This window comes from Quercus robur, chromosome 10 (genome assembly GCF_932294415.1).
Source record: "Quercus robur chromosome 10, dhQueRobu3.1, whole genome shotgun sequence".
Taxonomy (NCBI): domain Eukaryota; kingdom Viridiplantae; phylum Streptophyta; class Magnoliopsida; order Fagales; family Fagaceae; genus Quercus; species Quercus robur.
The window spans coordinates 54,633,235-54,705,323 of NC_065543.1; the positions used below are offsets into that span (position 1 = coordinate 54,633,235).

Below are 72,089 nucleotides of genomic sequence, written 5' to 3' on the forward strand. Positions count from 1 at the left end.
TTATTATGACTTGTGTTTGATTTTTGGGGGAAAAGCAATAGAAGATTCAATTCAACAAACACTAGTCAATTTTTTCTAGTATGTCAAAACTTCACAACACGTTTATATAGTTTGAATGCTTTGAAATTTAATACTACGATTCCATTGCTATTACTACTCTCACCTGTCTGTCGCATGCTCTTCTTTAATGTTCTGACCTCTCTCTCTCTCTCTTAAATGCATATCTATTTCCCCGTACCAAAAGCTTGACATACACATAACTTGTCAACTTACCCCCATACTTATCAATTACTTCCCTTGTCTCCAAGGCAGCATCTTATGGAACAGTTTCATAATACCATTACCATCATTTTATGGTACCTAAAATCTATAAATGTGTAGGTTCCACAGGTTATGAGAGGGTGATTTTACGAAAACGCTTCATAAGATAATTGTATTTATATTCACAAATATATAAATTTCACTCTCTGTAAGAAAGTATCTTCGCGTAGTCACTTCATAAGATAATTTTTTTTTTTTTTTTTTTATTGGGTCTACGAGTCCCCCACAACCTCACACCCATAAATAAATTATGTTCACCCCAGTGACCCCATGCAATCATTTGCAAAGTTAAAGTTACTTGCAAGTCGATTAGTAATTAAGCAAGAGGTACCTCAACTTTTCGTTGTTATAAAGTTAGGGATTAATGCTGTTCAAAGTAGGTGGAGTTTCTAAAACAAGCCCCAGCTTCTAAGAAAGCTCAAGCCCCCCTAAATTAGAGGAATGTTGTCACACGATTCAATTCCCTTAATAGGTAGGGTAATTATTCATTTTTATTCTCTCTTCCAAAATAAAATGCCCACCACTATTATGACCTGCCCTATAGGACCAACATGTCCTAAAAGAATGAGTGGTAGATTTTATTTCATAAATGTTAGTAAATGGATTCATATAAGTTGCAAGGCTACAAATTTTAGGCCCTTCTGACTTGCTCTTGATTTGCACTAGATCACTCTTGACAAGTGGTTCAACTTCAAACAAGTCCAATACCAAAGTACCTCAATTGTATGGTCCCAATTCTGTGTTGGTTGCTTCTTTTTTGGACTATTATAGACCAAGTTGTGTTTGCACGGCAAAATTGTCATTTATTAATGGTCCTCTACACAGATTCTATAAGTCTTTCGGCACATGAAATTAAGGCCCTCTGGACCAGGTGGGTTGGGCCTATGTATATAATAAAAATAAAAAAGTAGGTCGGGCCTCAAAATACATGTAAAGTCTTCTTTTTTTTTTTCTTTTGAGAAGGAATATATATGTATAATCTATTGTTCTAATAAGTACATATATAATTTATGAACATTTACTGTCAAATCATAGCCACAAGCAATTAGACGGACCAAAATAAGCTAAAAAAAAAAAAAACCAAAGTTGGAATTGAAGTGTCAGCTTCCCATTGGTTGTTAACAGCTCTGTGGATAGGAGAGTCCAAGTCTTAATAACCACTTAAAGGCTCTTGAATTATTGGACTCCATTGTTCTTTATAGCTTCCTTCACTTTTGGTCATTAAACATAGAATTTGAGAGAGATTGTGTAAGGACATCCAAAAGTGAAAATGGGTTGCTGCTCACACTCTGACGATGAAACGCTGCTAGGGTTGGTGTTGGTTTTGGTCTTAGCAATGGTCTTCTTTGTAATCTGTCAGCCCCCTCCTTCAAGGAGAGTTACTATGTACCATTGTTCTTAATTGTTATCTATTTTCTTGTATATTCATTTCTTAGAAATTTGAGACTTTCATAAGTTAATAAAATGGTGCTGTCCATCACAGTTCTTTCTGTCATTTTCTTTTTTTCACCTTTGGTTTTTCAATGTGCAAGATGGTTGAGAAAAAAAGTGAAGGAGGAGAAGAGCATTGATGTGTGGATTGGGAAGTTGCTAAAATATCTCAGACACTCGGCATCTTCTTCGTTTAAACTCATACATCGATTAGAGTTAAGTTGGGTTGGACCTCTTGTATCATTGTTGCGCATGCCCTCGCTAAATAGTGTTTTTTTTTTTTTTTTTATGTGTGTAGTTGAGTGCTCAATGTGATCATGGATTTTTTTTTTTTAATAATAAATTTAAAGAGGGTTGTCAATACCCTTTTATTTATTTTTTTTTTTTTGATGAAAGACGATAACATTACAAAACTAAAAACCAAAGCAAGGTTCAGTACAAGACCTGATGAAAGACCTCCCACTGAGATCTCCCTCAAATACATCTAAAATGTCCATAGGCGGACTATCAAAAATAAGAAAATCAGCATTTAAACTAAAACTCATCCTAGCTAAGCCATCCGCACATTGGTTAGCTTGCCGGAAACAATGCTTAATACGGACATTTTGGAAAAGAGAAATTAGATGCCTACAATCATCTAAAATAGGGGATATAACATTATTAACATAGCTTGTATTCTGAAGCACATCAACAATGGCCTTGGCATCCATCTCAACTTCAAGACTGCGGATGTTTAAGTTGCAGCACAGTTTAAGCCCCTCACGCAGCCCCCACATCTCAGCAGCAAAACTACTAGTGATCCCAATGCGCTTGCTAAAACCCGCTACCCACTGCCCATCCTCATTTCTAACCACTCCCCCACAACCAGCCAGCCCGTGAGGCTCACTGCAAGCCCCATCTGTGTTCAACTTCCTCCACCCAAAGTCAGGTCTCTCCCACCGAATGCTCCTTAAAACTCTACGAGATTGCAATCTAGGGGCAGCCACACAATGCACATATTCTTTAGCTTGATACACAATATCTAAAGCCAAGTTAGGACTTCGACCTTTCCTATTGAAAACAATATCATTTCTACTCTTCCAAATGGACCAAATAGCAAAGGGGAAAACAATTCCCCAAGAGATACCGGAATTATGCATTTTGCCATTCTTCCTAACATTTAGAGACAACCAATCCACCACATTCTCATGCCAAAACTCATGATTTGCAGCCGTGACCCCTAGCTGGTTCCACACATGTATCAAGTGGGAGCAATCCCTCAAAGCATGCAACATAGTCTCATCCCCATTACAGCAAACAGGACACACTTCATCTTGAACCACTCCTCTCCTTCCAAGACAAACTTTAACACCGATACTATTGTGGGCACACAACCAAAGAAACATTTTAATTTTTGGCAACACATCTGCCTTCCAAACCCAGCTGCAAGAAAGAACAGTAACATTTGCGGACTCCATTGCCATCCCATAAGCGCTTTTCACATTAAAAGACCCATTAGGTGATCCGGACCAAACCAGCTTGTCCATGCCTTCACCTAAAGTTGAGATGGGAATTGCACAAATCAAACCCTTAACTTCATCAGGTAATTCAAAGGTTAGTTTCTCCCAATCCCACCCCACATCAAGCATAAAATCTTTAATTTCCAAAAGGTTGGCTTCTTGGGAGATAGGACCTTGAATCAATTTTCTAAGGGGACCCCCATTAGTCCAATTGTTATGCCAAATATTCAAAGAGCTATTCTTAGTCACCAACCATCTACAACCTTTATTAAAAGTGTCCATCCCTTTCTTCATAGCAGCCCAAATAGATGAACAAGGAAGTTTGTCCGCATTTGTCGCTACTCTCCTTCGGTTGTTGCAATACTTCAACTTCAAAACCTTTGCCCACGGAGCCTCACCCTCCGTATGAAATCTCCAATTAAGCTTGGATAAGAGGGCTACATTCCTACCTTTGGCTGTTTGCAGCCCCAAACCCCCTTCCTCCTTTGGTTTTGTCACCTTCTCCCAACCAACCCAGTGAATCTTCTTGGCTGTGTTTGTAGACCCCCAAAGGAAGTTCCTATTAACTCTATCCAATCCTTCCAGAACCCTTCCCAGAAGATAAGAGCACTGCATAATGTACGACGGGATGGCAGCTAGAGAAGACTGAATGAGAACTCTACGGCCCGCCAAAGATAAAAGATTTGCCTTCCACCCGGACAATTTTTTCTTCACTTTATCCAAAATAAAGTTATAATCATACGAGGAGGATCCCGGCTGCTTTAGAGGAAAACCAAGGTATTTACCAAGATACGGCGTAGACGCAAATCCCAAAATATCACAAAGTGATTCTCTAGTGTCCCTATCCACATTTGGAGAAAAATAAACCCTTGACTTAGCTTCACTCACCGTTTGGCCAGACATACTACAAAAAGTATCCAAAACATCTCTAATGGTTGAACAATTAACCCCATCAGCTTTAGCAAAAAGAATTAGATCATCCGCAAAGAAAAGATGCGAGAAACTAGGGCCCCTCTGAGAAGCCTTCACTGGCTGCCATAACTTCTCACTACACTTCTCTTCAATCAGCTGCCCAAGAAAGTCCATACAGATGATAAACAGATACGGAGAAATCAGATCCCCTTGTCTTATACCTCTAGAGGGAAAGATTGGGTCAAGAGCTTCTCCATTGAATAAAATAGAAGTAGAAACTGTAGACACACAACTCATAATAACATCTATGATATCCATAGGAAGATTTACACGAATCAGCATGTCTCTAATAAAGCTCCACTCTAATTTATCATAAGCTTTTTCCAGGTCTATCTTTAGAGCCATATATCCGGTCTTTCCCTTCTTTTTCCCAAGGGAGTGAAGCACCTCTTGGGCAATAATAACACTATCAGTCCCTTTACGACCCGGCACAAAGGCCGTTTGCATAGGAGAGATGAGTTTGTCTAGGTAAGGCCGCAACCTTGCCACAATAATCTTAGTAACCACCTTATACACTGTGTTGCACAAACTGATTGGCCTATAATTCCCCAAAGTTTCCGGCCCCTGAATTTTAGGAATCAAAGCAATGTGGGTACTATTCAAAGCCTCTGGAACTCTTCTATCAGCAAAAATCTTTTGAACCTCTACAATCACAGAGTTGCCCACGGTATGCCAGAAGTTTTGGAAGAACCCCGCATGAAGGCCATCCGGCCCCAGAGCTTTGAAAGGTTTCAAGGACCAAAGGGCTGCCTTTACCTCCTCTTCAGAAGGCCCCCCACTTATACTTTCCTTCTCCAACTCCGAGAGTCTAGGCTGCCATTGCGAGCCAGCGGGATCCATCCTAGGCACAGAAGATAGAGAAGAAACGAAAATCTGATCATAACCACACCTAATGAAGTCTTTTATCTCCCCCTCCTCAATAATCCACTCCCCCACTGAATTCTTTATAGCCATGATTTGGTTCCTCTTACGCCTAACCAAGGTTGACACATGATAAAAAGTCGTATTACGGTCCCCTTGAATCATCCAATTCACCCTAGATTTTAAAGCCCACAACTCCTCCTCCTGTCTCAGCACAAGGTCCAGCTCCCTAAGAAGCTCATCTTCCAAATTAACCAAAAACTCCGATGGGCGTAAAGCTAGAGATCTTTGAATACCATTCAGCCTCGACATCAAGTTCTTTTTCCTAGTGAAAATATTCCCAAATTGATTTTTATTCCACTCCATCGCCTTCCGAGTAAAACAATTAATGGCATTCACCAGCCCCTCATTCCTGTCCCATGCCTGATGCACTAAAGGAGAAAAGGAAGGATCCAACATCCAACCAGTTTGGAACCGAAAAAGCCTACTCCTCCCATTTTGGGTTCTCGGCTGCAACTCCAGGAGCACAGGACAGTGGTCCAAGTGACACCGAGTTAGATGAGTTATTTTTACATCAGGGTACAAAACACACCAGTTCGGGTTAACAAAAAATCTGTCAATTCTCTCTTGGATCAAAGCTTGAACCTTCCTCCTATTTGTCCAAGTGAAACGAGGACCCGCGAAACCAATATCCATCATATTACATTTATCCAAACACTCCTTGAACAAAAGAGACCTATTCACACTCACCCCCCTACCCCCAAATTTATCCTCACTAAGGAGAGGTTCATTAAAGTCACCAGCTATAACCCAAGGCATATTATGTAAATCAGCCACATTCATCAGATTATTCCACAAAATTTGCCTTTCGGCATTCCTAGGACTAGCATACACAGCAGATAATAACCAGCTAGTGTTTGTGAAACGTACCTTCACCTCCGCATGAACCTCCTGCTCAGTACTTGCGAGTAAGGCTAAATCAACTCTGTCAGCATTCCACAGAACCCAAAGACCCCCTGCATAGCCAATGGAATCAATATGGAATGCTCCATCAAACGGCAACAAATTTGTGATCTCCCTAGCTCTATCACCCCCTACACGGGTTTCCATCACAACCAAAATTGATGGGTTGAATTTCCGCACCAAATCAGTAACACGCTTCCTAAAAGAGGGCTTCAGAGCACCTCTGCAATTCCAGATGATGACATTCATAATAAAAAATTATTTACAAAGTAAGGGCCAAGCTTAACACTGATACTTCTCAACCCCGCCTCTAGCTTCAAACTCCATCCCCTCCGCCTCACAATCTTCCATAGCACATTGGCTAGAGATATCTGAAGCCAAAACTCCTCCAGCCGCTTGAATATCTCCATTAGAATCGGAGTCTCCGCTTGAAGGCAGCTCCCTAAGCTCAACACTTGCTCCCATACCGATCTGCTCACCCACTAATTCTCCTTGAGTAGTGAAGACTGAAGAAGCCCCAATAACCTCATCAGCCTTGCTCGGAACTTGGCCAGGACAAAAACCCAGCTCTCCCGAATCACCCCTCGACGATCCCGCACCGGCAGTGAAACAGACACCATCACCGCCACCCAAACCACCGAATCGGAACTGCACATCACCATTTCCGCTTTGCCCCTCAACTCCAACCAAAACAGCACTAACCTGAGCTTGCTTGAAACCGGATTGGTGAGAACAGAGCGCCCCACCGGCGCTGCCTTGATCACCATTTTGAGGTTTTTTACGAGCTGCCCCTTTCTTTCCTTTGACTGATGAAAGTCTCTGGGAACTTGGATAAGCACTGGACCGGTCTTCAACCTGACTTGGAACTTTTCTATTCAACATCAAGCGTGGGCTTTGTTGGGTGTGGGCCTTGTCCTCCTGCCTAATACTTTGGACCACAGAGGCAAAACGGGCCTTATCCACAAAAACCTAAGACGCCATCTTCCTTTTGGACTCTCTATTAGACCCATCAATCCCAGCAGCCCGATCTGCAGCTCCCTTCTCCACGTAATCACTTGTTCTGGTATTTAAACCATTCCCTTGCCGTGGCACAATCCCACCACTCCTCAACGGTTTTGTACTATTTTTTCTGCGCTCTACTACAATCCAAGGCCCGTACACCCCCTCTCGCACATCCTCCTGCTCAGTACTTTGCTCAGAATCACGCATCACACCACTGGTCCCCTCCCCACGCCTTGCTTCGTCAGGACCATGCACAAACCGTGAGCTAAAACACGTCTCACCCGCCTCCTTCAATCCGGCCTCCGAGTACGACGGTCCTTGTCGGACAACATGAGGGCAATGCTCCTTACTATGACCTAAACGACCACACTCAAAGCACATTTTTTGGATTCCTTCATAACAAATCTGTTGCTCCAGCTTTCCTATCATAATAGCAGTAGCTAGAGGTTTTTCCACATCAACTTGCACACACAGCCTTGCAAACCGACCTCTAGTTTCCGACGCCGTAAAGGTATCTATACGGAGGACATTTCCAATGGCTTTCCCAATTAGTTGCAGCGCCTCTGCATTGTAATATTCAATGGGAAGCTCATTTAATCTAATCCAAACAGCGATGGATGAAACACTTGCTAAGGCAGGCTTAAAGTCCGGCTCCCAAGGTCTAATAGAAAGAAAATGGTCTCCGACAAACCATGGACCTTTCCTCAAAACATTTTCATAATCTTCACTTAAGGACAACCTTGTAAGGAAAAAACCATGCCCCAAATCCACACAATCTAGCCTCCCTGCCGGTTTCCATAGAGCCAGTAACCTGCCTTGAATGAAATTCAGCCCCACACTCCGACCGTAAACTTTAACGATAAAAGCGCTTGTCCACGGCTTGCGGATTCTTTGTTTGAGTTCCCTAGGAATTTTAACAGCTAACAGGCCTTGCCAGAGTGTTTCAACCTCCCCATCCGACTCAACCTCATCATCCATACCATCTTCAAAGCTAAAAGCTTGTGCGAAAGCCCCAGGAATTTCTCCCAAAAGTTTATCTCTGAATGACGCATTTTGATTCCACGGTACACCGTCGCGGTTTGGTGAAGCAGAGCCAGAGCTATGCCCTTCACCGAAACCAGCATGGCTCACATTCTTGACCTTTTTTGTGCTACGTACAAGTTTCTCTTTCTCCTCACGAGAGAGAGAGCGTTCCATTTTTTTTTTCTAAAGTTGATTTTGTTTTCTCTTTTGTTTTTACCCTTTTATTTGATGCACCCTTTTGTATTTTTTGTCTAATAAATAAATGGTTTGAGTCATGTTTTACAATGGTCTATTAATGTCGGCAAGGTAATGTGGCCAAAGCTATTAAATGTCTGATCTGTAAAGACCCAAAAGCATGCAATATGATGCGCAAAGATTGGGTATTTTCCACACGTATTGACTTTTAGCCTTGTAGAATGGTCCAAGCGGGTGCACTGTGATTGTGACTCTGTGAGCACTAAGGCAGCATAATAATCTATTTTTTAAGCATACATTACTTTATCTAGAAATAGGAATATAAATTTAAATCATTAATGCAGAGCAGGTGAAATCTATTCTATTCTGCAAAATCCTTGTCAACCATTGAAGGTCAATCTAAATCGCTCCAAACCTACTATCCAGAATAATCAAATGTCAAACAAAGATCATAAAATGACTTGACTCAAACAAAACAAACTAATAATCATGCAACAAAACATTCGTATTAGTGTGCATTTCATCAATTAATTGGAACTTGGTGTAGAACGAAGTTATTTGCTCTAGAAAACTGTGACTACAAGTTCTAAGAAATACAAAAAAAATCTCATCACATCAAACATTCATAACAATATTTGCTGCAGTGCATCAAAAGGATGCATAATCCTAACCCTATTCTACTCCAATAACAAGAAGCTTCTTTCAATGGATACACAAAAAAGGTCTGCAATGAGGGCTTATTGCTTAATCTTTTGTATAAAGATCAAATCTGAAAAAAGAAGAAAGAAAGTCATACACTTAAATCTAAAATTTCTTTTTTTTTTCCTTTCATAAGAAATTTTTAATTTCATTTATAAACTATCAATTGTGTCAATTTAGTCCATATAATTTTTAATAATGTTCAAAGTTACAATAAAGGGGTTGTTTCATGCTTCACTTTTAAGACAGTTTTGTTTTCTTTGAATTGCTTTATAGATTGAGTTATTCATCCTATAACTAACTTTAATAATTATTAATACAGGAGTTTACAATCCAAAGAAAATACAATTGGTGATTTTGACAGTTCCATAATCTAAATTACCACAATCAATAACTTATAGACAAAATACAAAGCCTCCAAATAAGAAAAGAAACGAAGTTTTGGCTATTAAAGAAACTTCAAAGTCATGAAATTTATAGAGTAAAGTGATTGTTGTTTGAAGACAAAACGAATGGAAATAAAATCCCTCAATTTCTTATTTATTTATAATGAGTATAATTGGAATTTTATTTTATTATAAAGATTAAAGGAGGATGAGATCCCTCTCCATCTACTGGCTCTACCAAAAGGTGGTTTGGAAAATTCCTATTTCACATAAAATCCCTCAATTTCAATTGAAATAAAGATAGCACATTTAGTTGTTAATGTTTTCTTTCTTGTATTTTTAATTGGATATATATATATATATATATATATACATGTGTGTGTATGTATACACAATATTCAAAATTTTAAATAAGGTGATAATTATTCAGCAAAAAATGTAAGGTGATAATAAAAAATTTATTTATAAATTTATAATATTTAAACAAAAATTCTAAAACCACATAAAAAAACACAACTTATCACTTGACAAACATTAAGTAATGGAAAAAAAAAAATAGTGGATCAATGTGAAAATAACTTCCAACTAATTATAATCCGCCACATAAGATAATTAAAAAAAAAAAATTAAGTTGTACTAAAGCTTTTCTTCTTTAAGTCGCTTTCAGGTTAATTGGTTTAATATTATGTCAATTTGATGCTCGATAATTGCGACCTTATAATACAATGACATTCTCTGCTCCAATTGCTTTTTTTTTTTCTTTTATTCCTAGTTTATCCACTAAGTCAGCTATATATATTTCAATTCATCATTTTTTTTTTTCTAAGAGTTTCATAATTGGACATTGAACCCACCGCGCTTTTTTTTATAATTGTCAGTAACAAACACCTCATATATAATTCCCAACTAAAATGTATTAGATGAATGTGAAACCTGGCTGAGTGGTAAACTAAAGTATAGTTAATAAACTAAAACAATCAAGTTGTGCTAGTACGACAAAATTGGATACAATTCTGTATCACAACTTATTGTATAGTGAGTTATGATCGGTAAAAATGTGTCAACGGGTCATGTGGGGACACGACTTTACTAATCAAAACTTGTCATGTAATGAATTGTAACACAAAATTAGGTCCAATGATGTGATACTAGCATAATTCATGAAGATTACTCCATTGCTGGATGGACGAGGATGTCACGTACAGCGTAGCTATCAGTATAATATTAATATAAAAATAATAATCTCGCGCCAATTCGCGGTTGACGATCAAAAAATTATTCAACTTTTTTTTTTTTTCTCTCCTGAAATGGCAAGAACGGTTCAGATTCACCCAAAAAAAGCAACCCCACCATGTTCCTTACTCCACTGTATCTCTTTCTCCCACCTATTGAAAACGAAATTCCTTCACATCCACTCTCTCTCCAATCCAAAAGCAAAAGCATCACGGTGAGACTGAGATTATAGCACCCAAAAATAAAAAAACAAAAGTTTTTATCTTTTTTAGTTTTTTATTATTTTCAAAAAAAGTTAAAAAACTGTGACTCTCTGTGTGAGTCTCTGTGTTGCTCTGTGTGTGTGGGCGTGTGTTTATAAGTACTGCTAGAGCGAGAGTAAAAGCTAGAAAGAGAGAGAGAGATTGATTTTTTGGGTTGAAGATGATAGACTTTGGCAGAGTGCAAAAGGAGCTACAAGAATGTAGCAGAGACATGGCGGCATCAGGAATCAAAGTGAGCCCAAAAAGCGACAATCTTGCTCGTCTCGTTGGAACCATTCCTGGACCCATTGGTACTCCTTATGAAGGGGGTACCTTCCAAATCGATATCTCTTTGCCAGGTCCCAATTTCCCAATTTTTCATTTTTTTTTTTTGGTTCTGTGTAATTTTCAATTTTTTTGTCAATTTTGTAATGTAATTTTTTTAGGGTTTGTTTTCATAAACGGTTTCGTTTTTTTTGTTTGTTGTTCAGGTTAGGTTAGTGGGTAAAGTGAGAAATTTTGACCTGGGTTTGGGGGGTTTGTAAAGGTTGAAGCTTTAATTTGTCTATGGATTGTGTAATTAGTGTGTGATTTGGGGGTGATAGTAAAAAAAAGGTGCAAATTTGTCTAATGGGTTTTTTTTTTGGTCTTTGTGGTTTGAAATGTGTTGAGGGTAAAGACAGAATTTTGAGGTTGCTTTGTGGGGTTTTTAGTTTTTGCCTTTTAAAGTGGTTTTGAATTCTGTAATTGGTGTGTGTGGGTTCATTTGGATGAGCTTATTTTTCACCTAGAAAAGAATGAATGTGCAGCTTGTTGAAGCATCGCATGTTTCAAGGTGCAGGTATACTTTTACGCTATAAACACCAAATAAGCTCATACAAAAGTACAAGTGTAGGGTACAAGTTTTTAAAGTTTGGGATTTTTTATTATTTTTAAGATAATGTTTGACTATTTGTTAGTTGTGTTTTAATGATGGAGGAGGATGTGGGACTTGCTTATTAACTTTGCATTGTGTCGATGGTGGGTTTCTTTTCGCAGATGGGTACCCTTTTGAGCCTCCAAAAATGCAGTTTGCAACCAAAGTTTGGTAGGAAATTATTATGTGTTTTGATCTTCTCTGTTCAATATTTATAGTTTTTTTCTTGATTCATTTGGTGGCACTTGGTTTTATATGCAATTTTTTTTTTCAATTAAGCTTGTCCCTGTAATGTTATGGAATGTTACGATGATGTGTATTTGATTAAATGAAGTGAATGGTGCTTTTGGAAATTGTTCTACAACAAGCTAAAGAAAAGTGGAAACCCTAGGATTTAGATGTTGAAAATTTTATTTATGCTATGGTTTAACATGAATACATAATAAACTGAATGAGATTAATAAATAGAGCAAAACATTTTATCGGAATGTCAGCTTTTAATTATTATATTTCTGCTTCAATATCTTCATGGAGCTTGCAGAGGTTGAAGAAAATTGTCAAGTTATTCCATTTAGTAAGTGTGTGGGTTTTTCCATTTTCTGTAAGTTAGTTTTAGACATCTAGATCTACCATTGATATGGAAGAAGAACCAAGGAAGCACCAAAACAAACTGCATGTTGGTTGTGCACCTTTAATTACAAAAATCTTACATGCTTTGGGCAGCGTCCATTATAATTCTTTCTTGGAATTTACTGCTCCAATAAATTTTCATTTGTAATCTCTTGGAAGGATGTGATACTCACACCCTATTGTACAAATTTTTGTTTGTTTAGTTTAGAATTTTTATTACTTATGAAAGGAGAGTACAATTTTGGTTATGTAAACCAGGAATAGAATATAATAGGATAAAACTTAGGTATAGTGCCTTAGGTGCATCACATTCGGTTCTCCAATTAAATCCAAACTTATGGTTGCATTGACCTATAAAAGACAAATAATGTTTATCTTTTTCAAGGACAATTCAATGCAGCTATGCGATTGAATCTTTTTTTGAGAAGGGCGTTTGAATCTAATTGAGTAACGTAATGTACTGCATTAAAGTACTGTATCTAAGGTTTACCCAAGATAATACAAGTTTTAAGAATTGGCACATGTAGTTCTTAGATGGGCTATGTAGAACCACTCCCAATATAGAGCATCTCTCTCCATCTCTGTGAATGATCCTTAAATTGGTTTATGATCCATTGCTTTGTGCCAGTCAGTGTGGATCTCAAATGCATCCATGCATTTTGTGTGTGTGTTTTTAAAAAAACTCAGCTATCAAAAATTTTAAACTAATGCTGATACTAAGATGGTGTACAGTGCATCTCTGCAAATTTGCAGTTAATTGTTGCTAATACATGTTCAAAACAAGAAAAAAAGATGTGAAACTCTGTATCTGTTGTAGTTTAGTATCTAAATCTCTGGTTAGGCTGGCGTCGAACTTGATAATCATCAATTTCAAGTGAAACTTGAATCCCTGATGCTAGCTGATGTTATCTACTGCAACTTTCTATTACCTTTTCTATCTTTCTTGGAGTGTATTATCCAGCTCCCCAGTGCATATCCAAGATGATTAATGGTTGGATAACTTCTCCATGATGTTTACCTGTTAAGGCACCCCAATATCAGCAGTCAAAGTGGAGCAATTTGCCTTGACATTTTGAAGGACCAATGGAGTCCAGCATTAACTCTGAAGACAGCACTTCTTTCAGTACAAGCACTGCTCTCTGCCCCTGAACCTGATGACCCTCAAGATGCCGTGGTAGCACAACAGGTCTCTAATATTCAGTGGCTAATTCGTTGTTGTCAGTCTTGCCTTAATGCTTCTTTCTTTTGCTAGGTTCTTGTCCCATTCTAAATTAGTCTGTATGTGGACAATGCAGTACATTAGGGAATATCAAACCTTTCTCGGCACAGCTCGTTACTGGACAGAATCTTTTGCAAAGGCATCATCTCTTGGAGTTGAGGAAAAGGTGTGGTGCTCTCTCTCTCTCTCTCTAAATATTTTTATGGGATAGAGAAGACATATACTTGTGTGAGTTTCTGTCAGTATATTCATGAGTGAAAAAGGTTTTGGATGTGGAATTTCGCTTTTAGTATCATACGTGTTGGTACTGTTATCTGTAGTTTTCTTTTGAATTGAATCAATGCATTTGCAACTTGTAATTTGTCTTAATCAATGGCAACTTGATAAGCTGCAGGTGCAAAGACTTCTGGAGATGGGCTTTGCTGAACCTCATGTTAGAAGTGCTCTGGAAGCTGTTGGTGGTGATGAAAACTTGGCTCTTGAAAAGCTGTGCTCTAGCTAGTTTGTGCACCCGGTGCTGAGTGTTGTGCTTCTCAACCTTTTATGCACCACCAACCATGATTGCTGGAATTTATACAAATACAAAGGTTTAGTTTGGATCTCTAAGTTGCCTCATCTAGCCTAGGACTTTTTTTTTTTTAATGTCTTTTAATTCCTTGCAGACTATGTTTTTGCAAACATATCTATCTTCTGATGTAAAGCAATCCATGTGACACTCACTTATTGTTGAGCAACTTTTGCTGTAAGTTGCCATAACTATCAGTGCAATTGAAGTGTTCAAAATTCAAGAAGAAAGTTTTATGTTCAGCATCTTGTTTTAATAAACTAATGATTTGATGATAAGCTAGATAAGTACCTAACTTTGGGAGTTTGCCTTTAGGAGGGAAATTATCTCATGCATTACATATATGTATCCTCCCTCTTACCACGCGGATCTCATATGATTCTGGGGCTTACACATATAAGAGGGATGATGTATATAATATAAGAGGGATGATGTATTTAATCAATGCATTACAACCCTGCTTGATAAAGATGGACTCAGTTACTTAGTACTGTGCAAGTAACCTTATAATTTGACTTGTATTTTATGATTTTAATTCGAAATGAATGTAATTAATTCTTTCATTAGCAACATGCTAATCCCTATCCCATCAACTGTGGAAAAACCACAATCATTCAGTTGTTTTACTTATACCTAAAGGAAAACTCGAACACATGATTAAAAAGAACTTGGTTCAATGTTGTGGAACCTAAATAGTTTAATAGTTCAAGTCTCTAGGTTCAATGTTGTGGAACCTTATAATTTGACTTGTATTTTATGATTTTAATTCGAAATGAATGTAATTAATTCTTTCATTAGCAACACGCTAAGCCTTATCCCATCAACTGTGGAAAAATCACAATCATTCAGATGTTTTACTTATACCTAAAGGAAAACTTGAACACATGATTAAAAAGAACTTAGTTCAATGTTGTGGAACCTAAATAGTTTAATAGTTCAAGTCTCTATGTCCATCAAGTTGTACTTATTCATTAAATTCCACCAAGAAAAAAGGTGGCTCAACCAAAGGTCGCACTGGGTTGGTGGATCGCTTGCTTTCGGGTATTAATGGTTATACCCTGCACGTTGAACGACGAATTGGTCTGAATTGATGGATTGCTTTTCAACACATTTATGTTGCTTATACAAAAAAAGAAAAAGAAACACATATACATATATATATATATATATATATATTGAGAACGATTGCTTTTCAATATTAATTATAGTATATAACAATTCTTGTTTTCTAATTTAAAATAATAACTAGTCATTAGTTATTAGTTATTACTCCGTTTTCTTTCCTCCCTCAATTTACAATGAGTAGAAAAGGGGAATTTGAACTTTTGTTCTCCTTTCTAAGAAAGACTAAGCAATGCTACCAAGTTACAAGACTTTTTTCTTAACAAAAAAAAATTAAATAAATTACAAGACACTTGTTTATTTCTTATTTAACTGAATATTTGTACTGACTTAAAATTGAATATACTTTATTTTTTATATTCTTTATTTTTAGGTTTAGCCTTATTCATATGGGATAAATTGCTAACTTTTTTTTTTTTTTTTTTTTTTATGAAGATAAATTGCCACCCTTAAAATAATATGATAAGATATAAACTTATCCCTTCTATAATGATATCTTTAATTAAGATACAAATTGATTTTTGGTTTTTACAAATTGAGTCAACTAAAAACTGTATCACCTTTAATTGTTCACACCTTAAACTCTTGAAATTCCATATGTGCTCATATTGGATAAGTTTGCTATATTTAACAATAATCTGTCAAAAAGTATAAAATTTTTTTTTTTTAAATGATCCTTACAAAAAAAGGAAAAATGGTACATAAAAAATTGACAATAAAAACTGTGGGGGCCGGTTAATCAATAAATATTAAAACCGTATTAAACTAGGCCTGGGGCCCATCCGAGGACGTTAAACCATCCGAGAATGCTCATATAAGATTATAAGGGGAAACAAATGAAAAGAGGAGTAGATATCACATGAGATGGGTTCAGTATGCGTCCGAGGACAAAATCCTTCTCAGCAATATGTGTCCGAGGACGACCTGGTGGTCATATTGTTACAAACACACTTCGAAGCTACATTACCACTAAAGGTGGGACATGGGACCAAGGGTAAGAAAGAAAAGATAAACAAATATCTTTAACAACTGCTGTCTCCGCATTAATTGCCTCTCAACCAACTCTCTGGCCGCATTAATGTGGAGGTGATGCCTGAACAATGATGAAGCAGCCTTACAGCTGCTGGTTGAAGGTTCCAGGAAGTGTTAGATGGGACGGGAAGGGATCTCCCGAATCCAACCTACACGTGTATGGTGAAGATGACACCAAGAGGGCAGTATATAACATGGAAGAATGCATTGAGAGAAGGATCGGAACTTCTAAACGAGTAGTGCCTAGAAGAAAATCTCATGAAATAAAGAACTTAGCTTGTTTCAAGGAGAAATTGATCGTAATATTTGTGTTAATCCATCTAGAAACGTTAAGTTTAATCGTTTTTCTTTTAAATTTAATCTAGTTCTTTTATATCCACGTTCTACAAATTTATTGTTTGGGCCTTTAGCGATCGAACCCAATACGAGTTTAGGATCGTTACAAATTGAGTCCTTACAAAAACAAACTGTCATTTTAAACTAAAAACAATCATACCTAGTAGATACCCTTAACATTCATGTTAGTACAATTTTCACCCACAAAGTAATTTTTTCCTTTTCTTGATTCTCCAACAAGTTAAAAAAGTAAAAGTTATATAGGACAGGTAGAGAGGGGTACATTAACATTATTACGCGTTGTTTTTAGGTGAAGGTAAGGGCAAGTGAAGTAATGGACTTTAAAAGAAATTGAATATACTTTATTTTTTATATTCTTTAACTTTGGGTTTAGCCTTATTCATATGGGATAAATTGCTAATTTTTTTTTTTTTTATGAAGATAAATTGCCACCCTTAAAATAATATAATAAGATATAAACTTATCACTTCTATAATGATATCTTTAATTAAAATACCAATTGATTTTTGGTTTTTACAAATTGAGTCAACCAAAACCTGTGTCAACTTTAGTTGTTCACACCTTAAACTCGTGAAATTCCATATATGCTAACATTGGATAAGTTCGTTATATTTAACAATAATTTGTCTAAAAGTATAAAAATAAATTTTTTTTTTAAATGATCCTTACAAGAAAACGAAAAATGGTACATAAAAAATTGACAATAAAAACAAACGGTCATTTTAAACTAAAAACAATCATACCTAGTAGATACCCTTATCATTCATGTTAGTGCAATCTTCACCCACAAAGTAATTTTTTCCCTTTCTTGATTCTCCAACAAGTAAAAAAAGTAAAAGCTATATAGGACAGGTAGAGAGGGGTACATTAGCATTACTACATGTTGTGTTTTTAGGTGAAGGCAAGGGCAAGTGGAATAATGGCCTATAAAAGAAATTGACGTGGACAGGGAAAATGTAAAAAGAAGTAAAGAGAGCCGCAACTTGGGACAACAAACAGAAACGCATGTTGTCATATGTGGACATGTATGTTTCCCATTGCAAAGTGTGGTACTCAATCAAACTTCGAACGCAGCCAGCCAGAAAATTTTAGCTAAGCAAAACAATCATGACCCACCATTTTTCTTTCTTTTAAATTTTCAATTTTGGAAGGCTTATATTATACTAACAAATCATGCATCCACCAATACCCCAATGCCAATAAAACATTGAACATTCGTTGCATATAAAGAAACAAACACGCACAGTTTTAGATAAAGATAGAGATAGAGATATATGGAAATGAGAGGTACTTCAAAGGGAACAGTAGAGACTGGAAAGAGAAGAAAGAAGAAGAAAAGTTGAAAACTTTAGAATAACAACAAAGAGAGAGAAATGGGTTTTTGATTTTGCTTGATAATTGTTTATGTTTATGTATGATCGCAAGCTTTACTGGTGCGTATTTTTTTATTTTTTTATTTCACAAATACTCCCCCTTTTGTTGTTTTTGTTAATTTGTGAATGAAAATTGGGCAGCTTTGATGTCATGGACATTATTTGTTTAAGTAGCAATTTTATGGATATGGTTTGTTTAATGTTGCAATCTGTTTGGTTGGGGAGAAATATAAGAAAAGAAGGGAAATGGAAACTGGGTCTTATCCTTCTTCTTGTTCTGGTTTCAGAGAAATGAACAACTCAAAGTGAAAACTAATAGTTGTAATAACCTTAGTTAAGTGGGGGGGAGGGTGTTAGTTTGAAAAAATAAACATTTATTTTTTGTTGTTTCTTACAGTTTCTAACCAATCAAAAGGACCTAAAGGAGATTCTGGCTGGAGTTGGTTGGGTATTTGTTATTTACATTGGTTTAAAGGTACCTTGAAAAGTGGAGGATCAGGTTCTTTAATTGCTTAATTCAATTAATTTTCTTTGCGGTTGGTGTTTGTGTAGAGGAACATTGTTGGGATCTGTGTTTCGTTTGTTGAGGTTGCCATGAACTGTGTTTTCAGATAGTCACATTGTTGTTGAACAGCCACTATTTTAAAGTGTTTCATAATTTGTTGTTGGTTTAGAGATAGTAGATGGGTGTTGCATTTTATGAATCCAAACTGATCAAATTTGATGATTTCTATTGTTAGTAAATGCATGATGAACAGTTGTTTCTAATAAATATTATCATTTAACCTTTATTTTAAATTATGTGATTACTATTGTAGTTCTATTAAATTATCTTTGTAATCATGGATATAAGGTAAAAGAAGATGTCAGTTTCTGTATCCATCTTTTAAAAATAGATAATGAAGTTGCTTAAGTTTTTCTCATGCTGTCTTTGTTTTGTCTATCAGTATAAACTTACGGACTTGATTTCCTTGACTATTATTGCAGGATGGTGCATTGATATTTGGAAAGCCATGAAAAAAACTTTGCTCTGCTTCCTGGCATGGAGGCAAAATGTAGATTCCCAAGTGTACTTTTGGGATTCCTGGTTTTTTGACCAAGTTTATCTATACAATCTGATCAAAGTGCTATGATTGAAATCAGATGCATTTGGTAAATAGATTTCATAGTCTCCATCACAGGTATCCTGGAAATGAAATCAAATTTGTCAAAGTTTGCTTATTTTATTAGTGGGGATAAAAAAATGTGAAGTTTTATTTTCTTTGTTGGCATCGGTAGCTTCAGGCAACTTGATTGTAGCTGTTCACTGGAACTTGAAAGTAGAAGTTGATACATGAGTGTAGAAGTAGGAAGGGTAAGTAAAAGAAGACCATCTTGAATATTTAGAAGAAAAATCTACTCAACTGTAGAATGGGCTTTCCTCAAGTGTCCTCTGGCAGTATTGCTGAGGAAGTGGCAGCATCGCTGAGCACATTTGTGCAAAGTCAACCTAGAATTGTTGGCATGAGAAGTTGTGACTTGAGTGGGATGCATGGAGGAAATCGAATGCCAGTGGATATTCCATGCACCTCTTCTGGAGAGGCTCAAAGGAGAACTATTGCGGACCTTCCAAAGGAACTGGATTGTTTAAACATGCATAAAGATGGTAGAAGCAGCATGCATAATTTGAAGATTAACTCTATGGAACAACCTGGCTGGTTTCCTGGTAAAAGTGAAAGGAAAATTCAGAAACCTGTTCCTAGGATTGTTGGTTTTGAATCAAGGGCTGTAAATTCTCCTATTAATGTGCTTGGTGGAAACCAATGTTCTACTGTCGCTAGTGTCAATAATAATCCAAGTGAGAGCACTGGGTCAGTGGTCAGGAAGCGGTTATTGTCACCTCTGAATGGAATGCTTCTACCTGATCAATTTAATGGTGATTCTCCAGACATTGGCAGTGGTGTTTATCAAAGTAATTTCAGTAGTGATAATGATCCTTATAATTTTTCCATGTTACAAGAGCATAAGAGAGCTCATAAAGGCGACTCTGATTATTTCAGCTCTCCAATCTGGTCTCTGTCATGCTTCCCCCAGTGGAAGAATTCACTGTATGATAATTGTGGAGCAAACTCCACTTTACTCACTGATGGCCCATTGCTAGAAAATCAGGAGCCACAATGTCGTAATAATTTTACACCATCTCCTGAGCTTAATTACTTGGTAGAATCAACCAAGGTCCAGTCCAAAACTGGGGCAATAGCCATAGTTCCAAATACAAAAAAGGGGATATCACCTCCCTTGTCTTTGTCTCCCCTTGGTCCAAAATTCCATGAAAGAGTGAAATCTGCAGGAGGATGTAATGTTAATACAACAGAGATAGATGATGGCATTATAACTTTCAAGGACATGGAACAGTCACTTGATGGAACTGTCTTAGGCCATTTATCTTCCGAGAAAAACAATTTTAGGGTGCCAAGTAAATCATCACAAGATTTTGATAATTTGCAGAAGAAGTTTGACCTGTTTATTCCTCAGAACGCCACTGGCATGGGACAGCATTGGGGTCAGGATTCTGAATTTACTTCCCATGTGAAACTGGTTAAATCTCTGAGTGGACAGCCAGTTAGAAGGTCTTTGGTTGGTTCATTCGAGGAGTCTCTGTTGTCTGGTCGGTTATTATCTGGAAAAATTAGTCAGGTTGGCTTTTGTACCTTCAGTCTTGTATTATAGGGCCTTATTTCTGCATTTGATTCATATTAGACTTACTATACTTTAGAACTTAGCATTATCTGTTTATAATTTTAGTTCCTTGTTTTTCATTTATAATTTCAGAAGATCGATGGTTTCCTTGCTGTTCTGAATGTTACTGGAGGGAACTTCTCACCAAAATCACAAAAACTTCCATTTGCAGTAACAAGTGTGGAAGGAGATAACTATTTGTTGTATTGTTCAACAATTGATCTTGCTGCTAATAAAGCAGCAAACAAGTGCAGAAGCACAAAAATGAAAAGGAGCCCTAACATTGATGAACCACAAGCAGAAAAGAGCCGCCTACGTATACCAATGAGAGGATGTATACAGCTAGTAAGTGGCTAGCCCTCAAAATGTTATAATTACCGAGTTATACATATGAACTTGTATCTAGAGCAATGCATTGAATTTAGGTTGAATTGCTGCTTATCATTAAGAGAGTTTTGATACTCTATGATTTATTAGGAAATTGGCAATAGTTGACAATGTGGCATAGAGAGTTTTGATCTCTTTGTTTTGAGCTATAGGTTCCTAATCTAGCAGAAAGTTACAATCATATTTATAATTTGCAGCAGAGAGGGCGGGGAACTTTTAGTCTCGGTGTTGGAAACATTGGGTTTAGGTTGGTATTAACTCCCACCATAATCCTAGGTTACATCTGAAATTTCATTGTTTAATGACATGAAAATTTCTTTCTCATCCCTCCAATTCTGCTCCCCCCCACCCTGAAAAAAAAAACCTTTGTCAATTCTGCATGGAGCTCTGACTTCTATGTGTGAAAAACAGCTATCAAATGGAAATAGTATGTAAAAACCATGCATGAAGAACAAAGTCTCTCAGAAGGAAAAGAACATGGATACCTAGGCATAGAGATTTCGAAGATTTCTAATTGAGGTTGACACATGTAGGACCTGCTTGATTACAATACATTGGCTGGTTAGCATGGCTCTGTGTCTATAGATTGTAAAAGAATTGAGTATGCTGTCAGCTTCTTTGTGGCCAATGCTTTAACTTCTATATGATTAAATGCAACTCACTTATTTTGTTTGTGTCCCACCAAATTGAAGTTTCTTACACAATGATTTAATTTGCAAGAATTGGTGCCAAAACTGTCTGCCAGCAAGATATATTGCCAAGCTACCTGTGTCCATGTATGTCATAAAAGACAATGGCTATTCTTACATGAGATTCATGAAATATAAGAGAATTGATTACCATCATGTCAACTTCTTTATGTTATTTGCGCATTAATGCATAGAATGGATGATATCTGATGACAGTACAGCTTAAGAGAAAACCATCATAAACTGTTGAACTGAATTGTTTATGGCAGGTTCTCAGCAACCCGGAAAAGACGCCCATCCACACCTTCTTATGCAATTATGATTTGAGTGACATGCCAGCTGGTACCAAGGTAGTTTCCAATAAAATAAAATAAATAAATAAATAAAAAAATGCAATGTGATTTCTACTCAGTTCTATTGAATTTTTCCATTATCTTCATATGGTTTAAGTAACAACTATATTGACAGGTATTTGGAATTTTTACGTGGATTTGAATAAAGTCATGTCATATTTCAGTAACTTAACAAAGGATATATGCTGTATCACTAATATCATTGATCCTGAGCTGATCTCTACCTGAAATTTCCCATACCCTAAGTAGCCCACTCTCTGCATTTTTCCATTAATCATAAAATTATGCTAAGACTATAATATAGATCTGCATCCTCATGGTTGCAGAATCGAGGAGTTCTCTTTTCTTTTGTCAAAAGAAAACAAAGGGTGAAAACCTGAATCTAAAATTTCATGTCAAATTTTATGTGGAATATGCCTTTTCATTCTAAACTTATTTATTATTTGTGACTTAACATTCTTATGATGATCCTTTCCTTCTTCACATTGATTAAAATGAAAGACATTCCTGCGGCAAAAGATCTCTCTAGCACCTTCTGCACCAACATCTGTGTCTGCGAATGGAAGACCTAAAGGTCCTGACTTGAAAAATGATGCCAAGCCCTCGTTGATCCAAAACACTAGTTATACTACGCAGCTTAGCAACAGTGATGCTAATTCAAATGGGTTTGATGCTGTGACCTTGCATTGTAGTGGATTTAACAGTGGTGAAAATAAAAAGACTGGCAGGGAGGACAACTTTCCATCAAATAGAAATCACATAACTGAAAGCCAATCTGAACACAGCCCTCCAAAGATCAATGACAATGCCACTGGTACTGGTGTTCTGCGTTATGCTCTGCAGCTCCGTATTTGTTGCCCGTTACCTAAGAAATGTTCAAGGTCAGTCCAAAAGTGCCAAACCAATCCCTTATCTGAACCAACAATGAAGAATATGAGTGTCGAAGTAGAGCGACGCTTCTACTTGTATAATGATTTGAGGGTGGTCTTCCCCCAACGCCATACAGATGCTGATGAGGGCAAGGTACTATATATACATACATGCATACATACGTACGTACATACAAACATACATATATACATTTATATATAGGATTAGGTTCAAAAATACTTGGTGTAACTTTTAGTTATGTTACACCACTCAATATTTTATTAGATGTGTATATTAAAAATCCACTATTGACCTTTATTCTTGAAAAATTCTAAGATGATTAGTGATGAATGGTTATCTCATCTATAAAATTTTTAAATTCAAGTTTTTTGTGTTTTAAAATTATACATAGAACATAAAATTTATGGGTTGAACAGTAATCAACTTCTGATTAACATGAAATTTGTCATGCATATTAAGAAGAACAAAGTTCAAGTGATTGTCAATGGTAGTAACATCTTTTGTGGTGATTGATGTCTGTGGTTTGAATCCCATCTTCCCTCTTCCCCACTAGGTGCCCGTTAAGCACAAAATTTTTTACTTTTTTCTGACTCAAGTTTTGTCCTTTTTTCAGTTTGTCAAGTTTTCAGTTTTGTAGGTACTGTTTGAATTTTTTTTTTGACTTTTTCAGACAAATTTTTTTTTTTTTTTTTTTTTTTGTCTTTTCTGCCCTTAACCAGCACCGAGCGGTGCTGGTTAACATTCTCCATATATATATATAAATAAGTGGAATTTTTAAAATATTAATTCAATAAAAATTTATTGAGAGTTAAATATGAATAAAGAGTTACAGCAAATGCTCTTGACTATACATTCAAATATGTCAGGTTGAATGTTTCTTTTAGCATGTCCTTATGACATTGTTGTTGTTGTTGTTTTTACATTGCAGTTACATGTGGAATATCATTTTCCTTCAGACCCAAAATACTTTGATGCCAGCAACTAAATTTGCTTTGTTCATTTTCTCCTCTTCAGATGGTTAGATATATGTAGTACCTGTACATACATCTTTTTTTTTTTTTGGATGAGAAGTCTATGTACACAGTTTGTACATATAATTAGGTGATCTTATCCTTGAGTAAATTCCCCCATTCAATCTGTAAATGATTCTTTTTTCATTAATTAGTTGATTCAATGTTCTTAATCATACTCTAGAGTCCATTGTTGGCGTTTCTTCATCCAAAACCAAGGGAGTAAAAATTTTAGTGGGAAGACTGGAAGAGTCTCTTTTGTTGGCCAAAGCAGAGGTGAGCTTAATATTGTGTGAGGTGCACTTGTGTTCTGCAGCATCAAATGCATGTAGCATTTCATTTCATTATCAGATAACAGTAAGGTTGTTAAAAATCAGGATCTTACTTCGAATGAAAAGAAGTCTTCAAAATTGAATTGAGAATCATAAGATTTTATGGTGTATGAAAATTAGTTATGACTGGTGTATGTGTATATATATATATAGGTTAAGACACCCTATCAAAACTTAAGAATTACATTTTTAGCGCAATTTATTACAATAAAGTGAATGGGATGCACCTCAAAAGGTAAAGCCTTCATTTTAGACCCCTTAAATACGTATAAGTAAAACCAAAAGCATAAATCGATATTAAATTCTTATAAAAAAAAAAAAAAGGTTTAATTACATATTTAGTCCGCATACTTTTTTTTTTTCATGTTTCAAAATGGTCCCTATTTTTAAAATTTTTTATTTCAGTCCTTATACTTTTAAATTTTTGTCAAAAAGGTCCTTGCTATTAACTCTTGCTATGATTTTGAGTTGAGATTGCTCAACAAAATCCACAAATGAGGGAAGAGATTACTTATTCAAATACTTGTTTACTCTCTTTTTTTCATATCTATTTGGAGATAGAGAAATTTAGAATAAGAGTTAATGGTTGGGACCTCTTTGACCCAAACTTAAATGTATAAGTGCCAAAATGAAACATTTCAATGGATGAGGATCATTTTGAAACATGAAGTAAAAGTTCAGGATTAAACTATTAAATACATAATCAAACCTATAAAAAAAAATTTAAAAATAAAAAAAGGAAAAAATATAACATTAATAATCTCAACAAAAAATATTAAAAATGTTTTCCATCATGATTCCCCTTTTAAAATACACTATTAATTGTTTCTCAAGTAAAAGTACCATTATTAATCTCAACAAACAAGAATAAAAATGTCAGTTTCAATGTTTCATTCGACTAAAATCAATTGATAATAATGCGATGATTATGCATTCAATTCGTATCACATATTTACTTGAAATTCAAAGAGAGAGAGATATTAATATAATATTATAATATAATTGTCTTTTTTATTGCATATTGATATTTGATTATAATAATGTGATGATTATTGCATATTAATTTGTTAGTTAGTCAATCACTTTCTTTTCTTTTTTTTGAGAAGAAGTTAGTCAATCACTTACGTGCTATTGAAAACCAAAGCTTTTTTATCAACAAAGAAAAAAAGAAGTAAACCAATTATTAGCTCCGATGTCATTGTTGAGGCTGCGGTTCTAGATGAAGTATATTAGACTCCCATAGTTTTTACTTTGTCGCTTTGCTAAAAAAAAAAAAAAAAAAAGTTTTACTTTGTCGCCTATGAGTTGTGACTCAGACTTGAAAGAGTAGTACAAAATTTTATGATTGTCATTGGATCTAATTAGCTTAACTGATAAAATTTATTATAGTCGAATTAGAGATCCTAGATGCTTAAGCCAAAATTTTCATCAATAAATTATTAGATAGAGCATGCTTTTTTTTTTGGGCTTTTTTTTTTTTTAATAAGTCTATTTTTTTTAAAAAAAAATTAACATTGACATGGCATGTGGGCTTCTATTTTTTTGGCCATTTTAACCCATGAAATCAAGAACAATCTAGATCTTCATCCCATAAACTTATAATTTTTTTATAAGATTTGAATTGTTAAGGGATTTCAAATCATAAAATCATACTCAATTTGTCCTCTCAATCCACTTGGGTTAAACCAAGTAGGGGCGTGATTAAAATTAATGCGGATGTTGCTGTGGGTTCAAATCACGTAGTTACTATTGTTGTGACCAAAAATTAAAGAGGGGAGTTGGTTTTCGCTTGCTCCGAAAGAGTGGAAACCGCCCTTCCTCTCCAAGCGGAGGCTGAAGCAATGAGATGGGCGGTTTGCATGTCAATCGGTAAAGATTTTGGCTCAATTGTTTTGGAAGGAGACTCACTCATTTGCTATCAGGCTTTATGCCTTTCAGATTCCACTGTTCCTTGGAGAATTAGGAATATTGTTCAAGATATTTTCCTTCTGGTTTCTCGTTCTCACAATGTATCTTTTAGTGGGGTCTCTAGAGTTGCAAATGGTGCGGCTCATTGTTTTGTAAAATGGTCGTTGAGCTATAATTTTGTGGGGTCTATTGGCGTTGGTTCTTGTCCTCCTTGCTTGGAGGCTGCTCTCTTGAGAAGGACGCTGGTCCTTTTGTTGTGTTTGTCGTTTCTGTTGTAAGTTGTCGGCGAAAATGGCCAAATGCCACTATTTGACAAAATATGTAGTGATTTATCATTGTTTTGGAAATATATATAGATGTACCACTCTTTTGAAACTCGAGTTTGTCGTGTAACTCGAGTTTTTTGAAAAAAAAAAAAAAAAACCCTTCAAGTTTGCTGTGCTATGTTTTATGAAACTCGAGTTTCTAGAAATTGAGTTACATAAAAAATTGGTGGCTATTTTTCATGGAACACAAACACGAGTTTTAAAAAAGTGGTAAATCTCTAATTATTTCGCAAACAGTGGTAGATCCCTACGTATTTTGTTAAATAATGATATTTGGCCATTTGGCTGTAATTTGTTGTGTTTGTTTTGATAAAATCTTCTGTTCATCAAAATAAATAAATGAATAACCATATTCAAATTATAAAAAATAAAAAATAAAAAAAAGACCTATAATTTTTTTTTTTTTTTTGAGAGAGTTTTAACCTATGGCGTCCGCTCCTGATAATAGCTCTTTATTATCAGACCAAGACACCAATCAGTTTTTGGTGTAGCCGGAGATTGAACCCCAGATCTCTTATACAACCATCAGAGACTTTACCAGTTGACCTATAATTTATTTTACTAGATCAAAGACGTGTTGTTTTTGCCATCCATTCAACAACGCTTTTCTTTGTCTAACCAAAGGAATGTCATTTTCAGCCTTTCAATCCAACGTGTGTTGTTTATACCCTTTAATTAACAATGTACCACAGCCACCCATTAAAAAGAAATTTAGCAATATGCCTTTTACATGGTTAGATTAATATATAAAACAATGTGCGTTTTGCATTGTTAGAAAATTATATATGAAATGATTGCACGAGATCTCTCTCTTATTTTTTTTTTTTGAGAAAACAGTAAGGAAATTTTATTAATAAAAATCAGATCGGAACACAGCGTCCAAATCATCAGGTAGATCTTCTACCCATACATCAGTATCTGCAGATAAAACTGCTCTTCTAGCTAATTCATGAGCTAACTTATTTCCTCCCCTTCCAACATGAAAAAACTGACAAGAATGTAAAGCATAGCCTAATCTCCGAGCATCATCAATCACATGTCCATACAAGGTTTTGCACTGTCCCTGGAATTGCAAAGCACGAATAACCCCTAGACAATCCCCTTCAACCTGGATATGAAAGAAAGACATTTCTTGAGCAAAAGTGATTGCTCTATGGGCTGCCCGAGCTTCTGCCAATGCAACTGACTGAGGGAGAGCAATTTTCTGACTAAGGGCTGCCATAACTTCTCCTCTATGATCTCGAACAACCACCCCAATACCCGCAGAGCCCAAATGATCAAACAGAGCTGCGTCGAAATTGATCTTATAACAGCTCTCAGGTGGAGGCGACCACCGTGCTACCAATCTTGGGCCTGGGTTACTGATATGTTTGTTCGCTTCTAGAAACTCTACAACCATAGCTTTAGCTCTTTCACCAACTTCATGCAGTGGCCAAGTTCCTTGATTCACCCTAAGTCGATTCCGTCGCTGCCACAAACTCCACGCAATAGTGAAAAACAGAGCCACACGATAGCCCAAGCTGTTCTGCATTACGTCATCCAGCAAATCGAAAAAACTCCTGTGCTTCCTTGTATACAGATTAGCAAAGGTGATCTCTGACCTCCAAACCGATTGAGCATGGGGACAAAGCCAGAGACAATGCAGTAAAGATTCAGGATGATCATCACACATCGCACAGGTATCATCCAACGGAATATGTCTGACCTTCAAATTTTGTTTAGTTGGCAGCGAATCCTTTGCAGCTCTCCAGATGAAGTGGCGAATTTTATTAGGGGTTTTAATCTTCCAAATGCCCTTCCAATAATATATGTGAGTCTCTTATATTGTAAAAGGGTGGTGTCATGGACAGGGCCAGCTCAAGGCCTAGTCTAAGGCCCACTTTTCCCCAAAAATTTAGAAAGGATCTTATGATCCCTTATCACAAAAACAAAAAGACCCTCAAAATTGTACTCAAAAATCTCAAAATTGTAGAATAATAATTGCATTTTTTTAAAGAAAAAAAATATAGGTGCGTTTTTATTTTTCCCCCACCACTAAGAAGACCTTCAAAATATTGAAACCTTAAATAGTTTAACTAAAAAAATATTGAAAAATAAAATTGTTATGAATGTGCCTAATAATCATTGACAATCTATTTTTCCTAACAACTCGAGGTTTTAATTTTTGTAAATCATTCTCTTACATGGTAGATTATATTATTAATTGAAGTTGCTACAATGCTTTTATTAAATTATATTTTATTGTTCTAAACTTTAAAATTTATTATCTGCTTGTCATAATATAAATTTAAGTGGATTAACTATACAAAACCTAAATACAAAAAACTTTGAATCGCAAAAAAAGAAAAGAAAAGAAAGACTAATGATTATTAAATGAAAAAAAAATATTTAAATAATTTTTAAATATTTAAATAAATTCACTTAAATTTATTGTCTTAGGTCTCAAAGTATATTGAGCTGCTCTTGTCATAAGATACCATCTCCAATGCATGACATTTATGCATGTCTTTCTTCTTTTTTTTTTTTTTTGTTTGTGTGTGTGTGTGTGTGTTGTAGTATATAATATTTTAAGGGGATTAATTAGTCCTTGGAATGGAATCCAAGGTTCATGGTATCATTTAGTATTTATCCATATTATATCTATATACATATAGAGTCGTGCGAACGAAAATACTCTTAGGATAATTGTTAATAAACCATAATAGGAAAATTTTGACATTACTTAATGGGAAATATAAAAAACTGTTAATAACATTTATTGTTTTATCATTCTCCCAATAAAATGTTTCTAAAAATAGCTTCTAGACCAATGCCCTTAGAGCATTGTTAACATTTCCCATATATATATAGTGTATATATATATATATATATATATGCTAATATGATCATTATCACTTCTAAAACACAATTAATTTTCATTGCCATTGTTTTCAATCAAATAAAGAGATAAGCTCAATGCACATATGATTTTTTCTTTTTTCTTTTGTTTTTGTTTTGTTTTGAAGTTCGATGCACTTGTGATTTAAATCCATTGTCCGATGTGCCATAATAAGATAAGATATGGGCGGTAACATGATTTGGTCCATGCCTATATTGTCTTGTCCACACCAAATTAACTCTATTTCTCACTATCATTTTCCTGTGAAAACAACAGCAATGATGTTTCTTCCAAGGTAGTCGATACCGTACTGGTCGGTATGTACCGTACCGGTACGTATACCGGTATTGAAACATCAACGTTTCATACCGATTTAAATACCGGCCATATTAGCCAATTTCGGGCAATATCGGCCGGTACAATTTTTTTTTTTTTTTTTTTGTAATTTTTGAATTTTTGTAAGAGAAAAATAGTAACTTACTTGCATTAACTTATTATTATTATTTGTTTTCTTAGTATGCAATGAACAATTAAGCTTTCTATTTTTTTTTTCTTTTAATTGATGCTAAAGTCTAAAACCATGAATAATTTGTTTTGAATTGAGGTAATGTTTTTAGTTTTATGGTAAAATTTTATATTTATTATAACACACACACACACACACACACACACATATATATATATATATATATATATTTATAAATATAAAAAATAACGGTAAACCCGAAACAGTACACCAGTATTGACCAATACTGAAATATATCGTTCCACTAATCAAACCGGTACAACTTCCGGTTCAAGATTGATTCCCTTGATTTCTTCCATGACGTTAACATTTTTTAGGTAAGATACGAAAAATATACACTATAAATTGAGACCCAAATGGGACTTCAAAGAGTGATCGTTTTCATTTCGTGTGAATGCAATGTGAATGTGTATATATGGATTGAACCACCACAATACAAGAGCCTAAATTGAATTCAAATTTCATGTGACCCTAAATTGAACCAAAATTTAGTCATTATGGTCCCATGCTACCAGCTTCGAGCTCCTTACATGCTCCATATTGTGATGTATATTGTTAAAGTTGTTGTGTGATAGTGGGTAATTGAATGATGAGCAGAAATATGAAAAATAGAACGAATATAAAGGTTTACGTAGTTCGGTTTGATAGCTTATGTCCGCAATATGAAAGTCTTTGAGCAACTATAATTTAATATTAAATACATGTGTTACAATGAACACAATTTAAAATTTATTTACTAAAGAGAACTTGACTAATCCTAGACTAATTCAAGCTTAAGTTGCTTGTTTCACAAATATTTGGCCTACAATTGGTTTGGACCAATTGGACTATAACATGCTTATATATTCCCTTTGCAGTTTTGCACTCACTAATTTGTGGAATGAAGTTAACGCAATCAAGGCACATATATAAATCACATTTAGAAAACAAGAAGATCCATTCTCATAATAAAATGAAGTGAAAACACTAGTAATATGCTCCAAAGGTGGAGTACAATTGTACAACACTTTGGGACTTCTCATCTTCCTTTTTATTCCAGTTTAAATATTTTGATCTACCACAAGATTGAGAATACCATTTTCCAAAGCTACAATTTGATATCTTAACATGATACTGAAACCTTAATATAGATTTTGCAGTTACTTGTGACGATGATATTAATTATAAGGGCCAGCTAAATTAAGCCCTTTGCATGGATATATAGTGTGCGTTATTAGAATATTAGTTTGGTTAATTATTGACCCAAAGGCTAGAGTCGCCAGACCCTATATATATAAATATATATATTTTATACAAGATAGAAATTCTACTCACACCTAATCTAATATATGTGTGAAAATCCCTCCTGAAGACTTGAACCATGGCCCTTGCCCCCCAACCCCACCCTACAAGTACTTATATTGGGTCAGACCCAATATTATTATTTGTATAACACACATATTTCTTCTTCATCGCTCTTAAGTGTGCCCATAAATATAGGTCTTTATTTGTACATAAAAACATATAGAAATATTAAAAAAATCTTTCCCCTATTTCTCTCTCTCTTAACCACGTGCACCCACTAAAAATAATAAGCTTTGAGTAGTTTCAGATCTCATTGGCAATAAAAAATAGTAACAAAAATGAAATATTGAAATTTAAAGTTAGTACAAATTCTGAAACCATAACCTATTAGTAATGGAGAAGTTTTACCAATTTGGAACTAATTTATTGGATCTTAAGTTTATTAAATAACTAATGCACAAAGTTTAGCTATAAAATTAATTACAGCCTAGGACTATGACTTTACTCAATAAAATAAATATTACTACATATTTTGAAAATTTAGTTATTAAATTGTATGTTCTTTATACTCTTAATATACATGTAAAATTTTATGTTAATCAGATATTATCTACTATATAATTTATAAGCTTATATTTTATGCATAATTTTAAACAATTTGTTGATGGCATAGTCATTGATTTTTAATTTTCTAGAAATTTTGCAAGCATGGAGGACATAAAAAGAAAATGTAATCTAATGGTGGATTTGTCAAAATTCACCTCCAAAAAAAAGATATTGAGAAAGGTTGTAGCCTTAAGTTTCAACCAATTTTGTAGTTAAACTTTGTCCATAACTAATTCTTTGTTGTATGGGTATCTTTCGGAAGAAAGAATTGCTTCCACAAGAAAATTAGGCACATGCTTAACCACAGCCACTTCAGGCAGCTGATTGGAAATTTTACTTGATGGAAGATTAATTGGAGCACCAAAAGGGAACTATCAAGAATCACCACAAATTGAATGTTGTTAAGGGCATGTTGTTGCTTTGCATTTTTTTGCTTGTACCACAAGTTGCTTTGGAAATTTGTAGACTTTATACTCTTTTTACACTGCCAGTTAATAAAGTTACATCCAGAAGAGACCTAAAATGATTTTCTTATCAAGGGATGGACCCTAATATTTAACAAGAAATTCCAAATGAAATGCATAAAGAATGAACCCCAATTGCCATAAATATTATTCTTATAGCTATAGGATTAACAGCATTGGAAGGTAAGTTATGAGTATTTGACACGGTTTATTTGCTCCTATGTCATCATCATCATCTTCATCATCACTAAGCAAAGAATGGTGCTAGGCGGCTGAGGCTCTATTACTTTCCCAGCAATGTTGAAAAGAAACTGTCTTTGAGTGTCAAGAGGGAAATAGCTATATTCATGGAATTTGCAAGTCCATGTGGTGTATTTTAAATATTGTTTCAACAATATTACCTTATATAGATAATACTAGCTAATAAGTATATTCGATTGCTAGCCATATTTTATAGCATCTAGCTGGCTATATAGCAGTCATTGTTGGATTAGGTTATGAACCTGTTTTTTTTTGGTTGTTGTTGTTGTTGTTGTTTCAAAACCACTAAGATGAAGGACTGTTCTTGAAAAGTGTGAGTGAGTGATCTAAAATGTAAATAGTTCATGGCCATGCATGCAAGAGTGTTTCGTACCATTAATGCATGCACGAGGAAAAAGATAAAATAAAATTGAATATGGAAATACAGTGACGGTTTCAGGAATTTCTTGGGGTGTTTTTTAAGAAACATAAATTATACAATCTAACAAAAAAATAATTCACATATTGACAACAACAACAATAAAAAAACACACAAATACATAAAGTTTACAATTACCTTCTACGAGTTTTTATATTTTGAAATCGATGCATGATAGTCTCATTATCAATACTACAAACTACAAATTTTTCAAGGTACACAACCAAGCAATCATTCATCTACTGAATATAGAACAAATTATGGAGCAAAATTTAATTTTATTGATATAAAAAAAATCTAAAAGTGTTCCCAAATTGTTTTTGAAGGGTAGACAAATAAAAATTTTTAAATTATTATATATAAAAAAAATTTAAAAAAATTTCAGAACACAAATTTCAGAACACAAAAATTTTAAAAGAAGAAAATTTGCTTGACAAAGATGTGTACCACAAATTAGAATGAACTTGCACATAATAAAGAAATAGGCGGGCCACCACAACTACAAGCTTTGTTACTTTCCACAATTCCACAATCAACGTGGCTAAGGATTGAATTCAGAGCCCAGTAGACTTGCCTAGAACCTCTTTTCCTTTCATTTGCAACCTCTGAAAAGAACCACTGTCATCATCATCATCTTCATCATCACTAAGCAAAGAATGGTGCTAGGCGGCTGAGGCTCCATCACTTTCCCAGCAATGTTGAAAAGAAACTGTCTTTGAGTGTCAAGTGGGAAATAGCTATATTCATGGAATTTGCAAGTCCATGTGGTGTATTTTAAATATCGTTTCAACAATATTATCTTATATAGATAATACTAACTAATAATTATATTCGATTGCTTGCCATATTTTGTAGCATCTAGCTGGCTGGCTATAACAGTCATTCTTGGATTAGGTTATGAACCTGTTTTTTTGTTTCAAAACCACTAAGATGAAAGATTGTTCTTGAAAGTGTGAGTGAGTGATCTAGGAGTTTTTGGTAGAGTAGTTTGAGAATTGTTGTTTAGAGTTTTTTGAAATACGTGTAGATGAAAAAATATGTATAATATTGTTTAAAATGTGAAAATATGAGTTTAAACTTATCCACCAAACAGCCCCTAAAATGTAAATAGCTCATGGCCATGCATTCAAGAGTGTTTCATACCATTAATGCATGCACAGAAACAAGATAAAATAAAATTGAATATGGAAATAAATGTAGCTGCAGAAAAGGACAATCTAAATTTCTGTGATATAGAAAAGAAGAAAACTTGCTTGACTAAGATGTGTACCACAAATTAGACTGAACTTGCACATATTAACGAAATAAGCGGGCCACCACAACTACAAGCTTTGTTACTTTCCACAATTCCACAATCAATGTGGCTAAGGATTGAATTCAGAGCCCAATAGACTTGCCTAGAAGCTAGAGACTCCTTTCCTTTCATTTGCAACCTCTGAAAAGAACCACTGGAAATAAAGCATCTTCGTCTGGAAATTTGGAAATATTTAATACAAGTTTCATATATGTGACCAATTTATTGGAAATCTTCGAGATTGGAGGGCTGTCGAAATCTGGCAATGGATAAAGCAATATGGACTATGATATGGACACTTCAAAATATGTTTTTTCTTTTTGTTTTTTGTTTTGTGTTTTTTTTTTTTGAAGAATATTTGAATTTTTAATGTATGTTCTATATATGATTGTTCTTTATTGCTAGCCAAGACAATATTTTTTTTTATGCACGTAGAATTTAAATTTAGCTCCATTATTTGACTTTAAGATATTTTACAACATTGTGACTAGACTTATAACCATTATGCCAAATTATTTATGTAACAATATAATGAGTATATAACATGTAAGAAATTGGTGGAAACAACGAGTATAAAATAAAATTTCATGGCATTCACTCGTGTGACTTGGTAAGAGATACTTCTTCTAAAACTGTAAACATGCCTAGTGAAGTTTAGTATTAAAAGTTTAGACATGTTCATCTGATATTATTTTGAATACAAGGTGAGTTTGAGTTCACCACGAAGCAAAATTATATATTCAAGTTTAGTTCATTTTCTTGTCGAACAAGCTCAAGCTTGTTCACAAGTTACTTGATTATTAGCTTATTATTTTCCTATATATAGTAAAACTATAACTAAAATGTTTTAACTTCACAAACTTATTCACGAATACATCATTATGTTTGAACTTGACTTGTTTAATAGTATAACCTAAAATTATGTTTGAAATTGAGTTTGACTTGTTTGCTAAACAATCATATATAAACAAGTTTTTTCCTGTATTGAACTTGAGTTGTTCCTAAACAACTTAATTCATTTACAACCCTAAATTTCCCAACTCACAAGGATATATTTACGGCCTGGGAGATGGGGAAAACCCTCTGACTTTTAAAAACTTTCATCTCCTCTCTTATAATTTTCATATATTATATAAAAAATTTTACTAATTGCGGCTCCCTTTAAAAAAGAAGTCTGACTCTGTCACTGGATATAGATGGATGAGTGAATGCACTTGCCATAGTTGCCATAGTTGTTGTACATTACGCAGAATCAGATGTCATGAACAAATAACGGCTAAATTTCTTAGACTAAACTGACATCGACTCCACAATAATTGAAGATTAGTGTGGCCTTGCGTAAGAAATAAGAATATAATAATTCACAAGTTGAGCTCCAAATTCTTAAGCCTCGACTTTGTAGCACAAAAATAATGAAAAAAAAAAAAAAAAATCGTAGCAATGTCATCGAGTACAAACTCATTTTAGAAGCAAGTTATAAATCTTGAATTTGGGCAATTTCACACCCAGATAACTGGTCACCTTAGCATGTGATCTGGTAACCAAACACAGGATTGATGTTCAGTTCTTGAGTCAGACTAATTATTGGAACACAGCTATTATCTAATCAAGTTATGCAAATCAATGTATAAGCGTTGCACCTACTACAATACCAACCTGTTACCAGTACATATATCTATTCTAAGAGTTTCCTGAGAGAATTTTAGCCTTCTGTTCCCCCAACTACTGACTGTCAGAGTTCGGTTAAATTCACCAATTATTTGCAGCAAATTGAATTCAATTTACAAAGAAGCTGACAGATCTACTAACAATTTTGTACAAGAACTACACTTCTCTTCTCTCGTCCATAAGAGTAATGCTACAAACACAACAATTTTCAAAACAGTTAAATTGACAAGTAAAAGGCGCATGAGATATATGTCTTACTGACATGTGAGCCCTGAGACGTGTCACATGTACCTGGCACATACAAAAGTTTTGCAATTTTTACTAGATGAAATATTTTGCGACTCTAGATTATTGCTCATAGAAATATTTTATTTTATTTTATTGAGAAATTCATAGAAATAATCTTGGATCCACTTTTTTTTTTTTTTTTTTGAGAAAAGTTTAGAAATCTTGGATCCACTTTTACCTTAAATGAAAAGTGTAATACAAAAAGGGCATTGAATAAATTCAGCATTTAATTGCATGAGGAAATCCGTTAAAATATTAAGGTCAACCCCCCCCCCCCCCCCCCCCCTCTCTAGGAGAAAAATTAATCTCATTTTCTATTCTCTTTATTTATTAGTTATACATTTCCCTTTAAAGCAATTTATAACAATAACTATAGTCCACTCTATTCCAGTGTTAAGCTTAATCAATAAAGTCAATCTAATGCTATACAATAATTATCCCCAAACCCTAAACCCCTATTTAAAATCACAACTTGCCGGTTTAAGAAGTTGTGAAAGAAATTATAAAAAACAATGTGTACCTAATAATCCAAAAACCCAAGTTGAGTTGTCCATACAAAGACCTTATAGCAGTATGAGATCCACTTGACTGGTCTAATGTTTTAATGTTAAGAGAATAGAGACCACAACACTTTCTGTGCTTGAAATTAATACTCACATCATCATTGTGGCCTACAGAGGTTCCTCACTTCTCTCTTCTATAAATACTCCCATTAATTTCACACTCTATCCATCTATTCTTTCCCTAAGCTTAAGCACTTCTTTTCCTCCTTATTACTCTTCTCTTGCTCTGTTTTTGCTCTGCCTCCAACAACTTTTTTTCTTCTCTCACCCAATTTTCTCACAATGTCTAGCCTTGAAGCCAAGGTTCCACAAAACCCACCTCTGAAAACCCAAAAGCTTGTCCTTGGAGCCCAAATTGGGCTGAGAATTATGACAATTGCCTTAACATTGGCTGCAACATGGGTGGTGCTAACTAGCCGGCAATCAACGAAGGTTTTTGGTGTCCCCGTTGAAGCTCGATATAGCTATTCCTCTACTTTAAAGTAAGATTAAATTTTCATACAAAAAAAAATTTATTAAAAGATAAAAAGAATTACTTGAATTTGGTCCTCATATTTGTTTATTCAACCTTTTATATGCAGGTTCTTTGCTTTTGCAAATGCTATTGTTTGTGTCCTCTCTATCCTATCTTTGCTCCTTGTTTTCTTCCTTTGTCATCAAGGCTCAAACCCTGCCAAGTTCTACTACTTGTTCCTTCATGATTTGGTATGAGTTCTTTTCTTCTTTCTTTAATCTTTTTGCCTGTTTTCAAGTCTCCTATTGTAAATATCTAATGCGAATAATTGTTTAATACTTTATTACAAAAATAAATGTCATGGATGTTAGATATATATCATTGTTAAGGTGATGAATATGGTGTAATTTTTTTGGTTTTGATTGTGACAGTCTATGACGTCGTTGGTTCTTGCTGGATCCGCGGCGGCAACTGCTGAAGGGTACATTGGACGATATGGGAACACTCATAGTGGTTGGATGCCAATTTGTGAATATGTGGGCAAATTCTGCAACAAGATGACAACTTCTGTGATACTTTCTTACTTGTCTTTCGCTTGCTTATTGATGCTTACTATCTTATCTGCTAGCAAGTCTTAGACTGATTCAAGTTTAAGACTCTTAAATAATTTAGCTGATGTATCCTAAGAAGAAGAAGAATATGTAATTTATGATGATGATATTGATGATTGTATAATATAAAATTATGTAATGCTATGATTCTGCTTTAGTGAAAAAGTAAAGAATCCCCATTTTAGATGAAACATTTTCTTGACTCTTCTACTCTCTTTTTTTTCCCCCATATGCAATGAAAAATGAGTTCAACATGATGCAAGTCCAAGTCTTCGATTGGTAATTTTTGGTAGTCATCTACCGACACCTTTATGGTGGTTGGTGTCTGGGTTCGAACCCCCACCAACACCTCCCTTATTTACCAATCAAAAAATTTGTCATTTACTTTACATGGTAGTATTTGCTTCTTGTTGAACATTATTTTGTCATTTCTCTTGTCAATAAACTTCTTCTTAGCCTGTCTTTTGAAGGAATTTGATGGACACAACTTCAAGGATTTTATCTGAAAGATATGGTAATTAAGTTACAAATCCTATAATGTTTAAAAGAAACTTTATAAGGTTCATGTCTCTTTGAAGAACATTTGACAGTGGGATTTTTTTTTTTTTTTTTTTTTTTTTTTTTTTTTTTTTTTTAAGTTACAAATATATGCATGTTCTTGAGCCTGCTATAAAGTAAACATGGGGCCAATGAGAAACACCAACAAAAAAAAAAAAAAAAGCACCGTGGACCATTTGAATTACCATGGTTGGAACCGTCAAAATACATTTGTGCATGCATTATGCATATCTTTGACAAAGGAAAAGGGCATTGTTTTTATGACAGTTGTATTACTTCTTGCTTTTATGGTAGTTTTGAAAATAATCAATGGTATTCCTAATAAGAGAAAGTCAAGGAATATAAATTTTGCCATAACTTATCAAAATGATTGATTCTAAGTGATAGAAGAAAAAAAATACCCAAACAAATTGTTCATTACTTACAAAATATCACATTCTACATTGGGAAATATTGCTCAACTGGGAATGGATTGGAACTTGGAAGCCTATCCATTGAAGGGTGTGGAGGGCCTTTTTGTAATGTTGGATTGGGCTGCCTCCTGCTGTACTGGGCCTAAGTATTCTGGGTTAGGGAGTTGAGACTGGTTCAACTGCAACTCACTTTGGTCTGACTTGTGTATAAATTATGCCTCGTTTGCCAAGAACATGCCCATGGTAGGCAGAGCTGCTTCGGATGGGTTATAGCAAGTAGACATGATAATAATAATAAAAGAAAGTGTTTTTGCCTTTAGATAAAGTGAACAAATAATCCCCAATTAAAATGATAATCACAATAATAAGGAACACCTTGTAAAGAAAATAGTGGGAATAAATGGGTGAGGCACGAGTTAGCAAAAGAAAGGAAAAAAGATTAATCTAATGTGTCGAGTTATGTCACAGGACCAAGACAAAAGAGGGAAAACCATTTTTCCTCAATGCGAATAATCTCCCAGGAAAATTCCTGCTGTGGAAATTAATCACTTTGAAGGAAATGGGTCTGAATGGCTTATGCCCAAAAGAATCCTTAACTTTTGGTAGAGAGTAGGACTGCTAGAGGGAGAGAGGGGACAACCTATTAGCGCATACCTGCCATTCTATACTCCCCTTTCTCTATTCTTTCTAGTTTTTCCTTTCTTTCTTTTCTCTTCCTTTTCTATCTCATTGTTTTCTTATTTGTTGCAATTCTCTCCTAGAGATTGCAATTACCGTGTTCGTGATGCCCCCCACTCTACTGTGCACGGTAAAGGTCCTTTAAATAGTGCCTATCATGACCGAATTTTACCATTTTAGCATTTAACAATTTTTGTTTAGTCTGGGTGTCTTTGCCGACCACTTACTAGTTTGCCAGTCGCTCAGCTACCACCACTTACCTGTGCTGGTTATGCCACCAGACAAAGAAGACTATTTTGTTTGTTTGCTTGCCGTGACACTCTTATCTGTTACAATGTGGGTGCTCTCTCTCTTCCTATCCCTCATGGCATACACCTAGTGGTCCCAGCTCATCCTTGCTTCCTTTAGGTGGTATGTCATCCTAGCAGGACATTTCCCCCCAAAAGAGCCTAAACAGGAACCCTAGAATAGGTTTTCCCTTCTCTCCACCGCCAGACCATGCCCTCTTACCTCTAACCCATGACCTTACCACCTCCTGTATTGGCTGGGTACAAGCTGGTGATGTCTAGGTCTTGCGTGTGCTTCACTTCCATGTATGTCCAAAATCTGCTTGCTGCTCATGCGTTCGCTGTGGTCTGGAGGCTTGTCTGCACATTCTACCGCCCATCCTTGGCTACTTATGGCGTGAGCCATTTTCTGGCTTCTCATTCTTTAGGGCCTGCTCCCATCGGCGACTGGGCTTTTGCTTGATTATGGGCTTTTCCTCCTTCAACCCATTCTCTTGCTCTTTTCTATAGTCTTTGCATTTCTTGCCGTACTGCTCTGCTATTCCTGTTGTGGTGTTATTTGACCCAAGCTTGCCAGGCCTCTTTGGGCTTATTGCTTATTTTTCTCTAAATGACTCAGTATAGTCACTTGGGCTTTTTGGTTACATTGCTTGCAAGCTCCTGTGTCCCATTTTCCTTTTGGGCATTTTTGGCCCATTTACTTTCCTTAGGCATCATTGGCCCTTTCTAATCCTATGTTCCCATGGGCTTTTATTAATTTCTTTGGGCTTTCCTGGCCCAATTACTTTATCCTTCATCCTTAGAGCTCATAGACTTTCCATCAACCCCTTACTTTCATTACTTCGGGTCTACTGTGGCTCATTCTCACTTTTTTACATCACATACTGTCCATGGGTTTGCTACTTCTCTCTTTCCGGGCTCCTTTAGGCCCGTTTGCTTTCTCAAAGCCCATTTGTTTATTTTATGGCTCTATGATTCATTATTCCTGCCGCTTGGACTTAATGGCTTTTCTATCCAATTATCAACTCATTTTTGCCCATGTTGCTGGGCTTCCCAAAATGATCATCAACAAAGGGAAAAATATTTTATGCATCTAGCAAATGTATTATTCCTGTCACAATATATGGGTCTTCATACTTGTGGAGTCCACATATTATGCTATTGATGAACCTATAGCCATGTGTCTTTCTAGACCATCACCCAAACAACAAAATAAACATAATTGAGATTTATATTAAATTTTCTATCCATTAAGAACATCATTATAATATAATCTTCATATGAATATCATTTATCAGTATTGCTATTGATTTTTAATTCACACTATTAAAATAAATAAATTAAAAAAAAAAAAAAAAAAAAACGGAAAAGAGAGAAAAAGAACATTAAAAATTAAGGTGATTTGTCCTTAATGGCTCTAATTAAAAATTTACCATTTACTATTCAATTTAGTGTGTACCCATTAAAATGCAGTAAGACTTATACACATAGTCAACACATGGTCCACCTCATGTACTCAATCTAGCCAAACCTTGCCCCATATTTAACACGACACCAAATATTTAGAAAAACGATCATCCATAAAGTGTCATTATCAAAACTCATTACTAAAGATTTTGGAGACCATGATCTAGTTATATATTGATTACCAAAAAATAGTTTACTTCTTTTTAAAGAAAAATAATCATTCAATTAGTTGATTTGTTAATATTAAAGGGCAATAACCATTATACAAAATTTCTTTTTCTTAATATATATATATATATATATATATATAATAGGTGAAGTTGAGAAAAACTCAAATTAGAATTCCAAATTAGAGTTCCAATTTTATGCCATGTGTTCTAAGTTATTTATTCTTAAAGAATTTTATTTCTTAATTATATAATCAAATATGGGACCACATCATAAATATTCATTCAAGTGAGTTATTATATACAAAAACTAAAGAGTCTAGCTAGAATAAATGAATTGTAAAAAAAAAAAAAAAAGTGCTTCCCAATTATTTAAAAAAGAAACATGGACAATTTAAATTTAATACCTAATAATATCCTTACAAAATTTCTTAAAGAGTTAACAAAATATAAAAATGACTATTAATAGTATTTAAATTATATAGATAGGAATTATATTATGCATCTTATTGTATATATTTAAGTGGATTCATGCATATACATGGGGTTACAAGCTAGTCTATATATATATATATATATATATATATATAATAGGTAAAGCTAAGAGAAACTCAAATTAGAATTCCAAATTAGAGTTTTAAAGCAGTAGATCTTTTAGTCCCTTATCACTGTGGAGGAAAAATAGGACTATTTGAGGGAGTTGGAGTGGTTAAAATAGTACTCATTATGGAATTGATCAACAACATTGTCAAAGCTCATGGGGGTGTATCTGTATTTGGCGGAGTAGGTGAACATACTCGTGAAGGAAATGATCTTTACATGGAAATGAAAGAATCTGGAGTAATTAATGAACAAAATATTGCAGAATCGAAAGTAGCTCTAGTATATGGTCAGATGAATGATCCGTCTAGAGCTCATATAAGAGTTGGTTTAACTGCCCTAACCATGGCAGAATATTTTCGAGATGTTAATGAACAAGACGTACTTCTATCTTTCATTCATATTTTTCGGGCTTCTAATTCTTGATTTTTTATGCTATTTTTTATTCTCTTTTTTTTTCCCCCCATTTTTTGCTTTGTTTTCTTATGCCTAAGAGTAACGTTAGAAAGTCAAAAGTTTACACAATTTTTTTTATAACTTGTTAAGGAGATATGTTGTGTTTGGAGTAACATCATATTTACATAAATTTACTATTGATGCACCAATCATAATGGGTCGCATCAATAATTATGAAACATTTTTATGTTATTAAATTTATTATATATATAATCCCTTCTTTGTATATTTGTTGATTTTTTTTTTTTTTTTTTTTTTTTGAGAAACACACACACATATAGGGGAAGGGGAATGAGATAAGGGAATACACTCACACACCAACACCAAAACTGCATGCAACAGTTAATGTCGCGGAGCAAGTGATAAACCCCAAACACAAAATTATAGAAAGAGATACAATCATTAGTCATTTTTTTCATTCGGTGATAAAGAAATTATATGTTTGGTAGACAAAATATTAATGTGATATACATTAGAAGCCTTACATATTCTAACCTAAATTTATAGAAAGAGATACAATCATTATTCAAAACTAAATGATGAGTCACTTTCTTCTCCAAAAAAAAAAAAATGATGAGTCACTTAAGATCGGTTTAGGATAACATATTTTTATTAGCTTATTTGATTTAAAAGATAAATTAAGTAAAAGTACAATTAATTATATTTATAAAAAAAAAAAAAATTAAAGGTTATACATAGATTGATGATACAATAATTCGGATTATATATATTTTTTTAGAGGAAATTATAAATTTATAAACAAAACACGCCCAAGATGATGGTTTATCATTTTTTTTACTAAATGTAAATAATGGGATTCAATTTGATTCCTGAAACTAATAATAGGAATAGATAGGTGTATATATACTATCCAACATAATTATAGATGTTAGGTGTTTTTTTTTAAGAGAAGTGTACGTAAATAAAGACCTTATAGATATTAACCTCTAAGTCCACATCAAAATAAGTATTTTAACTTTCAAAATAGTTTTATACACTTGTAAAACAAATGAAATGATAGCTTGTTGTGTGTGGGAAAAAGATAGGATTTCTAGTTGTCTAGAATTCATGCTTTAACGTACATTTGTATTTACTTATTGTTTTAGACAATAGCTTTCTTCATCAAATTAACATAGCTAACCTAGCTATTTTGTTTACTTATTGTTTTAGACAATAGCTTTCTTCATCAAATTAAATGTGGTAGCATGCATACCTAACGTAATTATCAATAAGTTAATCACATGTTATTGACTATTTACGTACCGAAAAGAAGCTTTGAAAATTTCCAACTCGTTTATGATTCATGCATTACACAGATAGTTAGTAGGGTAGAAATTATATATTACTATAAATCTTTTAACCAAAACTTCATGTTACTTGCAATTGGTGAGGCAGTTCAAATAGTTGACTTTCTCTATGGATGAAGGAGTCATCATCACTTGTTTCAAACCAAATAAGTATTTTTTTTATATAGGAAAAGGTAGGATTGAGTTGAGTCATTTGCTGTTGTATTCATCAAATAGATTAATTATTGACCATATTATATATATATATATATATATATATATATATATTAACAAATCGATGAGGTATATATGCATGCACAAGCTCAAGAAATCAATAATGAACATGAGATATCGTTCTAGAATATGTGAGCTGAGAAAAACAAAATGTCACATTCTCATGTTAGATCAAATTTGCAACCAACTTGCTGGAGTGCATATATTGGGTAACTTTTTTACCAAATTTATAGTTTTTGCAAAAAAATATTACTGAAAAGTCTATATCTGAAGTTATTTATTTATATAATCTTTTTTAGAAATTGGATTTACTAAACTTGAGTTTCAAGTAAACGCAGATCATTTGATGTGGTATTACATCTTTAAGTGGATTCATGCATATGCATGGAATTACAAGCTAGTCTATATATATAATAGGTGAAGCTAAGAGAAACTCAAATTAGAATTCCAAATTAGAGTATTAAAGTAGTAGATCTTTAAGCCCCTTATCGCCGTTGAGGAAAAATAGGACTATTCGGGGGAGTTGGAGTGGTTAAAACAGTACTTGTTATGGAATTGATCAACAACATTGCCAAAGCTCATGGGGGTGTATCTGTATTTGGCGGAGTAGGTGAACGTACTCGTGAAGGAAATGATCTTTACATGGAAATGAAAGAATCTGGAGTAATTAATGAACAAAATATTGCAGAATCGAAAGTAGCTCTAGTATATGGTTAGATGAATGAATCGCCTGGAGCCCGTATGAGAGTTGATTTAACTGCCCTAACCATGGCAAAATATTTCCAAGATGTTAATGAACAAGACATACCTCTATCTTTCATTCATAACTTTCGGGCTTCTAATTCTTGATTTTTTTACGCTATTTTTTATTCTCTTTTTTTTTTTCCCCTGTTTTTTGCTTTGTTTTCTTATGCCTAATAGTAATGTTAGAAAGTCAAAAGTTTACACAATTTTTTTATAACTTGTTAAGGAGATATGTTGTGTTTGGAGTAGCAACATATTTACATAAATTTACTATTGATGCACCAATCATAATGGGTCACATCAATAATTATGAAACATTTTTATGTTATTAAATTTATTATATATATAATCCCTTCTTTGTATATTTGTTGATTTGGTATTATAAAAGAAAAATAAGATTTGTATCATCTTTGGGTATATTGGCAAGGCTTTTCATATAGTTGTAACTTGTGTGCCATTCCTATTCTAACTAAGCCTAAACGTGTTTTGATGCTTTGAATTCTAGCTTGCCTAATGTAGAGTAGTCTATATCTACACTTTTAATCAATGTTGTAAAGCTTAGTCGTAGATTTGTTTCCTGTGCATATGGTTGGGTTAGAAGGGATGCAAATTGTGTTACACATGCTCTTGCTAAGTTTGCTTTTATAAAAAAGTTGTATATCTGTTGTAAAATGTTTTCCCTCCCTCCTTCAGTGTTCAAGGAGGGGAGGAATGATGTTTGTGTTTCTACCTTTTAATGATATTGTGCATTATCAAAAAAAAAAAAAAAAAACTTAGCAAGAGTACGTGAAATTTATACTGAAAATTTCACTCTCACATTACAAAGGCAGAGAGAGAGAGAGAGAGAGAGAGAGAGAGAGTACGTGAAATTTGTACTGTCTCTTAACTTTTTGCACAGCAGATTGGCCATTCTAAGCCCAATGTTGCCACGTCCACCCTCTTAAGGGCTAGTAAATAGAGAACAGATAGGCAATGAGAGAAACACAGTATGTTTGTAATTCCCAAATTGTGTGGATCATATTGAATTAGATTGTACGTTCACAAAATCACAGGTATGTGTTTTGTCCCACATTAATATTATGTATGAATGAGTTAAATCTGTGTAGATATAGCCCACTCTACTCTAGACAAGCTAGAATTCAAAGCATCAAAACAAGTTTGGGCTTAGTTAGAATAGCAATGGCACACAAGTTACAACTATATGAAAAGCCTTGCCAATATACCCATAGATGATACAAATCTTATTTTTCTTTTAAAATACCATATCAACAAACATACAAAGAAGGGATTACATATGTACACGTACATGTATGTGTGTATATAATAATAATAATAATAAATTTAATAGATTTTTGGAGACTTGTGCCGCATTGCTTGATGCAATGTATTTTGAATGAAAGAAATGCTAGATATTTTGAGGGATGTGAACGGTCCTTACTAGATATTAAATCTTTCTCCTTACATGATATCTTTGTTTGGATTGTGACTCTGTCGCAAGTTTCTTGTTTTTCCTATCCTGCTTTTCTTGATCGATAATTTTGGTTCTTGATTTTTGCCCCAACAATACATCCTAATATACTCAATTCTTCTGATTTTTTTTTATAAGTAATAGAATTTTATTGAAGATGAAAAGGACTACTCTATGTTCATGATGATGAACATAAAGCACCTTAAAAAAAAAAATTATTGAAGATGAAAATGACTACTCTATGCGCATAATGATGAACATAAAGCACCTTGAAAAAATACAAGCAATATCAAGAAGATCAAATTGAGAGTTGGAAATCAAAAATGAAAGTACAGTTTGGTAATTAACTAACTGCATGAATTCCAGGTTCAACATGTAGATTAAATTACGAGAAAGAGAGACTACAATCTACAACCAATTAAATTTTTAACTTTGCCTACAAAAATAGAGAACACAACAGGAATTGTGCATGCTAGGCCTGTTGTCTGAAGTGGTAGCTTAAGTGGAGGCACTAATGGATTGAAAATTATTGTTTCTCTTGCTTCCATGTGTAATGAATGGGAGCTCAAAGTAAATCTACAAGTTGAACCTGGAATTCATGCAGTTAGTTAATTGCATGTCAATGAAAACTCTAAGATTGACTGAAAGAATGCCGGTACCAGATTTAATATTATACAAATTGACCATTATTAACCCACAGAACAATCCAAGGCTAAAAAGTAAACCAAAAACTGAACTGCTTCATTCTTTGTCTTAAAGCTAAAGGGTCATCTATTCGGATACATACTTTTGATATTTGATAAACTGTGGGGTAATTCTCAGACATATACAGAAACTTTAGGTTCACTTTTACCAAAGACAGCATTAATGAATTTAATATAGTTCTATCGAAAAAGGTAGATGCTTAAACTAAAATATAAAATCATATAAAAATCCAGAAGTGACCAATAAATTCTATGGTTGAGCTGTCTTCACTTTCAACTAAGGTAATGACATTAAGAAAGGGCTTCAATATTCTCGTTTGCCATAGGCAGAGGGAGGTTTCAACCAAATAGTTTTTTTTAGAACACAAGAACTTAGCTTAAAAGTGCAAATAGATTCAGGCATACCCCTACTTGTTTAGGCTGCTGCCAACACAAGATTGCAATTTCGGGCAACGCGTAGAACAAATGCACATGCATTAGACCCACAATTAGGTGGACATTAAAAAAGAGATGTATTAAGGTACCAAACTAGTATATATTTAATGTGACAATCTGAATTATTACTTACATGGCAAACCAATTAAGACATCAATTTAGTCACTTTGAGAGGCCAGACTATAATGCGAAATAAGAAAATGAGAGGCATCTACCTGGTTTCAAAGCTAGAAAGACTTGTTTATTACATAAGGGAAGCTTATGAAACATGAATTTAAGGTAATAGCCTAAAAGCAAATTCCAAGAATTTTTAATCCTTGACCTGAACTCAGAAGTTTCTGAAGCACGGCAAAACACTAATTACTCGATCCACCCAGATAAGTTAAATGATATGCTTTACAATGACTAGAAGCCACAATGAAATACACATTAATATAAGGGGTCAGCAAGGAAAATTTTAGATACTCATAACAATCAAAGCCAAAGGCACAATATTTTCTTGTAGAAATCTAGTTTTAGCAAAATATCTTAACATTTAGCATCAATAATAAAATTCATCCAATGTTCAACATGATAATTGTTTCGGGAGTCAAACATCTCATAGAGATAAAATACAGCCAAACGAGAATGAAAGAGCAAGAAGACCAACCTTGTGAGTTGTTAGTTTGAAAGAATTCATCTTAAGCCTTAATCCCTTATCAATCAGGGCAAGTATAAGCTCACATATTAGCTACCAACACTTATTATTGAGTATTTGGGTAAAAAAAAAAAACAATCATCTCCAACCGAGTTAGGTAACCAAACCTAAGATTATGTCTCTACAAAGAAGTATGCATCAACAATGAAGCTCGTAACATTTTCCTCTCTACAGCAAACGAACTGCGATTGTAAACATAAAAACAGATAAAACCATAAACAAAAACTGAAAACAAATAAACACAACTAATTTTACATACAGATCAACGAATCATCCTCATGTTCCTATAACCATGCTTGTTCCAATTCGAGCTCACTTTCCATTGCTAAGGTCTGGAAAACACCCCCAATATCTTACTCCGACCGAGGCTATCAAGAAGCTTCTTAGACCCCTCAATATCCATCTCAACAAGCTTCTGCAAGAACAGACAAGCACCAGCAGCAACCATTTGTTTCCTACAATTCTTTGAATGCACAAGCGAGGCCAATATGGAGACAGGGTATTTCTTATCCAAATTCTGAACCAAAGGGTCCAAAAGCAGAACTGCACTCACAATCCCCCTCTCATCCTTCTTAAAAATCTTCTTATTCCCAGCATACAACATTAAAATTGACAAAGCCTTTGCAGCAGCTTCTTTCTCTTCCACAGCCTTACCATCCAACATTCTGATTAAAGGACCAACACACCCACATTCACCGATCTCCTTTCGAGTTCTAGTACTAAACCCCAACTCATAAACAGCTTTAGCAGCCGCAACTCTCACACCCAACACACCACAATTCAAGACCCCCATAAGCCTACCTATAACCCCTTCTGAAACAAAAACTTCAGCAATAGTTTGACAAGAAGCCAAGTGACATAACAATTCCACCGCCACTTCAAGAGCCCTATTGTTATTACTATTAGAGTCCCAGAAATTCATCAAACACTGAACCCCATCTTCCCTAAAAACCAAAAGCTTCAAACTTTCATCATCAGAAACCAAATTACACAAACACCCAATTGCATTTTCTTGAGCCAAAGCAGTCCCAGAATTCATAACCCCCAAAAGAACACCAACCCCATTTTCCTCAACGAAATTCTCTTTAATTTCACTAAACAAAGCAAGATTTCTCAGAACCCCAGTTGCAAAAGCTTGAGAACCAGGAGTACCCTCTTGACAAATCTCCAACAACGATGAAATCCCACCTCGAGAACCAATAGCCCGTGCGTTTTCTTTGCTAAAGGTCAGAACTTGAAGTGCCACACATGCTTTTTCTTTAGCAAAAGCACTCCCAGAGTCCAAAACTCTCAACAAATGGTTCAAAAGCAAAAGACCCTCCGCAATCACCACGTGCTTGCTCGAATCCACCAATGAAATCCTCGAAATCAAACTCACAGCTTTCTCTTTCATCTCGAACGAGCTCGAATCAAGCAATTTCACCAACACAGGCACCACGCCTTGAGCCACAGCGATCATCACATTCTTGTCATCCCCTTGTAAAAGCTCCAAAAGCAAATCCAACGCCGAGTTCTTCGACTCAGCAGACCCAATCTGCAACCGAGTTATCAAACTCCTCGACTCAGCTCTCACAGCCTCTCTCTTCGACTCAAAAACGACACCGTCAGAAAGCACACCGCTCTTGATCAAGATCTCACTGTCTCTGACATGGCGGTCGAGTTTAGCCAATACAGCATCGATTTCGCTCTGGGTTTTGAGCTTCCCTTCCGATAAGCTCAAAGTCTTGCACTTTGCGGAGAGCAAAACAGCATCGTTCAGAGTGTGGGAAATGGAGTAAAGGAGGTCGAGAGAGAGTGGGTTGGAACGAGAGTTTGGGAAGTCGGTGAAGTCTGTGAGTTGGGTTTGGAGGTCGTTTAGCTTGGTTTTGATCAGACCCCATTTGCCTTTGAAGCTTTGTGTCTGTGAGATTTGGTTTTGGAGTGTGGAGAGGAGTTGGGTCGAGAGGGTTATGGGGTCGTTATCTGAAGCCTTCATAGCTTTTTTCGCTAACAAAACACACAGAGACAGAGAAACTCACAGAGAAAGCGATAAAGAGAGATAGATGGGTTTGTGTGAGAGACCGTAGTGTACTAGAGAGAGAGAGAGAGATTGAAGAAATACACTATCAATGACAGAGAAAGAGAGAGAGAGAGAGATTGAAGAAATACAATATCAATGACAGAGAGAGAGAGAGAGGAGGTGGGTTCAGACGCGAGTTTTGGAGCGTGGTGAACACTGTCGCAGAGGTTTGAGGTTAAGTTTGACACCTTTGACTTGGTCCGTTGGTTGCCGCCGTATCTATATGATTTTTGTTGGAGGGAGTTTTGATTGTTTTTGTTTTGATTTTTTGGGAGATAGATATTTATCTCCTAATAAGTCGATATTTTTGTTTTTGATAAGTTTGTTTCGATATTTTCATTTCTTAATTTTCCTTTTATTGATTAGAAAAAATTATGTTACAAGATTGTCTCAAACTTCCTTCTTTGTTTCAGTGTGTTAATTTTTGTTAGGTATATACAAGAAGATTCATTGCTTGTTTGTTTGTTTTTACTTTTTAGACCCAAAAAAATCATGTGTTTAAAGATTCATGAAACGTGTTTCTTCACTGTTTTCACGTTGCATCCTTGGAGTTATAATTCCAAAATGCCACTCTTTCAAAAAGCCCAAAATATAAAAAAAGCTAAATCAAATTGAGACTTAATCATCAAAATTAAATTCCAAAGAAAGGGACAAATGTTTTCATCTTAAAAAAATTAATAATTATTTAATTCAAATGGAAATAGATGCCACTAGTGGTACATAAGCGGATGGGAATCACTCATCTAGTTTGACCTGTTCATACATTTTTTAGTCATCTAACATATTTGCATCTATGATGAAATGTGCAATGAGAGAATGACGAATTTCCCCAATATAGAAAATATGCAATTCATTGAGTAAAGGGGCAAGATCCTCGCCCACCAACCCATGATCTCCTATTATGGGCATCAATTTTGAAATTTTTTCCCATCATCAAGACCATTACATCGCACACACCCCAATTAAGAAAAAGAGAGGATTTTTTTTTAAGATCATGGTTCAACCTAAGTTCTATATAAACATCAAGTCACACCCATTTTAAAGTTATAAGAGAAAAATCCTAGTACTAGTTATAAACTGAATATTCAAGATTTGTGAGTTTATACTTAAATGTTGAAGAAGTTTTAGCCGGCATCACATCAATACCACTCCAATTGAGTGGTTCTTTGTGGATTATAGATCTTCCAATGCAGTTCTTGGAAGAGTGGCCCACTAAAATCTTGTGCTTCATTGTATAAGGTAAATAAAACATGACAACAATCCTCAAGCCATACTATCGTGCCTGCTCTAAACTGAGTAGCAACAGCTCAAGCAAGTGCCGTGGAGTTGCAATCCTTTAGCAACAAAACAAAAGGAAATATTCTTGAAAAATCTTGCTTCCTATTTTATATCATCATCCGCTAAAGTACCAACATAAGATAAAGCCAACTGCATCAAAATTGAGGAAAGATACAAATGGGTTGGGCTTTTAGGGGTTATTGAAATTCTATAAGTTTCTCTCAATAATAGAAATTTATATCATAACAATGAAATCCATGAAGAAAATAATAAATATACAATCAGATTCTATATAATTTTCATAAGGTTTATTCCCTTCGATAATAAAGAGAGCTAACCGGACACAAGTCAGCCTATTTTTCTCACGTTCTCTACCTTTCAATTTCCTTTTTTTTTTTTTTTTTAATTAATCATCTTATTATTATTTATCTCATGTTTTTGTACTCTTCTAAGACAATATACTTTTCTACAACTTATATAACTGTTAACTTGTAATTGAATTACACTATTTACAAATATTTTTTTTATTTTTTTATTTTTTTATTTGAGGAACCAAAAAAGAGGGAGTTCGCGCATGTAATCATTGCCCCACGCCCCAAGGTATAGGTTAAGTAAGTCAAAAGGTACCACCAGTTTACAACAGGACATACTACTACTTGTGCCTTACATTTTTATAAATTAAAACTCAAGTCATTAAATAAATAGAGCTTTCGAGAGTTTCTTACTGTTGAGCCACACTCACTAGTGGTGAGAAAGTATCTCATGCGTCCAGCGCATGAGACATCTCTCTCACTAACAGGTAGACCTCACAAGTGTGAGGCCACCTATCAATGAAAGAGATGGCTTATGCGCTCGGCGCATAAATTATTTTCTTTTTTCCTCCGATGGTTACACATGAGTTCACTACTAATATTTAGAAAAAAGTAATCCAAAAACCGCTTACTACGCCTTTAAATTGAGACAATGCGATCCTAAACTCTTTGCATGTTTTTTTCTTAAAGGAAAATGTAGCATAATTTTTGTACAAATTCATGGTTTTATTCATGGTGCACGTGGTACTCTGGCAGCCCAATCTTGATGGTGCAACGCACATGAATGCAAGTGAGAGTAAGAGAGTTGTTAAGCAAATCGGAAATTGAGCCAAGAGACAAGTCAGAGAGGTCACAGTTATTAAGTTAAGAGGTGGAATTGGGGTCCATGCCTTTTTTGCCAATCACACTGGCCCATCCTCGGTGATAGATTATCAGATAGCGAAACTTCCTAGGCTCACCTATTCTCTTCCTAACCTCACACCCCATACTTCCTCACAGCCCATCCTCAATCGTCAGATTGCTATAAATGATGTTAATCATTGGTCTGTGACCTATACTTTGTCACAAAGAGTTATGACCCGGGTAACACGTTACGTGGCAATAGCACCATCATCTTCATTTTACACAAACGTAGTAAATGCCGTCAAAATTTGATGACTTGACTTTTTTTAATTTAAAGCTATAATTACAGTACCAACGTACGAATAAATTAATTTTCTCTTACCCAAAAAAAAAAAAAGAATAAATTAATTTTCCCGGCAGCAATAATGAATTGGCGGGAGAAGCATGGTGGTCATACAATAATTATTATGAGTTTCATAATTATTATGAGTTTCATACATACGTGTATTCACTAGTATTAAACAATAAATAATCCCATACATTTATGTACATTGCTTCATCCAGGGGGCTCTATCATATTAAATACATATATAGTATATACTAGTATCTATTTTTGTCTTTTAATTTTTGGGTTTCCCCTTAATGATATCAAAGTCTACTCGAATTTGATTTTTACCAATGGATAATTCTCTTTATTTTTTTTCTCACCCTTTTGATTTGGTTCGGGGTCTGTTACTTTTGATTATTAGAAGGACTTTAATCTTCCAATTGTACTAAACTCTGCTTAAGTTTATCTTAGCAGTATTTATCCCAAAAAAGAAGAAGATATACTTTAACTCAATTGGAGGTTATTTTGTTACTTTTGATCATTTCGGAGGACTTTAATGATTAATCTTCGACTTGTTATGAACTATTGATCTCTACTTAAGTTTATCTTATCCTTGTTGATTTACCTTAACTCAATTGAAAATTATCTTGACAGTTAAGGATATATATAATAACATATCGATAATAACTCTCACGTACACTAAAAAGAAATTTATTAATATTGTATAATAATAATAATAATAATAATAAAACATGAAATGGACACTAAAAACTCAAATTCTATTGTATTTATAAAAACAAAACAAAATTGCATTATTTTAAAGGTTAAAATATAATTTTTCCGTTTTAGAAATATTAGGTACAAGTTTATTTTCTTCTCTTCAATTTATAAAACTTGTAATTTCGTATACTAATAACTTAAGAATTAGTAATTAATCAATTTTCCATTCGGTGATAAAGAAATGATATATTTATTTGGTAGACAAAATATTATCGTGATACATTAGAAACCTTATGTGGGGCCCAATAATTTATGGGTCAGGTCCACTTGCTCGTGGGAAGTCCAAAGGCCCAAGCCAAAGAAGGCTACGACCCAAGCTCAATAACATAAAGCCCAAATGGCCCGGAGATGTTGCCGAGGACAGTTCAGTCCTCGGCAGACCCAAAATTCCACCGAGAAGAAGGGCAAAAACGGTATAGGACCAAACTGGAAAGAAGATCTAAAATATCTCGGGAAAGCTGCCCTTATTACCCTTCCCAGATAAGATTCTGCATCCAGCAGAGCCGGATTCTTCGGCTTTATCAACCACCCCCAATGATTCTGGGATTAGACTGACAGGACAAATATCAGTCTTGGAAAGGTTGACCCTACACGTGGACGAAGGACAGCGAGCGTCGGCGAGTATAAAAGAGAAAGTAAGTAATTTGGATATGGGGGCTGGGGGAAAAATGGCCAAAAAAGGCAGAGCCTCCCATCCCACCTCGAGGAGAAAGACTCCAGAGGTGAAAACGCCTTAATGATATCTGCACACCACAGAAAGAAAAAACCCACCGCCGGGTAACCGGGGGTAGACCTTAATACTCCTCGGACCAAGTCCGAGGAGTCCAACCCCGCAGGATACGACGCTATAGGGCTTAAATGTCCAAACCCAATTCCTTTTTTCTACATGAATTCCTCTAAAATCAAGACCGGACCGTCGCCCCGTGATCAAAGGCGAGCCTTTCAAGCCCACTCTCTACAAATCATATTGTGAGGGATCTTTCATGTACGAGCCCAACGTCACTATTGGGCCGTTAAATAATCGTGTCCCTACACCTTACATATTCTAACCTAAATTTATAGAAAGAGATACAACCATTATTCAAAACTAAATGATGAGTCACTTAAGATCGGTTTAGGATAACATATTTTTATTAGCCTACTTTACTTAAAAGATAAATTAAGTAAAAGTACAATTAATTATATTTATAAAAATAAAAAATAAAAATAAAACAATTTTAAAAGTTATACATATATTGATGTGATACAATAATTCGGAATATATATTTATTGTTTTAGAGGAAATTATAAATTTATAAACAAAACACACGCAAGATGATGGTTTATCATTTTTTTTTTTTTTTACTAAATGTAAATAATGGGATTCAATTTGATTCCTGAAACTAATAATAGGAATAGATAGGTGTATATATACTATCCAACATAATTATAGATGTTAGGTGTTTTTTTTTAAGAGAAGTGTACGTAAATAAAGACCTTATAAATATAAACCTCTAAGTCCACCTCAAAATAAGTATTTTAACTTCCAAAATAGTTTTATACACTTGTAAAACAAATGAAATGATAGCTTTTGTGTGCGTGAAAAAGATAGGATTTCTAGTTGTCTAGAATTCATGTTTTAACATTTGTATTTACTTATTGTTTTATTTTGAGTTTTAGACAATAGCTTTCTTCATCAAAACATAGCTAGCTAGGCACATGATGTGGTAGTAGCATGCATACCTAACGTAATTATCAATTAGTTAATCACATGGCATGGTATTGACTATTTACGTACAGAAAAGAAGCTTTGATAGTTATTACATAGATAGCTATCGTTTATGGTTCATGCATTATTACATAGATAGTTAGTAGAGTAGAAATTAGTATATATTATAAAATTTTTAACCAAAACTTCATGATACGTGCAATTGATGAGGCAGTTCAAATAGTTGACTTTCTCTATGGATGAAGGAGTCATCATTACTTGTTTCAAACCAAATGAGACATTTTTATATTGGAAAAGGTAGCTTTGAGTTGAGGTATTTGATGTTGTATTCCTCAAATAGATTAATTATTGACCATATTTTATTTATTAATGAACATGAGATATCGTTCTAGAATGTGAGCTGCGAAAAACAAAATGTCACATTCTCATGTTAGATCGAATTTGCAACCAACTTGCTGGAGTGCATATATTGGGTAACTTTTTTGCCAAATTTTTAGTTTTTGCAAAAAAATATTACTGAAAAGTCTATATCTGAAATTATTTATTTATGTAATCTTTTTTAGAATTTGGATTTACTAAACTTGAGTTTCAAGTAAACGCGAATCATTTAATGTGGTATTTTCAATCAAATATCCATGGGAGCACTCATGTACTTGGAACTCGAGTTTAACAAACTCGAGTTTAAAAGGCGTTACATAATAAAAATAACTTCGAGCATAAGCTTTTTATTTAATAGTTTGTTTTGCAAAATTAAACTGAATATTTGGCCAAATGCACGAGCATAACTTCGAGCATAGACTAGGTTAGTTTATCTTTTGTTTGTTAAAAGTGAGATAGAAAATTACTTTAAACAAATAAGTTATGAAAATGTAAACCTAGCAAGGTGCTAAACGCACGAGTCTTGCCTATTCCATGGTGTAAAAGCAACATTGAGAAAGATTTTAAGTGTGGATCGGGATTGGATTATTATATCTCAGTAATGCAAAGTAATTCTTGGAAGCTTTCATTTTCGGCGGATGAGGACGCTTTGTTGTAAAGTGGGATAGAAAGTTTAAGAAAAAGGGTTAGGTTCAAATCTTTAAAATAAAAATAATGAAACAAAGTTGCAAAAAGACAAAGTAAAGGAAAAAAAAAAAAAAAAAAAAGCCATGCTCCCTTTCTAAAGGAAAAAGGCAATAATGCTGGCAATTGAATATTGCACACCACTCTGTCAAAGTAGTTCCGACCAAATAATCCATTATCCTCGCAGTTTTTTGTTTCGAAATTTTGATTGATAACAAAGAAATGAATATGTATGCATGTGAGCGAATACATATATATATAAAATTTGAAGAAAAAAAAATTACAGTAATTTAATCTCAATCAAATGTGCTCTTTTTTCTCGACTTGCATTTAAAAAACTGGCGTATTTTTTTTTTTTTTATTAAAAGATATCTCATATATTAAATATATACATCATTCTCACAGGTAGACACTTATCGACTTGGATTTAAAAAACTGACGTAATTTTGTTTTTTTTATTAAAAGATATCTCATATATTTAATATATATTAAATATATACATCATTCTCACAAGTGGACACTACCCTCAAAATATGCATATAATTAAGATGTAGAAGATAATTATTGTGAACAGTAGGTCACTATTAAAATCAACACTCAAGTGTAATTGCTGTTTAACTTAACCCTTAAGTTTTATACAGTTTTCAAAAAAAAAAAAAAAAAGAAGATCAATTAAAAAGCTGGATGTGTGTGATAGACAGGTTTTGGTACTTGATATAGTTTATAACTTTATACTTTATAGCATCTTTTCATAGCATTTTGTTCTGGGTATTGACATTTGTAAAATATTGCATGACCATTTTAACGTAGGATGTACTAAATATGTCACTACAAGATAGGTTTGGGGCATATCTGATTACTTAGGTACCAAGGTACAATCTTCTTACAACTTTATTATTACAAAGAGTACTAGTCATTCCATCATTATCATCAACACCTTCAATGAAAGGTTGGAATGGAGCCCATTGCGTCTGTGTGAACAAAAACGAGAGCTGGTGGACACTATATGGGCACATTTTTTAATGCAAAAAGGTGGAAGAAAGCTTTTTTCAGAGGGCTTGGGGTTTCCTCGTAAGTTCATGCTTTTTAGACTTTTCCGTCTGAGAAACAAGCCAATTGCTCTACTCTACCTTCTAGTTCTAGCCATGAAAAAGCTCCAATCACACAATAAAGCTATGAGAAAAAGGTCTCATCAACATTCACACGTGGTGAGTCGGTCAAAGAGGTTGATTTTTCTAGATTCTTTTCATTTTCACCTGAGAATATATGAAAAAAGAAAAATGAGTGTTTCTAACTTTCTACCTGCCCACCGTCCCACCCCAGTACTTTCTTATTATCCAAACAAACCAAAAAAATAAAAAGCAAAACCCTTAAAAATAGTGACTAGTTATTGGTTATAAGATTCCTAATCTCTACTTTCTAGATTCGTAATATTCTATTTGTTTCGGTGATAATATTTGTTTAAAATAAGTTATTTAATTTAAAAATATATTTTTTATAATATTATTTTATTTTTTTTATATTTTGTAACAATTATAAATGAGTTAAAAAATAATTATTTAAATTCTTTTATTTAACTTAATATAAGATAGATTTATTTTTAAAAAAAAATTAATGAAAAATAATCTTCAAAAATAAATCATATTTTATATTGGATAACACTAAAAATTATCTTAACACAAAAATTTTCATAATAAAAAATGGAGTAACTCGTTAAACAGAAATTATATAAAACTTAAGAACTATTAGATGTAATTAATTCTTTAGAGCATTCACATCCTAAAATTCTATCTCATCTTATTTTACTATCTCAAAAAACTACTTTATCAATTATATTATACCATTTTACAATACTCTTAACATCCTAACTTTTATTTTACAATACAATACATTAAAATATTATTTCTACACAATAAAATAATATATCCTAAAATCCAAATAAAAACAAAAATCCAAAACCTGATGAGAGAGAGATGAATTGATAAAGTGAATAATATATATATATATATATTTTTTTTTTTTTTTTAATAATAGTGCTAAAATTCTCTTATATATAACATTTGCAATACCAAATGCGAATGCTCTTAGAGCATTTGTAGCAGTGTAACTATATTGCTATAATATAGCTACACTGCTACTAAAATGGTGCTCCAGCAGTGGAGTTATATCCATTTTTTTTAGCTCCACATGAACAATGCACATCTATCTATAGATGTGCACTGTTCATTAGAGCTAAAAAAAAAACATTATTTTATTCCAGTTTTTTATTAAAAAAATGCCTCTCTCTCTCTCTTTCATTCACTCTCACCGTGCACCTCTCTCTCTCATTCACTCTCATCTCATCTCTCTCAATCTCAACTCTCTCAACTCCAGTATCTCTCTCAACCTCACTCTCTCAACGTTGTGCTCTGGCCACTGGGTCGTGGTTGTGCTTCGACCTCGTGGATCGAAGTGGCTTCCCTCACCTCCACTTCGCCGCTGGGTCGTGGTTGTGCTCCAGTGTGCGTTGGTATCGGGGTTGAGATCAGTGTGTGGTTTCGACGTTTGGGTAGCTGGATTTGGGTTTGGTGGATTTCGGTGTTTGGGTTGCTGGATTTCAGGGGTCACGATGGAGATGGTGGTGGTGGTGGGTCGTTTTGCTGGTGGTGGATCGTACCGGCGTGGGTTCAATTTGTGATGGCTGGGTTCGATTTGTGATTTGTGGCTGTGGGTTCGATTTGGGTTGGTTTTTTTTTTTTTTTTTTTTTTTTTTTTTCCTACTGTGGACTGGTGGCCGGTGGTGGTGGTGGTTGTGGATTTGTGGGTTCGATTTGGGTTGTTGTTTTTTTTTTTTTCTTCTTTCCTGTTGTGGACTGGTGGCCGGTGGTGGTGGTGGTGGTTGTAGGTGTGGCTGATGGTAGAGGTGGTTGTGGATGGTGTTGTGGAGGTTTTTTTGGATAGTGGGATATATTATTTTATTGTAGTGGTTATATTATTTTATTGGGATATTTATATTATTTTATTATATTGAAAGTTAAAATAGATCCACTGTTACAGCATGTATGTAGATAAAATAGATAAAATGACTTTTTGTGTAGTTAAAAAACTAAAAATTTAGATCCACTGCTGTGGATGCTCTTAGGAGTAAGTCCACTAGAATTCATATTTTAACACCTTTTTGGAGTGAAAACTACGCCTCATGCAATGCAAAATAAGCTGTCTCTACGTACAATCCATATTTAAAATATCTTGGAGTGAAACCCAGTTATATTATGCAAATGCAATTGATTAAATCAACTTGATATATCAGTTTACTATTTTAATGGAGTCAACATCGATGCGAACGTAATGCCAAATGTAGATCAAGGAAAAGGGGGTAGGAGGGTCTTAGTTATCATGTCCATGAAAATTAATTTTATTCTGCTCTGGAAGCAGATGTCAAATTTGCCCCATCAAATTATTGTTAGTTCAACGACTTTGAGAATGACTTGGAAAATTTAGAAACGTTTACTCCAAGAAGTCTTGCACAGCTCATTCCCAAAAGTTGAAAAGGAAACAAATAAAAGTTTTTTTTTTTTTTTAATTTTTTATTATGGGAACAAATAAAAGGTTTAGTGCATCAAATATACAAAGAATTAATTAATTGACCCTTTCATAATTAAGTACAAACTCCTTAAACCCATTATGTGGTCTTCATTAAAACCATCCATATCTATCAAATCACATATCTCAATTATTAAATTATTTAAACAAGTCACATAATTCATTATATATATCATATGACTAAAAATTCATGTGTATAGTTTTATAAATCGTCATATATTATGAATAAAATGACTTTTCATTTAAATTGATTTGGAAGTAAAATTTATTATATATATATATATATAATAAACATTACAAGGTCACCTCATTGAGAAAATGACTTAGTGGTAAGAAGTTTTTGTGTTCCATCACCTTGCGAGTATAAAGTTGTGAGTTCAAGTAGTGGCAAGCTTCACTATTGCTTAAATAGTCCCTCACCATGTCAAATTCGCATTTAAGTGGCTCGGGACAATAACTACACTTGCAGCTCACTTATCTTTTTTCTTAAAAAAATAAAATAATAAAATAAAATAAAATAAAAAGGTACTGCTGGGGTAATGCCCATCAACTAATAGGAAGCTTTTGGCTGTTTTGTAGGAATGATTATGGAGGCTGTATTTGAAAATTCCAGCCCAAGTTTCAAATCAGCCCAAGTGAAAACTTAACTGGGCCATGGACTCGTTCAGCTCAATATTTGAAACCCATCAAGGGTTGTGGCTGCTGGCTTAGCAAGGCTATGCTTGTGACTTTACCGTTCTTTCAAAAGACAACATTTTTCGAATTTCCAAGCAATGGCTTTTCATATAATAACTATATGAGCATTTGGTTTAGTTTTTTCTAGAACTTATTTAGGTTATTTGTTGAGTTCAATATTTTAAACATTACCTTTTTTGGTCCAAATATAATTTTAACCATTTTTAGCAAAATAAGAAAGTACCATATGTAAATCTAAATGCACACTTTATATGCCTTTTGGCTTGCCAGCAATAGGAAAAGTACCATATGTTCTTGACCAAGAGTCTAGGACTTCAGGAACATATTGGATCAAGGCAGCTCGAAGATATTGGCTCCTTGATTCCACACTCTAATACTTATGGAATGCCATGAAAACAATGACTTGGAGGGATTGAGATAAAGGTTACTATAGCTAGTGAGACAGACATTCAAAGAACTAACGCATTGATTCATGCTTTAACTTGGTCTGGGGTAAGAAAGTGTTTTGGTAATAACTTAGCCATGTAATACAAGTTGTAATGTTTTATTACTAATAAACTATCCACCTCGCTTGAACATTTGCATATAAATAGGTCATTTTTATTGTCTCAAATAGGTGAGGGAGCTAAGTGGCACAAAGGGGGATATGTAAGAACCAATAATCAATCTTCTCCTGTCACCTTGGATTTGGGTTCAAAACTTCTGGAATCCTTATTCTGCCTCCACCATTATATTTTGTGTACTTGCTTTACCTTTTTCTCTGAGCCATTCCTCATGGAATATTCATCTCATGGTGGCAATGCAACTACTCTTTGAATTTAGGTAAAGGGAATACAGGACAACACTTGAATTGAGCCAAGGTTGATATATATTGCAAATATGGATGGATGGTCATTTAAATTGTCCTTTTATTAAGTTGAAGGAATTTACTTGAAACCAATTTGAGAGAAAAGTCTATCCTTCCCATAAATTAGGTTTTATACTTTTGGTGGAAACAGAAACATGCTTCACATATAATCCAACACATACAGCTCATATTGGGACAGGCTAGCCCATGGTTAGAATGATTTAATAGTTTGCTTCCAGAGTGTGCTCAGTCCAACGTGCCTCTAAGTAAAAAGGATTAGGATCCTCTCCATTTGGCTCAAAATGGAGGGGTCCATTTCATGGTTTGATTTAGTTTTCAGAATTTAAGAGTATACATGATACTGCGTAATTTAAAATTATTTTCTACTAAATAAGAAGTGACAAATTATTTTAAATGACATGATATTATATTCACATTTATATTTGTTAACCTTGACATGAAAAAAATTCTATAAAACATGACTTGTGTGCCCTTAGAATTCATGGTGTGCACTTATGCACAAAATAATTTTCACATATTTCATTCTTATATGATGAGAATAGCAGTTGAATCATGATTATTTTCCCTACCTTGGTGTTATAGAGATAGTGGCTTATATTATGAATGAGAAGTAACACTGGTTTCTAGTTTAGGGGCTTCATGGACGAAGTATATGGAGAGTAGCTGAGCCACGAAAAGTCATTGTAATTTCACATTTGCTAAATTTCAATGTATAGGGCTAAGGTTTCTTTATAAGTATTAGGTACTGTAAAATTTGTAAACCTCTTTATCTTCTAAAAGTGAATTTTTCTATTGCTTGCTCCCTTGGATGTAGTCCCTTTGGGATATCTGTTGGGCTTTGTGGAGTCTAGTTGTGTTTGGTCAAGTTGATGACCTGATCCAACTCAAATAATGTTGCGTGGTTTTTAATGGGAGATTTACCAAGGCTTGATTCATGGAGCGGAGACTTGGGCCGATAAACCCAAGCTGGAGTGCTCATGGACAAGCCTCTTGGGGGTCCGGGGGCAATGGCCCCTGGAAATTTTTTTTGGCCTGTTTTTGTGTAGAAAAGCGCAATTTTGTGATTAGGGTTTTATTGTGTGTTGTTGCGGTGTTTTTTGAGAGAGAAAAAAAAACTGTAGCCTCATTTTTGTATTTTCCCTGATAATAGTGAAGTCTCTGCAACTCCGTAGATGTAGGCAAATTGCGAACCATGTAAATATTGTCTTGTGCTGTGATTGTTTTCTTTGGCGTGCGTTTTCTTTATTTTTTTTGTTTCTCACAGATTGGGATTTTGATTAAATTCCCTACAATATCTGATAAAATGGGAACAATACTCTTCCTTAGATGTAGGTACGTTGCCGAACAGCATAAAGTTTTGTGTTATTTTTTTTTTATTTACTAATATTGCTAAGATCTAAAATCTTCAAAAGTTTGCTGACAGCCTGGCCCAGATCAAGTGTTATCTCAATTCCTTCTCTACAATTAGATTATTTGTGCAGCTGTAAAATCAAATGTGAAGAAACAACAGTATACATCAAAAGCAAGCACCCAGAAGATATTGCCACCTAAAAGGGTGGAAAAAACGTTAAAGTCAAGAAGTTTCCTACACAAGAAAGTCAGGAAAATAAACGATGGGCTTTTTTTGTTTTTCTTAAATGCAAAAATAGAAAATGGGGTTGCCAACTAAAACCACTCTAGACAATCACCATGTCATATACACTGTATACTTCTTATCAGCTCATAGGAGAACCAAAATGAAATAAAGTTGAATGCAAGTGAAGGAGAATAGGTCTTCAAGGGACTACTTTTTGAATGAAGAAGATTGGAATAATGCATATATATAGAATCCTCACTGCACTGTGATTGACAATCCAACAATTGAAGACATATTGTGAGGGTGACACATCTGAAGTCAAACAGAACAAAATTTTAGAGGTGATGGTGTGGTAAAACTCTAAAAAGCATTGATTGACATTTAATCACGTGGACATTTGACATCGGTTGATCTTAGTATTGGAATAAATTATCTCGTTAGAAAGGGATCAAATAAAAGGTCTATAGGTGTCTTAATCTTAACCATCTTACTATTTTCTATTATCTTCAACCTTAAAGGGAAATGATAAAAGGTCTAATAGTTTAGGAACAATTTTTAGAAACATTTAATTGGAAAAATGATAAAATAATAAATATTGTTGACAACTTTTTATATTTCCTATAAAAATTATGTCAAAATTTTCCTATTATGGTTTATTAACAATTGTCTTAAGGGTATCTATTAACATGACTCAACCTTAAATATTGACTTCATTGAAATTATTTAAGGAAAGAGATTTGTGAATAATATTCAGGTGAGGTACCAAGTTCCTTCCATTGAGGGTTATGAGAATGTCAGCGAGGCAGCTTGAAAATGATGGATTTGGATAGGTTCTAGTTGACCAGGTATTGGGTGCCCAACACAACATGCAATGGACCACTTTTGCAAAACCTACTAATCTGAATTAACATTTTAGTTACAAATTAAGAGACCTGAAAATGGCCTCTAGAAACAATATATATTAGATAATTTTGAAATGGAACGATTTCATGGTTCAAATTAAATGTTATAAACTTAAAACTTTATCTAGTATTATGTCATTTAAAATTATGAAGTTTTGTGACCTTTTGTGAAGAAATTATCTTAACTGTAAAATAGAAGTGAAATGGAGAAGATCATGTTTTATTAAAATCTAACGGGTGTTGGAATTAATTCACTAAATTGTAAATGCACAAACATCAGTAGATTACAGATATGGAGGAACAAACATTATAAAACTGTACAAATATGCGGATAAGTAGATTAGACTTGATGAACATGGTCAAATGAACTGATTCATTACAAGTGGCTTCACCAAAATGCTCGGTGGGTGGTAAAAGAGTGAGTCTTTTGCAACTTTTTGACCCCCTCTCTCTTTTCCCAAGTTTCATAATTCCATTTTCCTCCATGCAGCAAACAACATGTAGCTATTAGGATCAACATTGATGGGCGCTGTTGGCCCATTAATATTGTATATGGGAGAATATATTCTGTAATAGGTACATTGATAGTTGAATCTTTTAAAACGAGATAAGGGAAGTCAAATACATGGTGCTAGGGAGCCGAATTTGGCAGCTATTCGAACCTATCCTCCACTTTTGGATGTCTATAAATATAGGCCTTGGAATGAAGCATTGAAGCATCGAGCTCATTGAGAGGAAGAGAGGTCTTGTATGAAGATGAAAGAGTCATGTCTGATAGCCAAGGATGACTTGCCTACATTCATTGCAGGGTTTCAAAAAAAGAAAAAATGAATGTGAATAACTAGCCTAATATAAAGCCCTTGCGTGGTTTATAGGCAAGCGCCTTCGGCTAGCCTGACTGGCTCTTATCTTTCATGCTAGATTTCATCTTCCGTTACATACATATAGGCAATCGACTGAAAGTCTGTGACAAACAAGAAAGGTATGTGACATAATAAATTGAATGAGAATGTAGTCAAGGCAATCTGCATATTAGGATTTTAATTTTTCTTTGGCTTTATTTGCACATTTGGAATCAGTATCATGTTGTTATTGTTGATGATCTTGTTGTCATATCCTCCTAGTTGTTAATTGTCCATTTGAGACTTTTTTTTTTTTTTTTTAAGTAATTTTATGTTACTTTATTTATATTTGCAATAATAATTATAAGACATATTGTTGCTATTGTAAAAAAAAATTCATTATAATTTTTTATTATAATCCTTTTTGAATTCCTATATGCATATCACTGCCACTTTGAGCAATAATGATTGTTTATTAGCTGTTAATTTCCAATTACTAATTATTAAGTGATATGATTTGTCAAGAGTCTTATGGTTTAGCTGGCACTTCTTATATCTTTAATGGATATATCTAGAGTTCAAATCCTCACTCTCTCAACTATCAAATTATCCAAAGCAAAAGAGCAAAGCATAGCACAACAAATCCAAAATATTCATAGCAAACCTATTTTTATTCTCAAGAAAAAAATAAGAAAACAAAAGAATCTAGCACAACTTTTTTCTTTTTATAAACTAATCTAGCACAATCTAAATTACAGCGTAAGTTGTGTATTTATAGTCAAAATTTTCAAAATGATTTAAAATGCAAATAATGATATGAAGATTAAAAGCAAATCAAATAACTAAAAATAACATTCGAAACCAGAGAAGTCTATATGTCAACCAAAAGCAGTGAAAACTAAAAGAGAAAGTGATAAAATTATAAAGTCTAGAAGAAGTGAATTTCATTTTAGAACAAGTCGCCATCGTATATCTCTAAACTATCTCTGTTACCCTTTTAAAAAAAAAAAATTATACATATCCTAACATACAACTTCAAAATGCTTCTCTCTCTCTCTCTCTCTCTCTCTCTCTCTCAATGTTGCTCCCCCTTTCTCTCTCATCTTTTTTCTAACTTCATAATCATCTATGTCACTTCGTTAGAGATGAAATGACATACTACTTCCGTCCCACCCATCTTGCAGAACCCAATCCAATCTAATTGAGTTCCTTCCCCCCCCCCCCCCCCCCCCCCACCCCAACCACCAAAAAAAGAAAAGAAAACCAACAATAAAAAGCGAAAAATCCTTGATCTAAATTCTACTTCTTCACCTAGTTGCCATCCCTATCTCTTTCTAACCTTTTAGTTGGTATTGCAAAATGAAATACCAATTGAGATTAAGATTAAGATTGAGATTGAGACTAGGACTGTGACTGTGACTAATACTTGATTCAATTTGTGAGGAATAAATTGAAAAATTGAAAGGACATCATATACTACTAGCCTCTGAGCACGCACTCATGCGCGTGCTTAGAGGCTCTTCTATTTTTTGGGTAACGGTTAATTTAGAGCATTTATTATAATTTGATATTACTACATTTTCCAATCATAAAAAATAAAATTAAATTTAAAAAAAAAAAAAAAAAAAACCTAAGGGTGTAATGAAATTTTTAAAAAAAAAATGAAAAAAAAGGAGGACAGAAAAAATAATTACATCGTGATGAAGTAAAAAAAAAAAAAAAAAATGAATACGTGGGGTGAGTTTTGTAAATTGGAGAAGTTTTAAAATTAACAAAAGAGTAATCCTATTTTGTAAGGAGTTAGCGAGTAGAAGTAAGAATTTAAATCAACGTAAAAGTAGAAGTTTATTAGAAGCAGTAAGACATTTCAACATAGAAGTATGAATTTATTATTTTTGTTAATTTACTATTTAAACCCCATTTTTAAGTTTTATATAGGGGTATTTTTTAGAGTAAAAAAGTAATAACTAACTTTCTTTTTCCAATTTACTATTTTAACCTCATTTTTAAGTTGTTGGTTAATTAATTTAGGGGTATTTTTGACAGGAAAAAAAAAACAATAACTAACTTTCTGAATCCTCTTAATATATACAGATATAATAAAAGTTAGGCATAAAAGTTGTAGTTGCGTCAAGTGGTTGCACTAAATTACAGAAATTTTTTTAGAATTTTAAAAAAATTAATATATATATTTTTTTGTACTTATCTTTTTCTCCTATAATTTCTAAATTGATAAAAATCTTAATTTGTTTACAATCCAAACTCTTCATCTAATCCTTTTATTATTATAATTTATAAGTTGATAAGAAATTTTAATTTGATTACAATTCAAACTCTTCATCTAATCCTTTTTTTTAATTTAAATTATATTACTGCATGTAAAAAAAAAAAACACTCTCAAAGTGATAGAGAAAACAAACAGGTTTATTCTTTATTGTTTTTCTAAATTTATATCTTAATTTATAATTTGTGTTAATTTCATAATTTTAAATTATGAATAATTTTGATTATATTCTTTATATTGAATGTAAATTATCGTTTATAGGTTTTTGGTTGTGTTATATTCTTCTGAAAAAAAGAAATAAAATAAAATAAAAGAGTTTATATAAATTTGGCAATAGAGCTAAATAGATAAGGCTAAGAAATGTTTACTAATAATAATTTTATTAGTAACTTTTTTTTAACATGATTTAAAAAAAAAATGAATAGAGAGATAATTTATTAACGTGATTTAAACTCTTCTAAAACTTTTTTAAGGGGTTGGTTTTAAAAAATTGCAAAGTAATTTTCTAATTATTAACTACTATGCACTAACTTCTAACTACCAAAACCCACAATTGAAATACTAATCCGTATGAGTCTATGAGATACCATTTCCAAAGATTAATATCTTAGCTATTATATATTAATGCTAACTTATATATATATATATAAAAGAGGGGTTTTCTACCTCCTTGCAAAACAAATGGACTATAACAAGAATTAGCTAGACAGGGATAAGACTACACTACCTCTTTTCTACAATATATGTTAAATTCAAATCATTTTTCATGCATATTTACACGCTACACAAAGAAATTATAATAAGAATTAGCTAGATAGAGATAAGACTGCACCCCCTCTTTCTACAATATATGTCAAATTCAGATCATTTTTCATGCATATTCACACGCTACACAAAGGAATTATAATAAAAATTAAATAAACAGGGGTAAGACTACACCACCTCTTTTCTACAATAAATATTAAATTTAGATAATTTTTCATGCATATACACACACATGTAGCATGCAACGCACAAGACTTAAACTTTAAGGGTACGTTTGGTATGTTGTAATAGCTTCTGTAATAGAATAGTAATTCGGTCATTTGGTTGCATCTTTATTACATGGATTAGTTATTACATTGGAATGAATATTCTTTAAATTGAAGAATAGTTATTCCCTTTTAAAATGGATGTAATAGTTATTCCTTAGTATATATAATAGGTTTTAAAATTAATATATTTCTAAAAATATAAAGTTTCCTTATACATCATCTTTTACAAGCTTTCCATATGTAACAACCAAACTTATGAATAGTAATAATTATTCCATTACAATGTCTTCTATTTCCAGTAATAAAAATTACTATTCCTAATATAATCTACATTTAATGTACCAAACGTACCCTAAGTTTAAACTTAAACTTGGTATGGTGAAACTCACTTGAGTTTCAGTGCCTTCTTCCATGCTTTCAAGGACAAAAAATAAATTCTCATGTGAGTCTCTCTCTAGTTCAAATTTTTAAATGTCTAATCATTTATATTATTCTAAATTATTCTTAAGACTACACCACCTCTTTTCTACAATTTTTTTTTTTGACACAAACCTCTTTTCTACAATAAATATTAAATTTAGATCATTTTTCATGCATATACACACACGTATAGCATGCAACGCACAAGACTTAAACTTTAAGTTTAAACTTAAACTTGGTATGGTGAAACTCACTTGAGTTTCAGTGCCTTCTTCCATGCTTTCAAGGACAAAAAATAAATTCTTATGTGAGTCTCTCTCTACTTCAAATTTTTAAATGTCTAATAATTTATATTATTCTTAAGACTACACCACCTCTTTTCTTCAATAAATATTAAATTTAGATCATTTTTCATGCATATACACACACATGTAGCATGCAACGCACAAGACTTAAACTTGGTATGGTGAAACTCACTTGAGTTTCAGTGCCTTCTTCCATGCTTTCAAGGACAAAAAATAAATTCTCATGTGAGTCTCTCTCTACTTCAAATTTTTAAATGTCTAATAATTTATATTATTCTTAATTGTTGAATTGAAGTTTTACTTAAACATTATTTCAATTATTGTTTCGAATAGTTTTTAATTATTAAATTCAAGAGTTTTCCATTTAAATATATGTGATTAATTGAGCCTTAAAGTTAAATGTATTATTGAAAATCATTTTATATATATATATATATATATATATTTTAGGTACCTCTACCATCTTCCATTCAATTATATATATATATATATATATATGCATATTATAATACCTTAATTTCACACAACATGCATTCATTATATAACTTAAAAGTAAAGCATTCATTTATTTTTATTATTTACATATAAATTTTGATTAAACCGTGCATCGCACGGGTATAATGCTAGTTACATATATAGTTAGGATCAGAAGTGGCTTGGATTTTGGAGGATATTAAGCTTATTTGTGAATTATAATCAATTTGTTAGTATATCCTTTATATCTATTCCTATGAAATATGAGCGTGCTACCTTAGCTCTTGCTAACGCAGCAAAAGAGAATGAGGAGGGCATTGTTTGGATAGAAGAATATCATTATTTTCTCTTTCTAATTGTACAACATGATATTCAATAAATAAATTCTACTATTGTTTCGTTAAAAAAGAAATCGGAATGTAGGTGGGCCCAAACAGTCAACCACATCATCAAAACAAGTTGATATTTTCAAGTGGGCCTCTCTGCCCAGCCCATTAACTTACCCACACAGACAATAACAAATTCCTCTCCCACCTTCCTTCACCTTTCCAAGAACATCGAATCTTAAGTTAAAAACCATTTTATACACAAAAGTCAAAAAAATTTAATTGAAAAAATTCAAAATCTAAAAGAGAGAGGATTGGTCAACAAAATCCAATCCTTTCTTCAATCTCTCTCATTCTCATTCTCATTCTCATTCTCTCTCAGATTTTCCAATCTAATTCCTCAGATCCAGAGACGCCATTGGTACAGAGCTCTGAGCCAAGGAAAAAATGATAACGATACCGTATTTGACCGCGTTGACCACCTACTTCAGCTACGGCTTGCTCTTCGCTTTCGGTCAGCTCCGTGACTTCTTCAGAAAAATCTTCGATTGGTGCCGCGCTAGCAATCTTCAGGTTTCTCCTCTCTTTTGCTTTTTGAATCGTGTACGGATTTGATTTATTTCGTTTTTCGTTTCGAAAATGTTGAATTTTGTTTTTTGTTTTTTGTGTTTAGGGATACGCGCCGATCTGTTTGGGACTCGAAGATTTCTACATTCGTCGTCTCTATCTTCGTATTCAGGTTAGGAATTGTTTCGTTTCAATAACTTTGAATTTTTTTTTTTTTTTTTTGGATTCTTAATGATTCGTGTAAATCGAGCTTCTTTACGTGTTTGTTTTTGTGCAATGTGAATTGAATCAAATTTATTTGGATTAAGCATAAGAAATTTTAAATTTTGATTTGAAACTGCTATTAAAAACCGTTAATTTTTAAATGATTCGTGTAAATTTAGCTGCTTTACGTGTATGTTATGTGCAATGTGAAGTAAATTAACCATAATTTAGCTTAGGCATTAAGAAATTTTGAAACTAAATTAAAAGTGAGGGTTTGGATACGCTTTTGTCTTTTCTTTTTTTTTTCTTTTTTTTTTCCCAGTGTGTGAACAGTACATCAAATGGATTCATTGTGCAGTAGGCAAAGTACACTGTTATGTACTGTTCACGGGTCTCACGGCACTAGTCACAAATTAAAAAATTATTTTGCTATCGTGATTTCAGTTTTCAGTTTTAGTTTCAGTAAAAATAAGTTGTATCCAAACGGACCCAAAAGGAATAGTTAGGTCTTTGAGGAATTTCAGATTCGGTTATTTGGGGATTGCATTTGTATCTCTTGTTGGATAGCTGTAGTTCACAAGTTTTAATTTTTCTTACATACAATTGGAAGACTTGGGTTGGGTTATTAATGAATTTAGTATGTCCTTCTCAGTATTGTCTCTCGTACTGCCAAGAGCCTTGTAGTTCAACTGGCATCTCCTGGTATTTCCAACAGAGATGTTCAGGGTTCAAATCCCTTCGCCCCCAACTATTGAATTATCAAAAAAGTATTATCTTTGATACTGTTGTTCTGAACTACAACAAGAAAGGGTCAATTGCATGACTGTGGTCTTGATGTACTAGCTCCTCAAAAGAATTGTGGGTTTTTGTTACGTTGTTATAAAAGGTTTTATCTGAGGATTTTAATATCGGATTTAATATTCCTTCTATTCTACAAATTGCAGGACTGTTTTGGACGACCCATAGCAAGTGCACCTGATGCTTGGTTTGACGTGGTCGAGCGTTATTCCAATGACAACAATAAGACACTAAAGTGAGTCTGTTGTTGTGTTTGGAAAGCTTATACGTTTCTATTAGCTGTTAGCTTATGTGCATCCTATTGTATTTTATTACACACACGTGTGTGTTGGGTTTTTGTTTTTAAACCTTTTGCATCTAATACTTTTTGATATCTTACAATGAACACAGCTGTCAATAAATTTCTTGAGAACTATTTATTAAGATGCTAGTCCCTCCCCCCCCCCCCCCCCCCCTTGGAATAATCTACTAACGACATCACATGCAGGCGAACCACAAAGAAAAGTAGGTGTCTCAATTTGGGATCGTACAATTATCTAGGTTTTGCTGCATCTGATGAATATTGCACACCCCGTGCAATCGAGTCTTTAAAAAGGTTCTCCCCAAGTACTTGTAGTGCTCGTGTGGATGGAGGTATGCAAATGCCTTTGCAATGTGTACCTGGTTATGTATATCAGT

At 33.9% G+C, this 72,089-nt stretch overlaps 6 protein-coding genes across 8 annotated transcripts in view; 4 read left to right on the forward strand and 2 right to left on the reverse strand.

The window, feature by feature from the left end:
- Positions 1 to 7,016: 7,016 nt before the first annotated feature.
- LOC126704364 (uncharacterized) lies at positions 7,017 to 8,246 on the reverse strand. The gene has a single exon (XM_050403349.1). It carries the CDS (start codon positions 8,244 to 8,246, stop codon positions 7,017 to 7,019), a length of 1,230 nt encoding a protein of 409 aa, XP_050259306.1.
- A 2,576-nt stretch (positions 8,247 to 10,822) lies between these two features.
- On the forward strand, positions 10,823 to 14,399 carry LOC126701483 (ubiquitin-conjugating enzyme E2 27). The gene is made up of 5 exons (XM_050399598.1): positions 10,823 to 11,186; positions 11,866 to 11,914; positions 13,400 to 13,559; positions 13,669 to 13,758; positions 13,987 to 14,399. Exons 1-5 carry the CDS (start codon positions 11,009 to 11,011, stop codon positions 14,092 to 14,094), a joined length of 585 nt encoding a protein of 194 aa, XP_050255555.1. The 5' UTR covers positions 10,823 to 11,008; the 3' UTR covers positions 14,095 to 14,399.
- A 3,343-nt stretch (positions 14,400 to 17,742) lies between these two features.
- On the forward strand, positions 17,743 to 24,265 carry LOC126701598 (uncharacterized). 3 transcript variants are annotated; one of them, XM_050399801.1, is made up of 7 exons: positions 17,743 to 18,101; positions 18,439 to 18,516; positions 19,029 to 20,717; positions 20,853 to 21,104; positions 22,105 to 22,185; positions 22,690 to 23,211; positions 24,008 to 24,265. In XM_050399801.1, the coding sequence occupies exons 3-7, from the start codon at positions 19,452 to 19,454 to the stop codon at positions 24,062 to 24,064; spliced, it is 2,178 nt and encodes a 725-aa protein (XP_050255758.1). In that variant the 5' UTR covers positions 17,743 to 18,101; positions 18,439 to 18,516; positions 19,029 to 19,451; the 3' UTR covers positions 24,065 to 24,265. The 3 variants fall into 3 exon arrangements, with proteins under 3 accessions (XP_050255758.1, XP_050255757.1, XP_050255756.1); XM_050399800.1 differs by lacking the exon at positions 18,439 to 18,516 and having other exon boundaries at positions 19,029 to 19,222; positions 19,320 to 20,717; XM_050399799.1 differs by lacking the exon at positions 18,439 to 18,516.
- A 12,789-nt stretch (positions 24,266 to 37,054) lies between these two features.
- Positions 37,055 to 38,161, forward strand: LOC126703035 (CASP-like protein 1F1). Its single transcript, XM_050401932.1, has 3 exons — positions 37,055 to 37,387; positions 37,487 to 37,610; positions 37,791 to 38,161. Exons 1-3 carry the CDS (start codon positions 37,188 to 37,190, stop codon positions 37,995 to 37,997), a joined length of 531 nt encoding a protein of 176 aa, XP_050257889.1. The 5' UTR covers positions 37,055 to 37,187; the 3' UTR covers positions 37,998 to 38,161.
- Positions 38,162 to 48,186: 10,025 nt separating this feature from the next.
- On the reverse strand, positions 48,187 to 50,292 carry LOC126701647 (ARM REPEAT PROTEIN INTERACTING WITH ABF2). Its single transcript, XM_050399938.1, has one exon. It carries the CDS (start codon positions 50,137 to 50,139, stop codon positions 48,490 to 48,492), a length of 1,650 nt encoding a protein of 549 aa, XP_050255895.1. The 5' UTR covers positions 50,140 to 50,292; the 3' UTR covers positions 48,187 to 48,489.
- Positions 50,293 to 70,065: 19,773 nt separating this feature from the next.
- The window catches only part of LOC126703478 (long chain base biosynthesis protein 2a), a 4,849-nt gene continuing 2,825 nt past the window's right edge, over positions 70,066 to 72,089 (forward strand). The window contains exons 1-4 of the mRNA XM_050402438.1: positions 70,066 to 70,415; positions 70,516 to 70,581; positions 71,558 to 71,646; positions 71,899 to 72,044. Of these exons, the coding sequence (XP_050258395.1) occupies positions 70,290 to 70,415; positions 70,516 to 70,581; positions 71,558 to 71,646; positions 71,899 to 72,044 (427 nt within the window). The 5' untranslated portion in view covers positions 70,066 to 70,289. The remainder of the gene's footprint in view (positions 70,416 to 70,515; positions 70,582 to 71,557; positions 71,647 to 71,898; positions 72,045 to 72,089) is intronic.

Bases quoted from the DNA above. Each gene is read 5' to 3' on its own strand.
- LOC126704364 (XM_050403349.1), bottom strand. From the start codon at position 8,246: ATGGAACGCTCTCTCTCTCGTGAGGAGAAAGAGAAACTTGTACGTAGC.
- LOC126701483 (XM_050399598.1), top strand. From the start codon at position 11,009: ATGATAGACTTTGGCAGAGTGCAAAAGGAGCTACAAGAATGTAGCAGA. The intron at 13,560-13,668 runs GTCTCTAATATT...TGGACAATGCAG, and splicing joins ATGCCGTGGTAGCACAACAG to TACATTAGGGAATATCAAAC. The intron at 13,759-13,986 runs GTGTGGTGCTCT...GATAAGCTGCAG, and splicing joins CTCTTGGAGTTGAGGAAAAG to GTGCAAAGACTTCTGGAGAT.
- LOC126701598 (XM_050399801.1), top strand. From the start codon at position 19,452: ATGGGCTTTCCTCAAGTGTCCTCTGGCAGTATTGCTGAGGAAGTGGCA. The intron at 21,105-22,104 runs GTAAGTGGCTAG...TGTTTATGGCAG, and splicing joins TGAGAGGATGTATACAGCTA to GTTCTCAGCAACCCGGAAAA. The intron at 22,186-22,689 runs GTAGTTTCCAAT...TTAAAATGAAAG, and splicing joins ACATGCCAGCTGGTACCAAG to ACATTCCTGCGGCAAAAGAT.
- LOC126703035 (XM_050401932.1), top strand. From the start codon at position 37,188: ATGTCTAGCCTTGAAGCCAAGGTTCCACAAAACCCACCTCTGAAAACC. The intron at 37,388-37,486 runs GTAAGATTAAAT...TTTTATATGCAG, and splicing joins AGCTATTCCTCTACTTTAAA to GTTCTTTGCTTTTGCAAATG. The intron at 37,611-37,790 runs GTATGAGTTCTT...TGATTGTGACAG, and splicing joins ACTTGTTCCTTCATGATTTG to TCTATGACGTCGTTGGTTCT.
- LOC126701647 (XM_050399938.1), bottom strand. From the start codon at position 50,139: ATGAAGGCTTCAGATAACGACCCCATAACCCTCTCGACCCAACTCCTC.